Source organism: Wolffia australiana, chromosome 3, assembly GCF_029677425.1.
Source record: "Wolffia australiana isolate 7733 chromosome 3, ASM2967742v1".
Taxonomy (NCBI): domain Eukaryota; kingdom Viridiplantae; phylum Streptophyta; class Magnoliopsida; order Alismatales; family Araceae; genus Wolffia; species Wolffia australiana.
Window position 1 is genome coordinate 16,812,667 of NC_135837.1, and position 71,756 is coordinate 16,884,422.

General features: G+C 39.1%; 5 protein-coding genes and 2 long non-coding RNA genes across 7 annotated transcripts; 3 read left to right on the plus strand and 4 right to left on the minus strand.

Moving 5' to 3' along the window:
• Positions 1–4,917: 4,917 nt before the first annotated feature.
• LOC144701105 (S-adenosyl-L-methionine-dependent methyltransferases superfamily protein) lies at positions 4,918–7,988 on the minus strand. Its single transcript, XM_078572812.1, has 9 exons — positions 7,695–7,988; positions 7,447–7,514; positions 6,758–6,905; positions 6,606–6,686; positions 6,296–6,382; positions 5,623–5,708; positions 5,400–5,520; positions 5,178–5,279; positions 4,918–5,057 (listed from the first exon to the last, which is right to left on the minus strand). Exons 1-8 carry the CDS (start codon positions 7,971–7,973, stop codon positions 5,202–5,204), a joined length of 948 nt encoding a protein of 315 aa, XP_078428938.1. The 5' UTR covers positions 7,974–7,988; the 3' UTR covers positions 4,918–5,057; positions 5,178–5,201.
• Positions 7,989–10,496: 2,508 nt separating this feature from the next.
• LOC144700414 (fanconi anemia group E protein FANCE protein) lies at positions 10,497–12,334 on the plus strand. The gene is made up of 2 exons (XM_078571837.1): positions 10,497–10,767; positions 10,845–12,334. The coding sequence occupies exons 1-2, from the start codon at positions 10,604–10,606 to the stop codon at positions 12,100–12,102; spliced, it is 1,422 nt and encodes a 473-aa protein (XP_078427963.1). The 5' UTR covers positions 10,497–10,603; the 3' UTR covers positions 12,103–12,334.
• A 15,252-nt stretch (positions 12,335–27,586) lies between these two features.
• On the minus strand, positions 27,587–29,724 carry LOC144701106 (putative leucine-rich repeat receptor-like protein kinase At1g68400). The gene is made up of 2 exons (XM_078572813.1): positions 28,420–29,724; positions 27,587–28,352 (listed from the first exon to the last, which is right to left on the minus strand). The coding sequence occupies exons 1-2, from the start codon at positions 29,621–29,623 to the stop codon at positions 27,694–27,696; spliced, it is 1,863 nt and encodes a 620-aa protein (XP_078428939.1). The 5' UTR covers positions 29,624–29,724; the 3' UTR covers positions 27,587–27,693.
• An 8,825-nt stretch (positions 29,725–38,549) lies between these two features.
• Positions 38,550–40,747, plus strand: LOC144701107 (putative inositol oxygenase). The gene is made up of 9 exons (XM_078572814.1): positions 38,550–38,691; positions 38,768–38,925; positions 39,032–39,236; positions 39,314–39,426; positions 39,742–39,864; positions 39,954–40,023; positions 40,096–40,174; positions 40,253–40,334; positions 40,420–40,747. Exons 1-9 carry the CDS (start codon positions 38,661–38,663, stop codon positions 40,444–40,446), a joined length of 888 nt encoding a protein of 295 aa, XP_078428940.1. The 5' UTR covers positions 38,550–38,660; the 3' UTR covers positions 40,447–40,747.
• A 15,564-nt stretch (positions 40,748–56,311) lies between these two features.
• On the minus strand, positions 56,312–57,209 carry LOC144700452 (uncharacterized). Its single transcript, XR_013580776.1, has 3 exons — positions 57,100–57,209; positions 56,547–56,664; positions 56,312–56,414 (listed from the first exon to the last, which is right to left on the minus strand). It is a non-coding gene; the product is annotated as an uncharacterized LOC144700452 (long non-coding RNA).
• Positions 57,210–65,817: 8,608 nt separating this feature from the next.
• LOC144700415 (uncharacterized) lies at positions 65,818–66,440 on the minus strand. The gene is made up of 2 exons (XR_013580753.1): positions 66,092–66,440; positions 65,818–65,977 (listed from the first exon to the last, which is right to left on the minus strand). It is a non-coding gene; the product is annotated as an uncharacterized LOC144700415 (long non-coding RNA).
• A 1,074-nt stretch (positions 66,441–67,514) lies between these two features.
• LOC144701109 (Hyaluronan / mRNA binding family) lies at positions 67,515–69,738 on the plus strand. Its single transcript, XM_078572815.1, has 6 exons — positions 67,515–67,867; positions 67,939–68,326; positions 68,409–68,541; positions 68,970–69,128; positions 69,239–69,295; positions 69,381–69,738. Exons 1-6 carry the CDS (start codon positions 67,696–67,698, stop codon positions 69,585–69,587), a joined length of 1,116 nt encoding a protein of 371 aa, XP_078428941.1. The 5' UTR covers positions 67,515–67,695; the 3' UTR covers positions 69,588–69,738.
• The last annotated feature ends 2,018 nt before the right edge of the window (positions 69,739–71,756 follow it).

Here is a 71,756-nt window from a genome sequence, read left to right on the forward strand (position 1 = left end):
GAATATGATTTTATAAAATATAGAAGAGTATTTAAAGGATGTTAGACAACATGATATGTTTTCATGTTTTGTTTCTTTAAAATTATCCTTTATCTTTTGTATTTTTTAGTATTTATTAAGGGTACCGAGGAAGATGGAGCCTACTCAAGAGACTAATCGTCCACCAATACCATCTCTCAAGATGTTACAGGAGAGAAGGATTATCTCATTATCTCTCCTCCAAGTGTTCCTAAAAAAATAAGTTTAATGTTCAAAATCCATATCAGTGGAGCCCATTTATGATGAAAAAAATAAGTGGAGTATAAGCCAATTTCAGATTCCAAATCTCATTTAGTATTCATTGATAAACTAAATTTATATAATTCATGTGTAATACTTTATAATGAAGTCCACGAATACATTCTATGACTAAGTGAATTATGACAAGATCATAATATAGAGATCAGTAGTCTTTAAACATGCACCCCAACTTTTCCTTTTCAAAGGACACTAAAAAGTGATATTAAAATACTCAAATCAAATGATACTATCTGGTCCAACTCATATAAATATGACTGATATCTTATCGATTTGTGTAGAGACATTTAAAACAGATAATGGGCATTCTTTACGAAAATAGTTCACTGAATTGATCCATATGGACCCCTAAATGGTATTATACCCAACTATCAATCAGGTTGATATATCAAGGGTGTGAAAGTAGTCCTTATACTTGAGACACCAAGGACACTTTGTGGGGGATGGTTGTGTCTTTACTATGACTTATGATTTTTAAACTATGGGATTCAAATCAGTCCTATCTCAGATGTGAAAACAAGTCCATGAAGATGATGAGTGCTCAAAATGGGATCATTCACCCTTAATATAAGGGGAGATAGTGCAAGAAGTCCTGGCCAAGGCAATCAATTATTAGAGAATTAGTTCTCTGATGGTTCCTCAAATATATTAGTACTAACTAGACTGAAGAAATTGGGTTTGATGATCGACCATAACCTAAGTTGTCTAGGGTGTGTCAGGTAGATGGAGGATTATACATTGATGGTAACTGATGACAAGAAGCTTCCATGAGAGAATTGATATAGTCCTTTGTACCTTCTAGTATATGATATGTAACAGGCTACCGGACAGGCTGGAAATTAAAATTTTTGAGTAAACTTAAATAAATTTTTTTGATTAATTAATAATTATGGATAGCGTTAATTGTTCAGCAAAGGTTATTGGGCCATTATATTAATTAAATAAACTGGTACTTGGGTTAGAGGTTCACACATAAATGGTCTATTGGTGGTCAATAAGATTTACTTGTAAAAAAATCTCATTCATTACATATAAGAGGAAACGCTGAATGAAATTCACTTATGCCAGATTTCATCAGGTGCACATCCTTCTTTTCCCTTTCCTCCTTGGGTAGGCTTCCATCTTGATGCAATTGGAACAATAAGACAATTAGGGTGGATCCATTACAAGACTCATTGAGATGAAGAGGAGGATATTCAATATGCCCAAGGATCTTGTGGACATGTCAAGATGATTGGCAACTTCAATGGATCTACATGAATTGATTGATGAAAAAATAAATCCCAAATTTTCTCTGTCCAAAGGAGATTCCATAACCATTTTAAAAATTATTTTCAAGGCCCATAAAAATTTAATTTTACCTTTTTAATTGAAATTAAGAAAAGTGATGATGTTTTCCCTGGATAAATTATCTTTAGATCACATCAGTGAATGCCTAAAAAATCAATAGTTGGAGCACATTTTGACTAGCCTTTTGAAAGAGGAACTGACTGCTTACCCAGCCTAATTACAAGTGATGGGAGGTAAAGGATGAATTTTTTCATGTAAATTTACTCAATACTATGCCATTTAAAATTTATGCAAAATTCTTATACATGGATTCAGTAAATGCTTTGTGGGAGCAGATCAAGAAAAGGCACATGAAGAAGAACAAGTTCTAGGTCATGTATGGCCAAGCCGTCAAAGCATAAAATCTTGTGGCAGGAAATGAATTTGGGATAACATATGCATGTGCATGGAAAACATTAAGGGAGATCAACTAATAATTCCCCATGAAGAATATGGAAAGTAAAGATAGGATGTGCACCATGAAGATGCAGATGCAAAACTTCTTCACCAGTTTTATACCTAAGTATGAAAATGAAATGTCAAATATTGTGCAAGAAAATGTTCCCAGATCATTCACATCATCATGAAAGAGGATAGTCGACTCAACTTGTTGAAACATGAAAGATACATCAGTAGTCTCTACTAAAAATGTCAAAGTTATTTTGGTTAATCTAATGCGTAAAGTTCTTTTGGTTACATCAGCCTTATTAAAGTTTGTTTTGGTTAATCGAATGCATAAAGTTCAAGAACAATTATCTATGTGATGGAATTTGGGGACACTGAACAGGACACCCAACATGATGAACTTTATCACATATTCCAAATGTAATACTCTAAGGAAACTTTTAACCAATGTTGGTAATAAAATAATACATTTCACTTGTATTGGTGACATTGATTCAAACTCATATGGCTATTAAATAATGCACCCTAAGTGACTGGTCTTAAGGCATACCTAACATCACCACAAAATTTGGTGACAAATGTGGGTTGTAAATGTGTTCATGATAATGATGGGTCTTAACTAGGTGCTATCTGTATTATAATATATCTCACATAAATATGAACGTGCCGAGGAGTAAGGGGGGCTAATAACCATTGAAGAGGAGGGAAGAGTAGGAGCCACAAATTGTACATACTCCAAAAGGAAAATCAATACCAGAAGAAAACTTAACGTATTGGCCCATTGCACTTCACACAGAAGTGAGGAGATGTATCAATTAGTGGTCATGAATGATATTATAAGACATATAAATCATTAATCATGAACTTCAAATATTATTACCATTCCCAAAAATGTAGAACAATCCCTGTCTATGAAGGAGTGGAAAGAGACTATGGATGAAGAACTGAAAGCTCCACAAAAGAACACATGGGGGATAGTGAAATTGCTCCAGGAAATAAGGACATGGAATGAAAATGGGTCCATGATAAAAATCATAAGTGTGATAGTACCCAGGAGAGGTATAATGAAATATTGGTGGCAAAGGACTTTACTCAATCATACACAATTTTTTAATTTGAAACTTTTCCTCCATTGGCCGACCTCAACACTGTTAGGATACTAATCACACTTTCCGTACACCTTAAACTGGGAGATACATCAATATGATATTGAAAGAGGAATTTATACCTGGTATGAAAATTATATAAGGCCTTATGTTAATGCAAAAAGTCACCTAGAGTTTGTTTCGCACGTTCACGCATACTATGAAGAAACTTGGATGCTGTGTGATATCATCCACTAAAACCATTCTAAAATGTCTAATACTCTTTTTATCCAGAGAAGTGCATGTGATTTGAGAATTAATGCGGGGAAAATATGGGAATATCTGTGCCTATTTGCGCCATGCCTATTGGAGCATGGAGGAAAGAGAATAACTCAGACTAACCCAACTTCAAGCAATATTTATCAATTTAGACGGTATATTATGCTGAAAATTTAGGGGCAGATATGACATTCTCTCCTCTGTCCATCTATGCCCGTTTTATAAGGGGAGCTCCAAATCCCAAAAATTCAATCCTGAAGCTTCACCCCATATATTGGTTCGCTAGTGGAAAAGATGGTAGCAAGGGATTGATTTTTTTGTTCAAAATTTGATTCTCAAAAATCTCCCTATTTATTTTTTTGATTATTACTTGATTAATGCGACTGACCAGGCTTGGGCAGAATGTACAAACCCTTGTTTAGATCATTTTTTCAAGAGCACTTCTAGGTTAATTTTGATCACACCAAATATATAAAAATTGGTAACAGTTATTGTTGGTTATTTTCTTGGTTTATATACCTGGATCTTCTCTCAGATATACAATCTCTTAATCTTTAAAAGAATATCAGACATTCCAGAGCATCCCATTGCATTATCGCCATTCTCATCACCTTCTTCACTCCTACTTCCTCCTACATTCCTCTCTCTTTATCTCATACATATTCAAAATTCAGATTGATCATTCTCCTCCTTATGGTTTGACCCCTTACTCACTTTATGTAGGTTACTTAATAATTAATTTATTGCACAATTATAATATATTTATCCACAAAGTGGAATTATCAGGCCAATAATAGAAGTATGCGATATGAGGCTCCCTAGGTGCTACCTGGAGAAACGAAGGAAGAAAGCCCATCTCACACATGCCTCTCCAAGCAGCAGATGAGGACTATGCTTGAGCAGGAATCTCATCCCATAAATAAAGGTCAAATGGGATGAGCCAAGGGAGGAATCATTCATGTAAATGGTTCCAATTTTATCAGATGTTCTCGAAGGGACCATTCTTGTGATTGGTTGCCTAGGCGATTTCATGTAAATGCTTCCAATTTTCTCGGATGTTCTCAAAGGGACAATACTTGTAATTGGTTGCTGAGGCGATTATGACTTGGAAAAGCTCCTGTGGTGAGGAAGGCCAGACCAATTTGGTTCACCTCTCCACCTCTCATCCCCACTCTGTCACTACTAATATCTCCACTGATCCATCTCCATCATCGTTCATCACATTCTGAATTCATCTGTTTCTGGAGTCAATTATTTTTTTTGGCAATTCTTGGAATAATGAACACGGATTTTCTCTATTTTGAGTTAGATCTACAGAGCAACGTATCAGCATGCCTATCACCTTTCCTGGTGCAGTTTGGTGGATAGTTTTGTTGGAAATACCCAGCGACACAGATGAAGTTTGCCATTAAATTATTATTTTCTAGAAAAAAAATTGTATAATTATAATTTACTTAGGGGCCATGAGATCCGCCGAAGATAGTTCCACTGAGGCTCGATAGAGCCCAAAAGATGCTGGCCGTTATTGTTTTGCAAAACCAAGAAACTTCAATATTGATGCCACCACATTATAGTTTAATCTCATTACATTACAAAGTTCATATGCTCAGCTAAGAGGACTGCAACTTCACAATTATCCTCTCAAACAATATTCTTGGGTAACCTGCTTAACAAACAAACTATAAAAAATTAAAAACTCAAAAAAAGAAGAAAGAAACAGGAAAACATCAGATTAAACAGAGGAAAAGGATCAAAGCTGGTGAAACAATCACTAGAAACTTTCCTGGGTCACACGATCATCAGTACTCATGCTTCCGATTTTTTTCTTGCGTACACGACATACATTGGATCTGAGCGCCCTGGATTGGGAGATATGTCTACCCCCTGCAAACGCAGAATGCATTTAAATTATTCATTAAATCAAAGAAATTAGTGATAAAAGCAGACAATGAACCAACTAAACGGATATTTGAAATACACTAATGCCAGTAGGTCACTGCTTACAACTGGGGCTTCGTAGCCTCCCACATAGTGGAAGTAGGATCCGACAATCAATGAGTGATCGGCATCCCCGGTTGATGTCCAAATTGAGATGGCTTTTGTCCAAAAGCAGCGGTTCGAGAAACTGCGGGAAGAGAAAATAATCCCCAAAAAAATATCATGAGAAAAAATAATTATGAAACTAAGAATTTGGGGAAGGATTTCGTAAAGAAATAATAATAATTACCTCATGATTGCCAAACCTCCCGGCTTGAGGATTCGGTTCATTTCCTTGAATACATCAAGTGGCTTTGTCAAATAGTCAACGCTGACCTGGGAAACGTAAACACAGTAATCAAAGACCTCTTAGACCATCTTTAGCCTGAGAAGGTTTCTATTATGACACCAATGTTACGATGTCAAAATACGACATCGAAAAATAGAAATAAGCAGGCGTTGGTATAATCAGAAGGGGGAAAGACAATTAAATTAAAACCTAACTAACTTCCTGCTAGGGAGGGAAGTACAAATAAGGCGGGCAAATGTGAATGGTATCAGGCAGGAAATTTGTCTCCCAGAGAGGAGGACGCACAAGAGCAAAGCTGTATCCGGCAACAGGCAATCTTGGTGGAGAATCATCGGCTATTCATAATAAGGTAGCTTAATTCTTGAATTCATTTTATTGGTACCAGAACCGTGGGCTGGGCACACCCCGTGATGGTCAAAGAGTTGGAATTGAGAATGGAGGCTATGGTGGAGGAAGTAGCAGAAGTGAAGTATGGTGTGAAGGGACTGGAATCAAGAATTTAGGTGGCCATACAGGAACTGGGGGATGAGAATCAAGAAAGGTTGGGGAAGAAAATTGAAAAAAAATGATGGCATTGATTAAGGACAGAAAAAATGAGAAAAGGAATACGTACCACATTGGTTATCACATCAAAGACATTGTCTTCAAATGGGAGTTTCGGATTTACATTTAAATCTTGAACTATATACTCTGTTAAAACCTGAAAATCAAATTAAAATTTTCAAAGATTAGACAACAAAAGTTTTAAGCCCACTCTATGAAAACTGTGTGACATTGGATAACCCTTTGTCCTTTTCTGTGAAAGAGAATGTGACCTAATAATCTAAATCAGAGGAAATTCCTGTGACATTCCTAGGCCGTCGCAATCATTTTTAGCAAATGGTGTTAAAACTAATGCACTTAAAATTTAATTATCATCTTACTGGGTTTCGCTTTAGCTCGTCTTCGTTGAGACCCATACCGACGATCCTATCCTGCTTGTATCCAGGAGGATAGTGGCTCACCTAAATAACGATTACTGTTCAATAATAACCATCAAATCTCAATTTACTAAAAAAGACACGTGGAAGCTCACCCAACTACTACACATATCCAGCAACGAAATTCCTGGACTATTCGTCGGAGGAAAAACTTTGGAATAGTATTTTGTTAGCGCATTGATCGCTGGATCATCAATGTGTGTTACAAATCGAGGCTCTGAGTAAAAGTATGTGTCCGGCGACCTGTCAAAAGACCAAACAAATTTTCTTCTTATAACTAAGATCAAGGCAAATAGGGATAACTGATAGAAAAGATGAAAACATTGTAATACTCACTGAGATTAACAAATTAGCGGTATGAGAGCCTACCTAAACTTAGAACCACAGCTGGCGTATGGAAAATAATCCCGTGGATAGGGAAAGTTATTTCAGGCACCCCTGTTTTGATGGCAATAACTTTTCTAATTCGAAGAATAAGATGAAGATGATCCTATTACGAGTCAGTATCTATCAATGGAAGATCAGCATCGAATGTGTGATAACGAATATAAACGTTTTTGACGAATAGAATTTGTATTTAAATTCAAAGGCCAGGGATTTATACCATGGTCTTAAAAGCATTCAGAGCAAGAAAGAATTTCATCTCTAAGCAAAAGCAAAGGAAAAGAGGGGGTAAGCTGTTCACCATCCACGAGGGAACTCCACGGGCAAAACCATGAAATAATTCTATTTTCATAACATAAACCGAGCTTCTCAGTACGAAGAAGGCGCAAGGAATTATTACTCGTCGTATCGAGTGAAGTCCTCGTCCTTGAAGGGGAACTTCTCCGGCCATTCAACATTCATCAGCGCCTGCAGCAGGAAATTAAATCAAAATCCCATTCATAAACTTGAAACCCTTAAACAAAATAAACTTCTCATCCAATGTGTGAGCCAGTCGATGAACTTCACATGGTAGAACAACAACAAAAAAAAAAAACAAATTTTCCGAAAATCGGCGGGAATTTTACTAATCGCCTTCATCCAAAGTACCTGCTCCACAGGGGAAATTCCTTGCTGCGGCCTAGCAGACGCCGTAAACGATCGACCGCCGGAGGCGCCGCCCGAATTGGAGGCCATACGTCTGAAACTCTCAAAAAACGAAGAAGCCAGACCTAGAAAGAGACGGCGAGGAGGGCCCTTCTTCCAGCCTGAACTCCCCTGCGAGCTCGCCGCACGCACAAGAGTGAGATCCCCAAGCTTCTGCGCTCCAATGGCAGCGGTCACCATGGCGAGAGCGTGTATGGCGAAGAAGGCGATCACGTAGACCATCTTAAATAGACCGCGCGTTCTCTCTGGGCCTCTCCGGCCCACTAAGTCACTTCTCCCGGCCCTGTAACGCTATAAAAACTTATGTACATACATAATTTACATATAAGTTGCATTATCGGATCCCCAATATTGGGTTCTATACCCACTATTTCTATCTGAACTTAGAACTTATGTGCATACATAATTTACATATATTATATAAGTTGCATTATCGGAGTCTGCGATGAATTACTTGGATATGACGCCCATGGTATCTGATTGTTGGCATTTGTCTCTGGCATCCCTGTACCTATAGTGCACTTTCATTATCCGGTCGTAAAGCTTAAAAAACATAGTTTACTTATTATATCGAAGTTAACTTATCAGATTCTGATGACAGAGAGTGTTGTTATATCCATTATTATTGTGGATACTGATATTGGTATCGGATGCCGCCCATGATATCTGATCATTGGCATCTTTCATCAGCATCCATATATCTACAGTGCACTATCACCTGGGATGGTTTTCGTCCCATCCCGTGTCCCATTTTAAAACTCGTCTGCAACCCTCCCATCTGGAAATCTCCCGTCTAGAACCGTCTCATTGGAGAACTATCCCATTCGAGAACCTTTTCGTCTGAAACTATCCCATCCAAGAACTGTTCCATTTGGGAACTATGCCATCTAAAAACAGGCATGCCCTTGAGGTCCCAATTTCTCCTGGAGTATGGAATAGAAGATGCTAGATGTAAACTATAAATGTTCTAGAATTTAAAAAAATAAAATTTAAAACAGAAATTTAGTACATTTAAGGGCATATGTCAGTTGTATATGAATGTTAAAATGGAAATATGTGAATCATAGATGTCCTCTCCATATGTTAGTTGTCGATATCAGATATTTCCCAGGGGTTGGTTATGCCATTTGGTGTGAAATTCTTCCTAAACCCTAAACCCTGAATGACCCTAAACCTTCTAGAACTAGGAAATTATCAATTGTGTCTCTTTGTTGTATTTATCATAATGTTGACACCAATTTACTCACCATTGACATCCAATTTTCCATACCATACTACTCTGACTCTGTTAGATTTCTTGACATGATATTTACCTTGTTAATACACTCTAAGCGTAGCCCTTATCTACACATCATCATAATGTACTTATTATTGGAGATATGGAAAGGGTGAAATTCTTCTCATTTTGTAGGTCTGTCATGAGCACACAAGATATCATGTAAAGCATCAAGCAGTGGCTACTGTGAACCCCTTGCCTAGTCCCGCCTATTGCACAATGCTCACTACCTATGTGTGAGGCCCTATGCACCTGAATTATCTCGATCCCCTTGACTCACATCACCACTAGGCTACACATGATTCATTTGCACCCACCGTCAATGGGTTATCTCAAGCTCAATGTGGATGGTGCTGCGAAAGAGAATCCAGGCCCCATCAGTGGAGATGGTATCCTCCAAGATCCCATAATGAGTATTATTTTTGCTTTTTCATATTTTTATGGAATTAAGACTAATACAACAGTCGAGGCTATGGCAATACGTGACGACTTGCTCCTTTATGAGGAGCGAACCCTCCATGTTATTATCGTAGATTCAGACCAACAGTTGTTAGTCTATATGCTCTGTCTATGTTCATATTCCCAATGGCATCTCCATAGTCTATGGTAGGACATCACGTAGTGTCGAGCATGCCTTACCAGCATTCGCTACCAACTAAGCAACGGGAACCAGACGACGGATGCACTCACACACTAAGCATTACAATCTTGGACCCCTCTTGCTATACTACGACAGGATCTTCCCCTGATGCCCATGTTAGTCATTGTGTTGCGAGACTTAGCCTACCTACTCGTCACACATGTTAGACCCTAGCACTTGGCGACCCTTGTGAGTGGCATATCACGTGGAGCACTGGTGATGGGAGTGCATGATGTCCCCCTTATGCGCTGTCTACTTTGTGGAGCTCTACAAAGATACTCGACGAGAGCAAAGACGACAACTGGGACACGAACGAGGTGTTGGCCCCCGAGGACTCCTCAATGACCGTTAAAGGTATCACTATTTTATCTTTTTTACTTTGTGTTATGGGTGTGGACGATTGGGGTCTGTGTGTAATTTGGATAGTTACATTCACTCCACTCCTATAAACTCTTTACATTTATAAAACCTCTAGATGGCATCCAGAGCACAGTTGGATCAGTCTAAGAGCATGACCCTTGGGTTGGTCATACCTGTCACCATGTTTTTGCCAATAATTTTCTAAAAGAATGGCCCCAAGTCCATGGACGATGAGAGCGGGGCAGAATTTGGACTATCCATTGCCCAAAACCACCCTTCCACATTCCATGTTAATTATAGTAATATAGTCCAGTGCCCTGGGTGGCGGCTTCTGCTAATGGCCACAAAAAAGTTTAACTACATTTAATGCCAAAAAATACATTTAGAACAGGTTTTGAACTCACGACCTAAAGACGCTCATGGCCTATTAACCTCATGGGTAATTTATTTAAACTATAATGTTCAGCGGGCTGTGAGAAGGGCGGTTCGAGAATTCGAACCCTTTATATTCCCTCTGTTAGGCGATCTTTCCTTGAAGATCAAAACTTCAATTCAGAGAAACAACTGCAGAAGAGAATGGAGAGATGGGTCCCCTTCTTCCAAATCTTCCTCCATTCCCCTTGCCCAGAAGGAGAGGCTTCCCTCTTTCTCCAACAGCTTCAGCTTCAACCAAACCACAACGCCACTTCCTCCTTCCTCTCACTTCTCGAAGCCCCCGCCACCTTACTCTCTACTCACACGTAAGATTTAAGTCTACAAATCTCTCATGCACTCTCCATCTCGTTGCCCACTTATTCTTCTATTCTTGTTTTTGTAGTTGCATGTGGTTGCAGACTCTCCCGCCGATGGTACAATCGCGGATTCTCTCCTTTCTCGCGATAGAAAGCCAAAGATTCTCTCGCCAGCGCCTTCACCACATCGCGACTCGTATCCTTGAAGATAAAACTTACACTTGCAGTAGAGATCAAGAATTCTTCTGGGTCATCTCCGCTGCCCGTAACCTGCTCGACTCTGTCTCTTCCAAAAGGGATTCATATGATGAATTCATCGGCGTTCCGACTTGGCTAAGGACCGTGGCGGAGGAGGAAAGTCCTCTTCTCCCTTGGCTACCCATCTCGCCGCAAGAAATTTACGATCTGGGTCGAAGCTCTCGCGTCGTCCAAGAGGAGAAAGACGAAGACTTTACCCAGGAGAAGACGCTATCTTCCTTTAGAGAAGACTTTCACTTCAATTCGCTAAGTCCTAGCGCTGCCGATAGAGCTTTAGCGCTATCTCTAAACTCCAGACTTTCTACAGTGGAATCATCTTCCGATGCGGTGAAGATAGCCATGGAAATCCAAGCCCTCTGCTTCAACCAAGAAGAACCCGGGAAGCAGATATCCGTCCAAGTCTTGAGCTTGATAGAACCCTGGCAAACGGATGACGAGACGACGTCGGTTATTCTCGCGCACCTCTCCTCAAGCTGCGGCCACGTCAGCCCTACCGTTCCCGGCCTTCTCCTCGCTTCCGTCGTCCTTCCAAAGGCGATGGCGCTGCGGACGACGGCCTCTCGCGCGCTTCTCTCGGCCACTCTCGATTTCTGCAAGTTGCACCAGGCGGCGGCGACGAACGCTCTTCTACTGCCGCTAATCCTCGTTAAGGAAGGAATCAACAGGCATCAGAGCGATCTCTTGGGCAAGATTATAAGAGAATGCCTCCACCCTTCTCACGTTTCAGCTTGCTGCCAGAAGCTGCTGCGAGGGGCGCCGTTGAAGAGCGAAATAGTCTGCCTGCCTTCTCACCAAAGTTTGATCTTGGATGCACCCGTTTGGACTGAGGCTCTTTTCAGTCTTTTCCAGCAGATTTTGACTCTGGGAGTTTCTTTAACGCCGGATGCCGTGGATAATCTCGTGTCTATCGTCGAGGATTCCGCCGCTGTGCTTGGGAAATCGTTGAAGTTCTGTAGTTTTCTGCTGTGCATGGTCAGTAAGTGCTCTGAAGTGGTTGAACGTTATAAGGTATCGTTGAGGAGAGCAGCAGAGAGGACTGACACGTTCATCACCAAGTCTATATTGTCTAAGCTGGCGAGTCTGTGAATGAATTGGTGCTTATACTTTTTATATTCTTTGAATTGCACCTTCACTCTTTCGGGCCTGGTACTATTTTACCTTAGTTCAATGATTCATTGATCACAGAATCCAGACACTGAGAATTCTAAACGACTGCATGGAATCGTTTGGTACTTGCCACCCTGATTGTATTGTTTACAGATCACTTTTGAACTTATTGTAGTGTTCAATTACCTTAGAGATGATTATTTAGACCTCATATAGTATCCCAGTATTCATTTAAGAATATTTCCCAATGGCCAATCTCAATTACTCAGTATGATGATTTGATCACTAGATATTTCTGTGAGGGCAAATTTTGAAATTGGTTTCAATAAAGAAACATTTCCTAGGATTCTAAATATACCTTTCGATGTTTCTCCATTCAATCTTAATGTTTTTCTTTAATGATCAAAATGATATTTACTCAATAAACTACCGGTCTTTTCTATCACGGTGATCCATTTAATTTATCTCAGTTATCTAGTGATGATAATCAATGTCATATGTTTGCCCGATTTCACAATATTTTAATTTTAAGTTTGGCTCGATCCTTAAGTGAAATAGGATGATCAATTCCAAATTAAGTCTTTCAGCAAGATACTCCCATTTCTCTTCTCAAAATCACAGCCCACGATGTCAATAGTTTCACTTCCTACAATTCATAATGTTTTATATGAGTGAAGCTTTGATTTCAATATGTCTATTCAAAACCAGATTGACAAGATATATGAAAAAACCAGATTGACAAGCTATATGACAAAACCAAATTGAAGATAAATTTAACTTTCTTTCAATCAGACTTATCCTATTAAATATGACTACATGTGATAAAATCCAATACAATACAAGAAATTCAACCCAACATATATGATTCATCAAATATTATATTTCAGTCAACTATAGTTCGTTGTACGTAACAAATCAATTGATTGAACCTTGTTGAAATCTGTGATATCTGAATTTGGAAAAACCATATATTTTTTTTCCTATTCAGAGATTTATCCAACGAGATATGCAGTCATTTGAAACTTTGTGAGGAGAGATATTCATGAAAATAGAATTTCAAATACAAAGAGTTACACAACTCAGATCTTCCTATTTTCATATACTTAGAACAATACATATTCATAGAAAATTATGATTAATGCCAATGGATATGGAAAATAACTATTAGTGAAAAGCTATCTAAGCCATAAAATTAAAATGTTAAATATAAATATTAAGTAAAGGTCATACTGAGTTTCTTGAGAGAAGTTGTAGCTGAATATTTCAAATGGCTTCACACTATCACATTTGATCAAAAATAAATTTCACATAGGATCTTGGACCATGTCAATCAGAGAGAAAATATTTGATAAGGAATTAAATGTTCTTATATAGACTTTAGAGGGATAGATTACTGATGTGATGAAATTCTATGATTAGGCTTACTAGGGGCACAGTAACTGTCTAACTCTAATCTGTCCTCCAAGTTAGTACTCATGTGTTGGAAAATCATTGCATAACTCTTCTGTGATATTCCACTGCATTGACTTTATACCATGGGCTTCTTTGATCTGTGTCCTCTCATACCATGAGCGAACAATTAGAGCCCCTCAATTGATGAAAACAGAAACGTGAGTAAATAAATCCCAAGTACCCCCTCATATCATAGGGTATAAAGAACAGGGTTATCAAAACAAAACAAGTCGTAGAAATAGGATTTTAAACGCAGTTATATCTATAATCGTAAATATGTAAAAATAGGGCTAAGATTTGATTGTAAAAGTTTAAATAATAATAAAAGTTTAAGCTATAATTAAAAATAAAATTATAAAAGTTAAATTATGATTAAAAAAATGATAAAAGTTAAATTATAATTAAAAAATAAATGATAAAAGTTAAATTATAATTAAAAAATAAATGATAAAAGTTAAATTATAATTAAAAAATAAATGATAAAAGTTAAATTATAATTAAAAAATAAATGATAAAATTTAAATTATAATTAAAAAAATAAATTATAAAATTTAAAATTATAATTAAAAATAAAATGAGCATCGCCGATTGAGAAATCCTCAGCTCAGTACTTGGAGGCTTCGCCGATTGAAAACCTTTAGCTCAGTACTTGGAGGCTTCGCCGATTGAAAACTCCTCAGCTCAGTCCAGGGAGGCTTCTCTGATTGAGAAAACCTTGGAGGCTTCGCCGATTGAGAACACCTAGGAGGCTTCGCCGATTGAGAACACCTTTGTCTTTAGAGGCTTCACCGATTGAGAACCCCTTAGTGAGGCTTTGCCGATTGAGAACACCTTAGTGAGGCTTCGCTGATTGAGAACACCTTGGTGCTTTGCCGATTGAGAACACCTCAAGCTCGTTTACTCGGGTTAAGCAAAACCTTATTTTGACAAGGGTTATCTGATCTAAATACCCTTAGAATATCTTGAATTACCATCCCAAACAATCATATTTCTTCATGAACTTATTGTTGCACTTGAGCTGACTGTCTGGAATTCCATGATTATGAACTTCCAGGTCAAGATTGAGGTCCATTTACCGTCAAGTCATTAAGTAATTTTGTTGGATTTTAGAGTGAAAGTCCTTTTATGACTTTAATTAGGAGAAATGCCATAGTTTAGAATGAAGTTATTTTGATCAACTCATGGTCAAACCATGGTTAACATAATTTTAATGTGTTGAAAAAACACTAAGCATGTATTCAAATAGATTAGACTACATAGATATTTGAATTTCATTGAATTATCATTTATGTCTTTTTTAAGTCAATACATACAACGGACCCATCTGACTTTCAAACCATTTCAATACTATAAGGTGTCAACCTTTATACTTTGAGTCCAAAATTGTACGTGAAATACTAGATGGTTTTTTACCAAATACTATTGATTTTTTTCCATTTGAATCCATTTAATTGATAAAAGACATTGACTAATTCGAAAAACCTTCGAATCTTGAACAAAACTCTAGGTGATTTAAGTGATTAAGTTTTTATAGAAGAACATAAATCAAACGAATGTCTTCTCTTCAAAGACAAGTTTTTTAATTTGAATAGAGTTTCTAGTAAATTTTATTTCATTATTTTCTGTCCTGTGTTTTGGATAATAGAGAAGGAAAAACAAACAAAACTGCATTGATTGATTTTTATAGATGCGATTTCAAATATTACGCCTTGAATAGTGTCTATTTTTTATGCTATGATATGGGCACCATGAAATCACCTAGGACACATCAGAGAGTCTTCCTGGGTATGGAAAAAGGTCTTAACGAATTCCTGTCCTGGAAATAGAGAGTGTACACATTAAAGTTAAGAAATAACTATAATTAAAATACTTACTATTTATGGGTGCTTACCTATCTCTCTTTCGAAATTCCACCCGCCTCCTTATGGAAAAGGAAAATAAAGAATTTTGTGGATTTAATGATGATTCTAATTAAAATTCTATTAAGTAAACGTGCGAAAAACATATATAGAAATAATGTTTTAATGCATGTAACATTAGCAATGAAAAAAAACCCGTAATGCTGTTATTTTTACAATCATTAAAAGTCTACTTAAATTTAAAATTTGGGGTACCTTTGGGGGATGTCCTCGGTCACCCCTCCAAGTGGAAGTCTTGAGAAATAAGAACCACCATTGATAACAAACATATTAAGTAGGTTAAGAGGACTATATTTACATGATGAAGTCAAAGGAGGTGCATACTAATGAAAAAAAATATGAGGCATGCAATCCTATATATTTTAATGTTATTTTGGAATTATTTTACCATAGTATCTTTGTTTTGATATTAATCTCATTTCATGCATTAAATGATCCACTTGGTTAAAAATCAATTTTTAATATATTTTTTATGTAATTTAAAAGCCCATTAGTTCTAATTGAATTAAAAAAAATTAAGTTTAATGAGCTTAATTCATCTCCCTAGTATGTTATTTTATATTTGGCAGTACAGGAGAAAAATTTAAAGAAACATAAATAAGAGAGAAGGAAAAAGAAGAAAACATAAAAATTGTGTGTCAACAGCGAAGCCCCTCAAGCTCAGGTGCTCTCAAGCCTCCTTGGGGCAGGTGAGAGCAGAGTGCTCAAGCCAACCCATTGCAGGAAAGCCCCAGCATCCACGTAAGTCAGCCTCAGGAGCCATAAGGTACACGTAAGTAGGCAGCAGTCTGTAGGTGGGCCCGCATGTGCAGGTGAGAGAGGAGTTTTTATTCAACATTCTTTGAGACTAATAATTTATATACAATGAATGTATTTTAAAATATACAATAAGGGATTAAGTATCTTCATACCTTGTTTAACCTCATGCGGCTGGGCCAACAAACAAGGATATAGATTGCACCACAACAAGCCATAATATTAAGAAACTAAGAGATAACAAATGATCGGGCTTTGAGATGACCTGGCCCAAAGCCCACATCATAATGAGATTTTGTAAATGTTTTACGTTATTGGGGAATGTCAACTAAGAAGAGGAGAGGATTTATGGAATTAGAAAATTGCTATGGTACTGGTGGAGCAAAAGGACATTTGGTCAGTTCTGGTCTTACATTGATTCATCTCCATCAGATTGATTAGCTTACATCAATTTCATTCTCTCTTTATATTCAATTTCACTACCATCATCCTTTCTCATTCCATTATCTCCATCTCCATCACCGTCTCATTTCCATTCAAATTTAAAAACTAATTCACCCATTCCTTGACTTCTGCACTTATCTGTCTTTTCTTTTTACTGTTACTTCTTCACGTCTTCCTCCATCTTAATCTCCTATTATAACTCCCCTCATCAGGTCCTACTATCTGATACTGATACTAATATTCATCGTGATCTTACTGAATAGCGATTATTCCCCTCTCACCTCACCTGTTTCATTGCATCTATATCTACTATTTATTTTACAAGTATCTGATCTCATATCACTTAAATCACCATCTAAAAAACATTAGCTTCCTGATCCTCATTTTTTAGGAGACGACCCGTACTCATCGATAGTTAAATTAGTTATGTATCATTTTTATATAATTTTTTTTGTTAAAGTAAAATCATCAATGATATAAATATCACCATATTTTTGTTAAACTCTCTGATCAGCCCCCTCCTGCATTCAAAGAAAAATAGAAGAAAAACAATGAACCATCATCTTCCTCAAGCACTCAAATGCAAGTTAAATGGCATTTGTGAGGATTGAGAGAATAGACTTTGGAGGATTTCAAAGCTCATTCAAGAATCCTCGAGAATCTTTTGTGTGGTAAAAAAACATTTTGTTATTTTGTGTGTTTTCTCCATTAAAGTGCAGGCATTTATCAGAGAGTAACTTGGCATGGAGAGAGAAGTGAGAAAGGAAAGGAAGGAGAAGAGACTTTCATGAAATGATCAACTATTCAAAGGTGCATGTATCATTATCCCTATATAATTGAATTTTTATTATATAGGATCAAAAGAAAGGAAGAGGAAGAATCCATTCATATTAGAGGAATTGTAAATTTATGAAAAGAAGAACATGGGAAGAAATAGAAAAGAAGAACAAGGGGAAGGTGAAATAAAGCTTAAGAAGAGGCCAAAGAAGATTGAAACAGAGGAAACCAGTAATTAGAGAAGATAGATAGAGATGAAGAAATCTTTGGATTAAAATAGAAAGAGAGAGGAGAAATTGTTCGAAAGATCTAAGGGGCCTCCATTGTTTTTTATTGGTAGTGAATTTGGGGAGATAAATAGACAGGACTAGAGGATAATTATTAACTTTAGAAGATAGATATCAAGATATTAGTTGGCATTCAATATACCTTGTTGGGCTAAATTCAAATAGGTCTTACTGGATCACGTTTCAATATTTCTCATCAAGCCAAGCTTGCTTTAATTGATCTTACCTGGCCAAGGTTTAATATATCTTATCTCTCCGTGGTTATATAGATGTTATTGTGTGAAAGTTAAATCAATATATTGGGCTTATTTAAATATCTCTAATGTCGGACGTCGTCTAGGACGTTGTCCGGTCAGTATCGAGCCGATGCTCCGATACCAAGATAGTGATGTCAGATGTCGATGGTGTTGTCATCCGACGGATAAACAAAACCCTAACGGGTAGTGTAACTATGATGTAATGATGCGCCTACATGTCATACTTGTAGGCCCCGACTCGTGTGGAGAGTGCCAAACTCCGATCGCCGAAGGGGTGGCCTCTCGAGCATGGTCAGAGGGGACTATGGTGACTACGGTGCCGAACGGAATCAATCCGTAGGGGCCTGCACGTAATGAACGGGCTCGTCCGTACCGGTAAAGACACTCAATGATTGTAGTTATCTCTCAATTTTCCTCTCTCACCTATCTAGCCGGAGCACGATAGAGAAGATCGACCGTATACTGCAAAGGATAATATAAGGAGCGGGCAGGAGGACGTGTAGCTCGTCGGCGCTTGGCTCATTGGTGCAGAATCTTCATCGATGAGGAGAACCGGTGCGGGTTGTGGTGGAGAGATGCTGGAGAGGGTCGGTGGCGTGGCTTGACTGGCGGTAGGATGCAGGAGCAGTTGGTGGAGTTTGAAGAGGAAGACTCGGAGGCGAGCCGCAACCCCCCCAGCGACCCGAGCAAGAGGACCAATTACAGCTAGTGATCGTTGCCAGATGTGACACGGTGTGCTGCGTCACACACGTAGTCAATTAGCAGCAGCGGCGGTTGTGGCAGACGTGGAGACAACGTCGTCGGCGGATCGGGGACACGGCCAAGGCAGTGACCACCTGTGAGATGGCCTGTTGGGAGTTGCCGATCGGCGGATGTGGTCCGCCTGGTCCGATGGTAAAGGTTCACGGTCAAGCAAGGAGGGAGCGTCCTCAATGAGATAGTCGCGCATGGTGATGACAACCGGATCGTGCGGGATTGCCCCGGGGCTACGCTGGGAACCGTCGGATGCAGCACTGGTTATCGTACGAGACTGGCCACGAAAGGAATTGTGACTGGTCTAGAACGTTGACTGGTCGCAGTCGAGCACGTGCCGCACTAGATCAACTGCAGCGGGGAAACTCGCAATAGGGGCCCGATGCGTTGACGAGTTTCAGTATAGGCAGGAGGCATGCGAGATCGACCATAGCAGTTATGAACCGCGATTGGAGCTGGCGCACGGGGGAAGATCGCGATGACCCTCTTGTGATTTCCCGACGAAAGGTGCGTGTGCGTACCTATAGGGAAAGACTGCGACACCATCAATCAGTAGGTGACCGGTGGAGTTTTGGGGACAGCTGTAACCCGACGACAATTGGTCAGGGGCGCAAACAGGGAGGATGGGAGAGGGGAAACAAGAATGGTAGCACCCAATTCCCTCGCCAGCCCTGCTTGTCCTTCTTCCCTGTCCATTATCCTCCTCCTTGCTTTTTCTCCCTCCTTTCTCTCAAGGTGAGACCTGGTTCTAAGAACGTAAATGTCACAAATTCAACCAGATCTGAGAATGCATGATGCCCATCATGGCCTTGTATAGGACCATGATGGGCCCTTACAAGGTGGTCCATTGGCCCACTAAGAAATAAAGAACGATTAAAAAAAGAACGACACATAGGAGAAAGAACGATTCAAACGGCACATATGAGGCGATGACGAAGATGAAAATGATGAGAGTGACGGTGTAGACGAAACGATAAGGCGATGATGAAGACAAAAACATCGAAAGAAAGATGAAATCAAAACAGGGGAAACATATGGAAGAGCTTTTTTTTTCACCCGGGGTTGTTGGAACCCAGGTGCCTTCGTTTGCGCTCTGGCGTGCAGGTCAGAGGGACGCGACCCGGCTAGAGTCGATGAAGACAATGACGAAGGCTTCGAAGACACAGCGGCGATCTCAGAAGGGCGATCTCCATCAATCTCTTTGGGTTAATTTAAGATTTTTGTTGGGCCGATTAATAGAGAGATCTTGGTGGGCCATCATTAGATCTTATCAGGCTTAATATAAAAGATATTTATTGAGCTTTTAATTGGGCTTAGAGTTAAATCTAAGTGAATGGTCCTTTAGAGGGCTAAATGATGGGTATTTACTAGTTGAATGAAATTTAAGTGGACCTTATAATGGGTTGACCCATTAAAATACTTTACCAACAGTGAAGGTCTAATAGTTGACTTTTTGGACAAAAAGAAGCCTCATTGTGTGGAATTATATTTGTGCATATCCGTTTCCTATCCCTGAAATTGCATTACTCTTCATTTTTAAGATAGTTTAAATGGTTGTGGATACCAGCTGGACTTTGCTAAGTTAGCCGAAGAAAGAGGACCTGTGTGGTCAAAGGAGGAGGAGGTGGATGAGATTCGTATTCGGCAAGGCTGAGGGGGCTGAGAATGTAGACATCTTCACCAACCTTTTTTTGATTCTTTTTGATATCCAATATTCCCTATTTAAGAGTTGTTTTTTCTAGGGAGGAACTAAACTTGGGTTAGTGACCATTCGCTGTTTGATTCGTCGTATGATTACAAATAGGTTATTTCTACTAATAATGGGGATTAACGAACCATTGAGTTCTTTAATGATTGGCATCAAGTAGTCAGTAAAATGATACTGTTAGGACATTGTGGTTAGTGATGTCTGATAAGCCAAAAATGGGGATATATTTTGCAATTTTATTGTTCCTTGTCATTGTTGATTTTAGCTTATACAATAAAATTTATAAAACCCTAACTTAAGATGTATAGTGATAAGTAGAGGTACCTTCCAAGGGAAGCTAGTAATTTAATTCAATTGTGATCTACATGAAAAATATTACCCTAATTAGAGTTAATTTGATCTTCAATGAAGATCAAACCACCCTGAGTAGATGATGAATTTAGAAAGGGGGATAGAAGAGATGGGAAGAATAGAAGAAATGGGGAGCTCTCAATTGAATTCTTTGATCCAATTATGAGGATCAAAGGAGTCAAGTAGAGGGATTAAGAAGGAAATTTGATTTGGTTTTAGTTGGTTTTGGGGATTTGTTAATTCAAAATTTGCTAACTATTAGAAATTAAACTTTTTTAATAATTTTTTTCTTAATGTGAAAATAGAATAGCTATTTCATAATTTCTCTTCACAATCCTAGTATGGGAATGTAAATTCCACTCAAGCCAAACGATTTAAAAAATGCAGACCAAGATCAAGAAGAACAATTACAAAATTAAATGACACATACTCCAAATTACACTATAAATCAAATACAATGAAGCAAAAAATACCAAATAGGGTTGATCTAGGCTGAAGTTCCTCTCTGTCTTGCAGCTGTGATAGAGCCACCTCCAGAATGACCTCCTCCTCTCAAAATTTGGCTTTTATGCTTAGGTTACATGGTAAAAAAATGACTTTACCGTCATTTAGTAATTAACTTTTATCCATAAATATAGGCTTGATCTGAATAATCCAACCGTATAGATAGAAAGAGGTTGAGACAAACAAATCCATAAAAAAATCACCTCAATCAAACTTCAGGATCAAAAGTTACTAATAAATGAAAATTGACCAATCGAAGCCGTTGGATCAATTTTCATTTATAAATTTAATTTATTTCTTACACGCTATGTCGTGTCACCCCGTGATTCGCCGATGCATTTAAACTTTAAAATAGCGCGTTCATTATCATAATGCCACGCATCCCCTGTCCTAAAATCAAAATGTAGAAAAAACAATAAAAACATACATAATATGAAGCGATTTGCACTTACCTATGTGCCTTCAAAGTTTTACCCATTCACAAAGTGCCACGTCACCTCCCGTGTGCGCGCTTTGTATGCATAGCACGAGAGGTGAACTTACCTCCCGGAGAGAATGTCTTAGAGTTTTGAAAAAAAGTCCAGGATTAAATATGCACGCACAAACCGACGCCGCCCTAAAAATATTTATGTATATATCCTTTTTGCTTTCTCTCTCCTCCATTTTCTCATAAGAACCATTAAAAAATCCTGCTTAATTACAATAAAACATTGTAACTATTTTTATTGCTTCCAACCACAACTGAGAGCTGCTTTAAGGGCATAATTGCAACTAAATTTAAGCAAAACCCTTTTGATTTTAGAAATTGCTTAAAACCTCGTATTTTCTGTATAAATATATCCTTTTCCTATTTAAAAATTCATTTCTTCCTCGAATAAATTCCCAAAAATTCCAATAAAATACTAGAAAATTCAGTAATGTGTCACCACATTAGTTAACATCAAAATTAAGTTTTAAAACTGCCATTTTCATTTAAACAGAATTATTCCAAGCTTAAATAAATTCCAGATAATTTATAAAATTAACAGAAAATTAGGGAAAAATCAGAATTCACTTGGAAAATTTAATTAACATGTAATATATGATAACAGACCTATTTAGACTCTTTCAATGCATAAAACTGTGATAATTTCTTGAAATAAATACTAAATTTTGGGTGTTATCAATGTCATAATTTCATTAATCAGTGACATTTTTTTTCTTCTCATTTGAACTACTGTATTGATGTGGCCCAATAAAAAGGAGCTACTTTATTCACAATAAATGTGATGTAGAGACTAAGGAGATGCCAATTAAAATATTAATATTTTATTTTATAATATTATCCTTTGACAGACAAAAAGCACATCACCGATAATGTCTCACCAGAAACATGGTGCTACATGTACTTGTGGTGCTGATTTACCCATCTTTAATATGTGTCTTTTGAAAAATACATTGATGTGGCACATGCTGACAGCATGCCACTACACACACATACTCTCCTTATTATATTAATATTATTATATAATAATATACTATCATTTTACTTTTTTGTCTTTTTCCTACAAGGACATGTGGCATGATGAGATCCATTGATTGAGGGTGATGCAGGCTAATCATGGCCAATCATTGCATTAAATGCCAAGTAAATACAAAACATCACAATCAATGTGACTGATGGCTTAGGAAAAGGCATGTTCAGTTCCATTCCATTCTTCCCATACCATTATCTGCCATCCAACGTAAAAGCTTAGGTTGAACCATCTCCTTCAATAAGTCTAAATAATGATATTTATTCACTCTTTTACTACTACCTAATTCTGAATATTTTTACTTATTTTTGTCTTAAAGATAACTTGGCATCCATATCTATCATTTTACATGATGGTGGCGACGACGCCAATGCACCAACCTCGGACGCACCGCCAACGTCATCCGACACGCCTCGCATCCAGACTCGTCATCAACATCAACTATAGAACTGCCAGGATGATGACCAAATCAGCGCACCGACAACTAACGCACCACCGTCGGACGTGCCACCATCGCCTCTTGAGCCGTCACGCATCATGACACATCGTCAACGATAGATCCAGAACTGCCCTTTGACGTGACACGATTACATGTCGTCCACTTTTATTTTATGTCATTTCTCGTATTTTCTCTTTCCTCCAAGGCCTATATGTAGGCCAATGTTGCAAGAAACATTTGGCAAGTTTATTTTCAAGAATTGAGTTTTCTTCTTGGAAGATTTGCCCTAGCCCTCACCCCTTGGACCGCCGCTGCCACCGCCGTCGCCGTCGCCTCGCGTCGACGGCCGCCGCCCCCTCTCTGTGCCCGATCGCCCACGCCATTTGGCCGGCACCCGGCGCCCAGGGTTGTCTGCCCTTGGCCGCCGCCCCCGCGCCCCGGCTGTCCAGTTCCTAGACTGCGCGGCGCCTAGACCGCCGAGCGCCCAGAGCCCCAAGCCGCTGCTCGCGCCAGGCCGTCGAAGCGCCCAAGCCGCCCAGCGCCCGGCGCCCTTGGCTGCCGCTCACACCTCAGCTGCCCAGCGCCAGACCGCCGACGCGCCCAGGCTGCCCAAGCACCCGAGTGCCCAGCGCCAGGTTGCCCTCAGGCCGCTGCTCGGCGCCCCGATTGCTTAGCGCCAAGCTTCGGCATCCCGACTGCCCGCACCCTTTGGCCATCGCCCAGCGCGCGGCCGCCCTTGCTCCCTGACTGCCGCCCGCATCCAGGCCACGTCCAACGATCATCAGCGACACGTTAAGAATTCCCCGCAACCTCGTCACGCACCCTTGGTGCAGAGGTACATCTAAACTCTTTGGTGTCCCATGTTCTTTGTCCAGTATTCTGCGAGAAGTTCATCCACCGCCGTCGGATTTGCTTTGGATTTTCTGGAATTTTCAAACGACTAGTGTAATAAGGTTTTCTTGAGTTTTCCAGCGGACGTGAATTCAAGTTTATTGATTTTGGTGCTTAGCATCACTGCGGTGGTTGAAGACAGTACTCCCGCCCTCGACGAGGAAAGGGGCTGCACCACTACTACTTCATCGGATTTAAGTCTTCAAAATCCATCGTATGAATTTGTGGTCTGATTTATCCATTACATTCCTAAACCATCCCAGTACCTAGCACTTGTCGTCATCCTTTCCCCGTCTCATCAGTCGCCCTACATCCGTTACATCTAGCTGTCCTGCATCACATGAATTTTACTTAAATTGAATAAGGTTTGGAGCACAAAATTTTCACTAACACTAACATAGATTTGGTGAAGATTAATTTAGTTTTCCCACATTTTTCAATAAGAAATTCTTAAAACTAAGTCACTTTTGAAGTGCAAAGCAACTCTAATATCACTCTGGATGGACTCTGTACACAATAAAATCAAAATTTGTGGTGTTAATTCATGCTGTTGTCGATACTTGATTTTATTAAAAAGTATTTAAAAATATTTACTCACTCTTATATGAACAGTTAATAAAGATTAAGGATTATCTTTGTAGAGAAAATTGCTAAAAAATTTAATACGCTTTAAATGATAGTTAGGGAGGTGAGAATGGATACTTATAAGATAAAAAGTAGATAGAGTAAGAAATAATGGAGTGAAGGAATAATCAAGGGATAATGAGGATAAACATTTATCTAATTGGATTTAAAACATATATCCGGATTTCGGGATGGTGGGATGATAGAGAATGGTGATATGGAAGGGCATAGAGCATGGGAAATATTCTGGATATTGGTTTGATCGAATACATGGATGGATTTCAACTAAGTATGAGTTAATGAAGAAGGAAAAAATGTAAGAAAGGAAGCTGACTTAAGATCCTAATGTTAACTCCTTCCCTTCTCTATCGCTTCAATTAATCATCGAAAAACTTCAAGAACGTCTTGATGGACCTTCAACTCACCATATTTATTAATGAGAAAGTCCCCTTACAAATGAGAAGGCACAGATGGGTATGAGGATAAAAATGAAGCTGCCCTACAAATTTCAGCTCGATTGTCCTTTTGGAAGTTGGCATAATCTCCACACGCTTTTATTTATTTTCTAATTCCTAATCAGGTCTGCCGCTACATCATCCCAGGGTTGCACCCTTAAATTTTCCAATATCTTCCTCTTAATTGGATTATATTTTAAAGTCATCCTTGATCCACTTTTTGTGATCTAGCATGTGTTCTGCATGGAAATGAAAACAAAACTCCACCTTTGACCATCTTTTACTTGCATGACGTAGTGATGTTCCTTTAGAATGTGACGCCAACATGTTTTACCCTTTTGGCCAACAAAATAATGCCAAACATCCACGTGCTTTTTCTGCTGTAATAGAAAAATTTGTTGTGGAATTATTAAATGTCACCAACGATCTTTGTTTTCAAATAATATTTTTTGTGATTTTAGTCACATGTTTTCTCATTATACCACACATCCCTGCACATTAAGAAAATAAATCATCAGCTCATGATAGATGCATTACGACATCTCCATTTGCGATGTCATGATGTAAAATTTTCATGATGATAGCTAGATAATCACTGGCATAAATAATCATTTCCTGACATCAAAATAAATTACTAGAAGATTTTTTTTCAAATCATATTTAAAATTTAATTAATTATTAAAATATTCTGACTTAAAAAATTAATATCTTTATGAATTTATCACTATGATGTCATAAAATTAATTAATTGCGAGAAAACTATTCCAACTTAGAAAAATGTATTTATCACTATGATGTCATAAAATTCCATTAAATATTAAATTCTAGAAAAACCATAATATGTTTTGACTGACAGAGGTAATCATTTAAGCTTGATAATACACTCATATATAATCGTTTTAATGCATTTAAACATGAAAAATGCATGATGTTTATGTAATAACTTGCATATTATTAGAATATGCCTGAAAGGTAGATTTTTACGAGATAAAAGGCTCTTAGTTTTCTAATTAGTAGTCTCGTTTTTAATTTTGAGATTATTAAATATTAAAATTCAATCAAACAAGGATAATTATGCTCATGCTATCAAATTGGTGCAATTTTCCAAGTTTCTTCTTTCTTTTTCAATAGTTCAAATTAATATGCTCACTAAGAGAATATTTTTTATGAAAAATTACTATTCAAAATTATTAGCAATGAAGTAGTTTTTACATTATTTGAAATAAATTTTGCTAAACTTGTAAAAGCCATTATTTCACATCCACACTAAACTGGATGTTAAACCCAAAACTGCACGTGAAGAACACATAGTTGACTTTACTCAAACATAACAAGAAGTATAAGATTTTAACTTTCCAAAAGATGATAATTTTCCATACCAAAAGCATTAAACACAATATTGATGCTCATATTTGGATGAAAATATAAATATCTATGTTATGAACTTTACATCTTGACAAAACATTGGCAATGCATTTGTCCAAATTTTTCATCTTTAATTGACAAACCTATTATGTATGGTACACATAATATATTTTTCACATCTTTAAATTAAATCTCAAAAGATTATATTTTTCACATCTTTAACTTTCCATGTGAGGATAGAATATGAAAACAATTAAATCTCAATCTTCTTTGGAGAAATGAAAACCTTTCTTTGGGCTATTATGTATGTGCATGTATGAAATCCCTTGTTTGTAAATTCCAAACATTAGTTTAAATTTCGTAAATATATCTTGATATGAAATGAAATTTAAAATAAATAAATTATGATAAAAAGACATGAACAATAAATAAACGTTAGTAATATTATTTTTAAGAAATTTAAAATAAATTCCAGAATACATTAACGAGCTTGAGGAGGATCACGCGGATTTTATCATGACTACTTCAACATGGTATGTGGGAAAAATGCTCAATAGCTCCGGAAAACTAATTTGGATCCTTACCAAACAAATCTATGTATCCATCTTTCTCTAGACTCTCAAAGTTCCAGTACTAAGAAATTCCTTTTCATCTCATAATAAAATTTTGCATGAAGTACAAAGATTCACATGACTCCATTATTTCTTCAAGGGCTGTGACCTTGGAGGAATGAAAATTGTGGAATGCCTTCTTTCAGATGGGAGCAAACAGGTTCCAAAACAGATGATTTACCAAGGGATTATGACCAATAGTTACACGAGCAGATCGCTATATCAAATTCCCTATTTACTGTTGGAAGAGTGAAAATGACGAAAATGATGTCTACCCATGTGATCACCAATTTACGACATGTCACAATCCAATCCAAACACGAGCAACAATTGGGACGCTTAGTCAGTACAATGACATGTTAATAAAGACTAAAAAACGAGTGGATTAAACGCATCATTAGAGAGAATTACACTAACATGTTAAGTTGAATCACTGGGAGTGATCAACAAATGAAGGGAGACCTCAGCTGCTGGCGAAAGTAGGGGTATCGTCAGAGGCCGGGGTAGAGGAGCCAAGATAACACGAGTCCTCATTCATAGAGGAGCGAGAGAAAGGGGTGCAAGAACCCCTTATCCTCCCTCTCTTGCTCCCCCTCTCCGCTATCTCCTCTATCATCTTGGAGACAACTCTAGTTGAGGGCCGGTCCCCGGGCGATGGAGCGAGGCACAGGAGAGCTACCTGCAACAGACCAACCATCTCATCTTCCTTCTCCTTGCAGCCCAATAACTCAACGTCGAAGCAATCAGAGCTCCAGTTCGTCACCACCATTTGCACCCATTGGCCCAACTCCTGCTCCTCCTCAGCAGCAGCCCTCCCAGTCAGTATTTCCAACAAGATCACCCCAAAACGATAAACGTCAGACTTGTATCCAGTCATAGTCCTAGCTGCCGGTGACCCTCTCTCAGGTGCTGGCCTTGTAGAATCCAAGAGATGGCGCAACGCGAAGTCGCTGATGTGAGCGTTGCCCTGTTCGTCGACGAGAATGTTTGAGGAAGACAGTTTCAAGTGGGCGAGCTTTGAAGGGGAGGCGCTGTGTAGAAAGGCCAGGCCTTGCGCCGCGCCCAACGCTAGCTTCAGCCTCGCCTCCCACGTCAACGGCGTTCTCGCTGGCCCTCGGTTCCCTGCAGCGAAACACGTCAACCCCGATAAATTCAAATAAAAACGGTCATTTAACTTTGAAGGTCTTACCGTGGAGAAGGGAGCGGAGACTGCCGTTGGGGAAGTAATCGTAAACGAGGAGAAGCTCGTCGTCCGAGTGATAATAAGCTCGCAGAGCGACTACGTTTGGGTGGCGGAGGCCGCCGATCTCCTTCAGTACGCGCTCCAACGCCTCCATACGCGCTCCCACGGCCTTCTTCACCTTCCTTAGACGTTTAACAGCGACTCCTCTTCCAGTTTCTCCCTCCATCACGACCCTGTACGTTGATCCAACGGTGCCGCGGCCCAACATCTCGGCCGAGCCCCTCATGAGATCATGCGCTGTGAACGGCTTGCACCCGTCAAAGAGCACGACTCTTTTATCTTCCGACGTGACTCCTCCTTTAAACTTCGTACTCTCTCGTTGCGGTGCCGCAGTAGGATCTTTCTTTCTTCTTTTCCTCCGACAGATTATAACAATACCAAGAATAATAAAAGAAATAACGACCGCAGCCACCGCCGAGGCGGCGATCGTCGCTACCATGTTCCATCTCCAGCCGTTAATTCCTCGGTGATCTCCGGGAACAACTGACGGCTCGTTTCCTAGGGAGCTGGAAGAACAAAGACGCTGGACTGGCTTCCCGCAGAGATTCTCGTTGCCGGAGAATGAAGAAAAAGGGAAAGACGAGACGGCAGGGGGAATCTCTCCACTTAGTTTGTTTCCCGAGACGTTGAAGTCGGCTAACACGCTGAAAGAGCCGATCGAAGAGGGAATCGGTCCTGCGAAGAGATTTCGTTCTAGGCGAAGAGTGAGGAGACGAGGAAGGTAAGAGATCTCCGGGGGAATGTGACCAGAGATGGAGTTCGAGGAGAGGTCAACGCGACGAAGACGACGAAGGCGTAGGAAGCTCTCCGGGAGCTCGCCGGAGAGATGGTTGTGGGATAGGTTAAGAAGCCGGAGATAGGGAAGGAAGGTGAGAGACCCGTTAACGGAGCCGCTGAGATTACGGCTAGGGAGAAGGATACGTGTGACACGGCCGCCACGGCAGGCGACTCCGACCCAGTTTCCTGAACAAGGATCGGTTGATCGAGCCCATGAGTTGAGGGCCTCGCCTGTAGGGTCAGCCGCTGATTTGAACGCTTGAAGAGCTTTGTAGTCTCTCTGGAGTTCGGCCATGGCGACGAACGAGGACAAGAGAAGAAGACAGATAGTGAGGAGATTGCATGATAGCAGGGAATTGTTACCTGGCTGCATAGCGCCTATCTTCTAACCTACATCTGCCGGAATGAACTATAGCGAGGCGGAGGATGCATGGAAGCGACAGACATGGATTTAGCGAGATAAAGGATTAGAGAGGAAGGAGATGGGGAAGGGAGGGAGACAGGTAAGTGTCCGTTAAAGAGCATAAAAGGAAAGGAGCGGCTGTCATTGAATGTAGGAGCGAAGCTGGCGATAAAACGCGCGCACGCGCGGGGTGAAACGGATTCTCTCTTGTGATACAATTTAATTTTCGGCCGTTCGTCAAAGTTCAAAAAACAAATGAGGCGCATCTTCTTAAGACTCCGATTAATATCATTTAACATAGTCTCAGTAATTCTTTTAAGAATTTGAATGCACAAATGTGAAGAGGAATTTTCTGGTTCGCTAACGTATGCCCCATGATAGCTGTGTTTATGAGGTGGCGCACTGTCGAAAATTTAATGTGCGTCGATTGACCGAATTACCCCAAAGTAATCATCCGTTAGTACGAAACATCTAAGAGCTAGACCGAATACACGGAGAGATATTCGGACATGGGGTAGTAGAATGACAATGGACTTCAGCTTTTACAATTCAAATTCTATTGCAATAAGCTGTTAATCATGCTGGAAGGTCATTACTCTACCCCCAAATCTGAGGTTTAGGGACCCGTCGTTTTCCCTATCGTACCTTTTGTAAATACTTCTGGAATTTCCGGAGGAAAAATTTAATTTTAGGGAAATACTACCACATGTCACGAACTTTGACTTTTGTAAAGGAAGTACCGAAGTAGCATAAACTCTTAGTTTTGTAAAAAAAATAGCATGCACCAATGAGAGGAAGCCAGTTGGCAGCGGGCTTTTCCACCGCCAGTCAAACGGTGACCTGGATGCCTCCGTGGCGTCCAGGTGGACTCCACGGTGGCATCCACGTCACCGGGTGACCGCCGACGACGCCCCGTCTCCGTCCCCCGCCGCCGCCCGCCTCCGGCGGCCGCTCCGCCACCTCCTCCCCCATTCCTCGCCGCTCCGCCACCCCCTCCGCCCTTCCCCGCCGCTCCGCCTTCCCCTCCGCCCTTCCCCGCCGCTCCGCCGCCCCCTCCCCCTTCCCCCGTCTCCTCCCCCGTCCTCCCACGTCCCCTGGTAAACAACGTCGGCGCCGCCGCCCTGCCCTCCTCCTCCGCCCTCTCGCCGCTTCTCCCCCTTCCCCGCTTCTCCCCCGCCCTCTCCCCTGCGGGGGAAGGGGGAGGGGGCGGCGGAGCGGCGGGGAAGGGCGGAGCGGCGAGGAATGGGGGAGGAGGTGGTGGAGCGGCCACCGGAGGCGGGCGGCGGCGGGGGACGGAGACGGGGCATCGTCGGCGGTCACCCGGTGACGTGGATGCCACCGTGGAGTCCACCTGGACGCCACGGAGGCATCCAGGTCACCGTTTGACTGGCGGTGAAAAAAAACAGCCCGCTGCCAACTGGCTTCCTCTCATTGGTGCATGCTATTTTTCTTACAAAACTAAGAGTTTATGCTACTTCGGTACTTCCTTTACAAAAGTCAAAGTTCGTGACATGTGGTAGTATTTCCCCTTTAATTTTTACCACGATAATGTAAAAATAACAAATCGCTAAGTGAACACAGATTAAAGTTGTACTGTTTCTTTAATCTTCCAAAGTGCAGTGAAAACAAACTTGTCTGCTAGTAGGTTTAGGTGAGATAGATCTTGTTTTTGCGAGTAGGTCTAACGAGGACGTTCATTAGGACCATAAAACCTATGTCAGGTGATGGTGACCTCATCGTTTTTTTGTCACCTAAAACGATTTAAGCTGAACCTTCCAAATATGCATGAACATTCAGACCTAATCCCAATCTGATAAATATTTTTAACATATATTGTTTCCAAATATGCATGAACACGGTATCGTGTTTCTCACAATAGTTTTTTAAATTTTAAGGGTGGCCTGTGTCCTAAGAGTGTGATGGACTAGCATTCTTTTTCATTTTGCCTTTGCATTTGGTTTTTGCAGATGTTTATCCACTTGTATACGTATCTACGTAAAGACAGAGAATGGTATATACCCTAGACTTTAATTCTGGATTTGGCCTTGTGCCTAGTCAAAAGTCATAGCGATATTGTATTATTCTCCTTGGACTTATATTACAGAAGTACCAATTCAATCACACGCCTCGTCAACCCGGTTGGCCTCATGTATTATTCAAGTTCGTGTTATCCAAAAGAACATGCAAACATTTAGTATATGCCCAAGACTTGGAGGAATGTTGAAAGGTTATATTTACGAGGTCCAGAGTTAATATCTCATCTCTCTGATTAATTAAATTGTATGTTTCCTTCAGTTATCCAAAAACGCTGGTTTTTAAAACGCTTGGCCTGGGAATAGCTAGTGTAAATCTTGTTTTTTCTAAGCATACATGATACTGTGATGATGAAGCTTTGGCTAATCTCTTCCTCAGATTGCCTTATATATCTGATTTATAAAATTAGTAGTCGATTATCTATGCATCTCTCTCTGCATTAGTTTGTTGAATTTTTCACGCATCATCAGTCATACAACTTTACGATTGATTTTTTCCTAAAATTTTTTTTATCATTTTCAACAAAATTAGAATTACTGAAATGCAATAAAGTCTAGAATGTTGAACCCAGTATTATAAATTTATAAAAAAAGATAGAACAAGACATTATGGGGACTTTATAAGGGTTTTGATACCTATTTCCTTTGATTTTAAAACACATTAAAAGCTAAAATACTCATAAAAGGAATTACATTCAATATGATAACATGCTAATACCGTTTGATTTGTTCTTGGAAAAATGGCCTTCCTGGAAAATTATTTCAATTCAATTTAAATTGGGGAGTATTCTGGATCCTGATGAAAGCGCCTGGATTCAAGTCTTGTAGAGGGGCTGATCATTGATCCAAGTGAGAGTTAGTTAACAGAGGATCTAGGTGGATCTAGTTAACAGATGAGAGTTAGTCATCATGGGTTCTTGTTTCAAATTGTTTTGGAAGTTCTACATCTTTTTGTATGGGAATATTGCTAATTTAGTTCTTTAGAGCGTATCTGTAATTAATTTTAAGATGCAATTCTTCCAGTTATAGTGAAACTCTCAATGAAAATTTCTTCCTCCTCATACGCATTTTCCAGAACTTTCTACTTCTCCTGCTTAATTCTCAACATCTCTTTCATGGTATACATTTTTTATGACTTGTGTCAAGACACATTGCTTCCTAATGCAAATAAATTTCAGAATCCTTATCTAAGTCTAAATGAATATAAGCTTAAATTTTTATAAGTATACCCTTTTTTTATTGTAGTCCAAATTTGTGCATGTCAATGCCAATTTTTTAAGATCAACATCAACTGAAGCCTATGTCAGCTCATGTAGAAATTTAGATTATATCATGTTATTATTCTTCAAAATCATATCAATAGGTACAAAACAATTAGGACAGCCCAAATGGTCCTAATCGATGAGAAGTGATAAACCAAATATACTATTGATATCTAAGTATTATTCATACAGAATAATGTAGATTTAACATGAATAGAGTTATAAAAAATTTCATATATCTTTTGTAATTGTGTATTTCTGTTGCAATTTTATCCATGTTTTGGAGCTATGAGAGTAATATAGATCAAAGTAAAATCATATGAACTCATGTTATCCAACTCCCTCTGAAGAGCCAATTCAAAGGATTTCATACGGATAAAACCACATCATTGAGGATGATATGGATCCACCCATTACCATGGTGGCGTCGACGTCAAGGCACCATCTTCGGATGTGCCGCCACCGTCATCTGAAACGCCCCGCACCTTGACTTGTCGCCAACATCAACTGAAGAACCGCCTTGATAACGACCAAGTCAACGCACCGGCATCAGATGTGTCAGCATCATACGCATCTCCACTTACACACGGCACGTCTGACATCATGACACGTCGTCAACGCCAGGTCTAGAACCACCCTTTGACGTGACACGATCACACGTCGTCTACTTTATTTTATTTCTCGTATTTTCTCTTTCCTTCGAGGCCTATATGTAGGCCAATATTGCAAGAAATATTTGGTGAATCATTTTTCAAGAATTGGAGTTTTCTTTCTTCTTGGGGGATTTGCCCTAACTCTCTTCTCCTTTTGTCGCTTGCTACTACCACCACTTGCCACTGCCGCCGCTTGCTGCTGCCACCGCCCTCAACTGCCTGTATCATCAACCGCCGTGCTCGTGCCCTTGGCTGCCTGCAGTCTTGGTCGCCCGCGCCACGCCACCCACGCCGCACGTCGTCCGCGCCCTGCGCCGCCAGCGCCCCGCGCCGCCAATGCCCACACCATTCGAGTGCCCGCGCCGCCAGCACCCGCGTTGCCCGCGCGCCCTCGCGGCATGCCATCTAGGCCTTGTGCCGCCCGCGCCCAGTGCATGTGCCCGCGCCCAATACCACGTACGCCCGCGACCTTAGCGCATGCGCCGTCCGATCTCGCACCCTAGGCTGCCCGCATCAGTACCCGCACCATTTGCCGCTTGCGCCTTCAAATGTCTCACATCCACACGACCCCTAAAACTAGTATCTAGGGCTTCAGATCATTCATTCTGCAAGCGCACGCCCTGTTTACTGTTTAGGTTATGGGTCGCTGCCCCGAACCCTGCAAGAGGGCAACTCTCCCCTTGATCCCCCCCCAACTGACCGCGCAGTTGGATCCGTGACACCCTGTCGAAGTGCACGTCAATCGTCCCGCCAATGACGCGTCGAGAATTTCCCGCAGCCTCTTCACGCACTATCTAGTGCCGAGGTACTTCTACACTCTTTCGTGTTCGTGTTCTTCTTCTAGTGTTCTTCGAGTGTTCATCCATTGCCGTCGGATATGATTGGATTTTGAATTTTCAAGCGACTAGTTGAATAGGTCTTTGAATCTTCTAGCGATCGCCATTCGGACTTATTGAACGTGTTGCTTTGTTTTCACCGCGGTGGTTGTAAGACAGTACTCCCGCCCTCGACGAGGAAAGGGACTGCACCATCATTACTCTCACCGGATTTAAATCTTCGAATTCGATTGTGTGATTTTTGGTCTGTTCAATCCCATCCCTCCCCTAGTCATCCAAGTATCTGGTTCCCATTGTCACCCTATCCCCGTCTCCTCTTGCCACCTTGCATCACCCTGTCATCCCCTAGTCATCCTGCATCATACCGTCTTGATAAGAAATGAAATAGAACACTGATATTGAAGGAATATTCAGAACCATCTGAGAGCCAGATCTGGTCTAGGGGAACAACAACTATAGAAAAAAAATTACACTTTATACTTGATCCCTCTTATGCATCAAATGTTTCCTAATTTTCATGGGATATTGAGTTAGAAATCATAAATATTCATTGACAATTTTATTGAGGTTTCATGTGCTTATTAATTCCCAGGGATGTCAATTGTACCCTTAAAGTGAGGTTACTCCCTTTTCAATACGAAATTAGCCAATGATTCATGAAAAAGTCTGGCAAATTTTACAATCCTGAAAACTTCTTTAGCATGTTCTATAATTTTACAATCCTGTCTCTTTTTTCTATAATTCCTCCCTTTTTTCTAACGTTGTATTCATCTCCATTTCACTTTGAATTCAATCAAACACTTTCTTTTGAAACATCATTCATTCCCCTTCTTTCTTCATCCTTAATGCACAACATATTGCAATCACTTCACAAGTCTCCCTCACAACATGCATGACAGCAGCCACTGTTCTCGCACACCAATGAGAAATCAGGCCTGCCCATTTTAACTTAAACAGATTTTGAGTTCTTAACTTTTAATTAAGCATAACATTCTTCGCAATGTGATTTTTACTTGTGAAAACTCAAAATATTGAGCCTTGCGGATAAGTTTTATATGAGTTTAGTTGATTTATTTGTGTTCCCAGTTTGGTGAATTTTTCTTAATAAAGATCTAGAAAACACTGTGAATTATCCACTTAAAGATTAAAAGAATTGAAGGAGAAGAAAATGAATAAATGACATGTTTTGAATGACATTTAGAGAAAAATTTCCAAGAAAATTGGGTTAATAGTTTGCTTCACTTGTAACCCTTTCTTTATACATTATTTGTATCATATTTAGATAGTAATCAGCTTACTTTCAACCAAAAAATATCACTTTGTCCCTTTTTCTGTAATTTATTGCATCGATTTCATCAGAAGGTTTCTACTTCTATTATCAACCAAATATTCTGATTTTGTTTTTATTAATTTTGTCTTTAAGTTGTCATTATGTAGATATAAAAATTGTGATTTGTTAACGAGTTAAACTCCCCCTCAAATATTGTTTGAAAAAAATTTATGATATTTTAGGGAACTCATTTTTGGAGTCATATCTAAGTCTATAGACCTATAAATTGTATGATTTTTACTGCACTGTATTCCTTAATTCCAGAAATTTCCATCGACTCCTCATTCTCCCATTTTAGACATTAGTTGCTTTGTCAATTGCCAAGTTTGACTTGACTTCACTTATTCTGTCTTTTACTTAGCGCACGTTTTGAAAATTCATTTTAAATCTTTTTCTTTTTCAAAGACTATGTTATTTATCTGATAAATTTTCATATTTTTAGTTTATGATAACATTCATTTTTATTAAATTATACGATCATTTGTTCTCAATTCACCAAAACTCTCATACAAGATGGAAACAAGATAGAAGAATTACCACACCTTACAAGAGGACGAGTCAGCTCACTTGATGGGACTGCCCTACATAAAGACGACGAGGAGAATGAAGCCATATGCAATCAAAGATTAGCAACAATGCTTAGATGAAGAAAAACTTCAACAGTAAAAGTCATGCCAGATCTCTTTGGAACTATGACAATGCAAAGAAGAGACGAGTATAGATGGAAATCCAACATTGAAGACAACCATCCAGGGCACAAAAGGCACATTGAATGACAAATATTGACTGCAAGAATGCCTTCAGAAACATAGAACAGCTGGAGATCGATGACAGACAACTCCCTCATATAAGCCAGAAACAAGTGTGAAGGAGTATCGAACAAGCAATAGTCCAGGTTTCACAACAGTGATTGCGAAAATTTCACAATTAAAGCCACAAGTACACCAGCGCTAGATGACTCATATTACTGGTCTTTGCCCAAAGGGTATTTTATACAATGGAATATAACGCTCACGTCAATAAAGAATTTACAGTTATAAAAAAGATATAGATAGATAGATAGATAGATAGATAGATAGATAGATAGATAGATAGATAGATAGACAGAAAGATAGATACATAGAACGATCGATAGATAGATAGATAGGAAAATAGGAAGATAAATAGATAGATAGACGGAAAGATAGATACATAGAACGATCGATAGATGGAGAGATAGATAGATAGGTATTGTCAAGCCCTTTACCAATAAAAATAAAATTACTAAATATAAAACTAAATTTGTATACTATGAATGATGGGACGAGGAAGGAAAATTTTGGTTGTTTTGGAACAAATATATCTTCTTCAAGGCAGTTGATGAATGGTCTCAGAGCATATTAGTACATGTTCAAGATAAAAAATATACAATAATGCTCGCGTTCATTTATGTTTTATTTATTAGTGCGCTCAGAAAATCATTCTGGCACAATCTCGCCCAGAAATTTTGCAGAATATCTATACCCTAGATCATGGGAGGAGATTTCAGCATCATCAGAAATGTGATGGAAAACAAAGTAGGTAATGTCCCTGATTAAAGAGATATGGAGGATTCTAATAGTACTATCATGAGATTAGTACTATTTAAACTGTATCATGAGGGCATTCATTCTCCTAGTGTTATGGACGCCAATGAAAATGCGGAATTCAAGAGAGATCAGATTGAATTCCGTTGAAACTACAGAGTGGCAATCTCCCAGCAATGGAGATATGCCGATTTATTTGAATCAACATTACAGTTTAATGAACCCTCTAAGATATTTTTTATTAATAAAATTATTATCCCTCGTTCAAAAGTAAGAAAAATGACTCTATATTCAGTAAGGTTAAGGCCTTGGGGACTTCACCAAGGTCTTGGGTTAGGATTTAGCCTCCCGCCAACTTGACATGCAAACATATGCTTTTGATAGAGACAATATTTTAAACCTACTTTAAGTCGATGGGTTAACTTCACTTTCAATTGGAGATCACCTATTTTAAAACCTGTGATATGTAGTTTGTGATGTGTGCAACGGCACCAGAATTAACCCATCGACTTTATTATGGAACATAAGCTAGATATATTTGTGTAATTTGGCAAATAATCCTTTCCTCTACATTATTCGAGGACGTTTTTACATCCATTTAGGGAGTGAAGCATAACCTTTCAATGGATGCTTTAGCTTTTTCCTTTTTTCCTAATACATACGTAGAAGATAAGACAATTTAGAGCCGCTAGACCCATGAGAGGTAGTAACGTGTAGGATCAGGACAAAAAAAAATGTATTTTACCCATTTTGCATTGACTCAGCATCACTCTCCTCGATAGGATAGCTATACTTTGGTTCTTGCAAGTCCATATACCCAACCTGTAAAACTAGCGCTACCTTCCAAAGGAGATAATGAACTCCAGTAAAACAGTTGTGTTTAGCTGGTCGGCAGGAAAAGATAACTGCTGCAGAGTCCGATCAAATCTTTCGGCCCGGCGGATAAAACCACAACTCCAAAATAAAACACTTTAGCCCATATACTCTCTTCTCCACCGTCACCTTGACTATGAAACAGAGATGGACAAAAGATCAAAGATAACGTCTATTTTAAGGAAATATCCGGCGCCGCCGCACCATCCTGATAAGGAACGGCGCAGCTGGAGTGCAATTTCGGAGCCGTTCATCGATCACGGCCGAGTCGGCTTTGACGGGGTGACACGCAACGAAGGCATGGGCGGTAGGATGATCCACGACGGTACTGAGTCAGCCATGTTTGATGGGTTAACTTGATTGGGCCGTCTCCACTGCTATAAATAACCTTCGTTTCTTTGTGAAAGCCCTCGAGCGATTTCCGGGTCTGTTCTCCTCGTTCCTGTCGCGGGACGATGACGATCCTCCTTGACCAGCCACAGATTGGTAAGCTCTGATCGCGATAATCTTCTCTTCTTGCGATGTTATGATGCAGAATTATGAGGGATATCTGTGCATGCAGCCTCTCAGGGGGGAGAGCTGGAGCTCAATGATGGGTTCGCAGTGCCGGAGACCAACGCCTTCGGGCAGACATTCAGAGACTACGAGGCGGAGTCGCAGAGGAGGGAGACGGTGGAGGAATTCTACCGACTGAACCACACTCATCAGACCGTAGACTTTGTGGGTGATCTAGGCCTCTTCTTCTTGTTCTTCTTGTTCTTGTTTTTGTTCTTCTTGTTCTTCTTCTTCTTCTTTCGGTGAGCTTCTTTTCATGGTGGCGGCGCAGGTAAAGCGGATGAGGAACGAGTATGGGAAACTTGATCGTGTGGAGATGAGCGTGTGGGAGTGTTGCGAGCTGCTTGACGAGTTTGTGGACGAGAGCGATCCAGACTTGGATGAGCCGCAGATCGAGCACTTGCTGCAGACGGCGGAGGCCATCAGGAAGGACTACCCCGACGAGGATTGGCTCCACCTGACAGGGCTTATTCATGGTGACTTTCCTTGCCCATGCGCCTCAACTCTTCCTTTATCACTCCTGATCTGGGCATCTTCCTCATTCAACGACCAGATCTGGGCAAAGTCCTCCTCCACCCTTCCTTCGGGCAGCTTCCTCAATGGGCTGTCGTGGGTGACACCTTCCCTGTTGGCTGCGCCTTCAATAAATCCAATGTCCATCACAAGGTCCCTTTTCCTCTTCCTCAATCATCATCATTGCCATCATTATCTTCTTCTTCATATTCATGCCCATCTACTTCTTCTTCTTTATATTCATCTTCATCATCATTTTCTTTTACTTGATATTCATCTTCATCCGCTTCTTCTTAATATTCATCATCGTAACCATCATCATCGTCGTAGTCGTCCTCGTGCTGCCGCTGCTGCTGCTGCTTCATCTTCTTCTTCTTCCTTGTCATTATCATCATGATCATCTTCGTCTCAGTCATCATCATCATCATCAAAATCAGGGGCTGAGCTTCTTGGACGACTCTAATGCAGTACTTCAAGGAAAATCCAGACAGCGTCGAGCCGAAGTATAACACAAAGCTAGGAATATATGAGGAGGGCTGCGGACTCGACAAAGTTCTTCTATCGTGGGGTCATGACGATTACATGTACTTGGTCAGTCTTCTCACCCAGATTGCGGTCGCCCAGAGTTCCTCCAATTATATGTACAAACTTCCAATTAGCCATTTCATTCTGAGTCTCAGGTGGCGAAAGAGAACAAGACGACTCTTCCTTCCGCCGCACTGTTCATCATCCGTTACCACTCTTTCTACCGTGAGCTTCTTCTTTCCTTCTTTGCCAACACCCTAAGTTTAGCACCCAGCTAAAAAAATGGAAAAATTGCAGCTTTACACCGATGTGGAGCATACTCCTTCCTGATGAACGAAGAGGATAAGAAGAACCTCGAATGGTTGAGGATATTCAAGTGAGCGGTTCTTTGAGAACGCTCTAATAGAAAATCCCGGTCTGAACGCTAACACTAGCACTATCATCATGATTTCAGTACGTACGATCTCTACAGCAAGAGCAAGGTCAAGATAGACGTTGAGAGAGTGAAGCCATATTATCTTTCGCTAATTGAGAAGGTGGGTTATCGTTGAATTGATCAAAGATAACCGCCAGGGATAGTTCATCTGACTCTTGTCTCTCGTTCTTGTTTTTTCCATACAGTACTTCCCTGCGAAGCTGAAATGGTGAAAGGGATCAGCCTTCTGTTATCTTCTATCTTTAAGACTGCAATCGGTTCTTGTCGTTGGCTGATTCAACCTCAACGGTTTCCTTGCTGTATTATGTTTCATACTGGCCGATCACAAAGAACAAGATAGAAGCAAAAAAATCTTTAAAAAGTTGCGGCGTGAGTTACTATTTCGATGTGCATCAAATGCCAGAAGAAGAATGATTATTTGTCTGTGAGCAAGTCCTTAAAGAAAGAGCATATTAAGGGGGTTTTCCCACTATTTGGTGATTAATGCGACCGGTAATTCTAATTGTTTTGGCTCATAGGCGAACGTGGTCCGCTGTGATCCCTTAGACATTTTCCAGAGAACCGCTATTTCTTATTATCTGGGCCGCAGCTGTTATCTTATGTGCATCTCAAGCGGAAAGACAAAATCTAAAGAAATAACATGAATCTCACACCACTACGATCCGTGCCTAATTTTTACCAGCAGTTTGCTGCCGAAATACGAATAGAATAATATGTTGGGCAAGACCCTCTTATGGTGGAAGAATGAGAGAGGGAGAGAGTTTTTGAGAGGAGGCAAGGGAAAAGAACTCACGACTTGTGTTTTTTTTAAAAGATGAAATGAGCGTAGATTTATAGGGAACATAAAGGAAATAACTGACTAAAAAACGTGGATCCATTTTCCCACGTTTTCCCGCATCTATCTCTAAGCCACAAATATGAAGAAAAAGAACGATTCTTCCGTGCTGCACGTTCTCCATGTCGCTAGTCCCACTTCAAACCACGTCCTGCTGCATCGGGATTATTCCAACATAATATACTTCAAGACGACAAAGCTACGTCATTACTAGGAAAAAAATGCGCAGATGAATTGATCAATTCATGCCATCTTCTACCTTTTTATATTCCGCTGAATTAAAAACTTTTGAAGTTAAGCTTTCAAATGACATTCTTAAATCTCTTTCCGTGATTTGTGAATCCGCCATTTTGACATCAATAACATCATTTACTCACGTTTTGTAATGTTTTTATAACATGGAATGTTACTGAAGTTAAACTTTTCGAGAATTTTTTAGAACTAATCAGTTAATTTGTGTGGATAATAATGTTAGCTTTTCTGTATAACAATTATAGAATTAAATATTTATTGTTTTCATGAAGAAAGACTTTCCAGATTGGAAGGTCAAAAGATGATCTATATCAAGCCAAACCAAGTGATGCACGGCATGATCTGAGAAATATTCACACCAGCACCATGCCTCAAAGATTCATTAAGAATAAAGATGATAAAAGATCTAAATTCAATTATGTAATTATTTAATAATTTTTCCAGAAACTTATTTGCACAAATCAAAGCACAGGCATTATAAATGCATTGCCTATTAATTATCTTGACCACTTAACAAAGAAAGCAGTATTCTAACCCCATCTCGCTTCATGAAATATTAATCCTATTTGATCTATTTTTGACCTCATAATGTGTTAAAACTTGATAAAAACATATTTTTTTCTTATTTTTCTTAAGGCTTCTGATTTATAAAAAATATTTAGATTTTTTCTTTCGAGCGCAAAACAAACAGGGTTAAATCCACAGGGAGCAAATATAAATTAAGTGAATTTTAAATACAACTTTTAGGGTATATGTTTCTCATAAAATCTAAGATACTAAAGTCAAACTATTAAAGATTAATTTGAAATAAATATTTATCTTCTTTTACCTAATTTATCCAATTTATTAAAATATTCTTTTGGAACTTTAAGGAAAATTTCCTTGTAAAAAATAACAGTTAATTAAAGTAAAATTACTTTAAATATCAGTTTGATTACCATAGATGATGGTAAATCGTGGAAAATGGAGCAAGTGGAATGGAGGGATTTTATCATCCCATGGTTTGATAGAGATGACAGTAGATACGCCAACGAGCGCCAGAGCAGGCAAGTGCTACTAGATTATTGGTCCTTCAGAAATAAAGATAGAGGTGGGTACATGCCAGTAAGCAGCATAGTTTATGGTGGTGCCCAATGGGGAAAACTGGTACATCCTTGACGATGATAACCAAGGAAAAAGGACAAAGATGTGAATCTGAAAAGGATGGGGATTACAGTAACCTTGTCATCATATGATACTAGGCTAAGCAGTGATTTATCTTTGCAAGTCTTGATCAAAAGTTCACTCCGATCCTTCTCTCTCAACACTCAAAAACAAATAGGAACGATATTTTGAATGAGAAAATCTCTTTGCTAATCTTATTAAGTAGTAAAATCTAATGGTGCAGTCATTAATAGATGATGCGTTTAATAAATCTAGGGTCATGGATGGATAAATAAGGTCAAGACGAAACTACCCTTAAATTTTCAGCCCAAAAATCCTTATGGAATGTTAGATATAGCAATCTGAAGCTGTAGCAATCTAAGTCATATATTTTGCTCATCATCATGGATTGCCAGCTTGGCAAAAAATCCTCAAATTTCCTTAAAAAGTCCGCATAATAATCTGCATTTGAAAAGATGTTTCAATAATGTACTGACATGTGCTCTCAATTTTGCCAAAAAGTGCCAACCATTTGAATTTATTTATGTGCTTAAAATTCGCCACCATATTAGACGTCACCACATTTACCTTGGAAAAAATTAAACACATCTCACTGCATTAAATAAACCTTTTTTTTATTTTATCCAATCATTTTATACGGCCTGTAAATCCGTACTTGTGTATTTCGGAAAATTAGGTGCATCCATTGTGAAAAAATATATATTTTTGTTTATTGGTTTTACAATTTATTAGGCAAAAAGCAATAATATAAACTAGCATCATTATAATTAGACTCATTCCAAAGGATTCAGATTGCATTTCTGGCATAGCAGATTAATTTAAATTGAAAAAGGTGAATAAATATGTGAAATATTTTAAAACTTCAATAAATATATGTATTGACTCTAAATAAATTTAGCAGTCAAAAATTCCAGAAAATATTCTAAAATGGGGAAATTTATAATATCATTCTAAAATTAAAAATTCCTATTATATTTAAATAAATATAATTATATATTATTCATTATAAATTTATTTTAATGTCATAGAATTCTGTAAAAATACTAGAAATAGGGAAACCATAACTTCATTCTAAATTTTAGTTAATTGTTTTATGATTAAATAAAATGCATTTATGAGTACTTCAATTAAGGTAACATTATAAAATAGATAAAATAATTATTAAAAATAGCATGGCATTTGTGATTATCAAATCATTTTAGGATGTGTTAATGTTTATCTAAATTAATCACTTCAAAGTGGAATTATGATGTTCTAATTGGTGAGACCAAAAAGATAAACTTTGCCACTGTTTCTTACTTTCGCATATCTTGCATTGTGTAAGTTCACTAATATATTTACTTATAAAATATTATTTTTTGGAGACATTTTGTATAACACAGATAAATTTTTTGGGTGTACAATAACGATGTACTTATTACACTTAAATTATTTAATTTTTCCTTTTGAAATTTTGGTTAACTTGTTTTACTAATTTTTAATTAATGTCCTGTGGCTACCAAGAGCAATATTGATTCCCCTCAGTCCTACATGCTTCAAATTTTAGTTTCCCATGGAAACTCTATCAACTAATGTTGATTCTTAAATCCTTTAAATTTTCCATTTTTTCTAAAGTCGTTTTCTGTTTTAGAACTAAACCCCTGTCCCTAGAGCCTTACTTGAAACCCTTGGGATCTTAAATGTAACTTTTTAGCATCTCGCACATTTTTTTTTTGATTTTGGTAAATAATTTTGCTGATATGGTAGGATCAAGGAGCATAAGTATCTATTCAAAATAAATTTAAAAGGAATGATATTTAAAACTTACATATGGTGAAGAAAAAACATTATTATGTCTCTATTCCACATGGGAAATCACTCTTTGTAATCTATGTGCATGTAAGATTATTTTAGTTGTTTCACTTATTTATTTAAATACATTGAAGCAACACTTCACATGATGTGAAAATATTTTCTTCATATAATAGTCATGTTATAACCTTTTATTGTCATGTTATAACCTTTTATTGGCTCTCTTTTTTCATGTTTTCAAATAAGTTTTCTGATATAAATGAATCATTTTGTGACTTGAAACATTTTGTGACATATCTTGTTGGATAATACATTAAATGTCACTTTTTTTATTGGTTTCCCAGTTGTCTTATATGGCAAGTTGATCGTTCCTAATCAATTTTAAATTATGTCTTTGAAAACATTTACAAAACTATATCACACAAGTGTTTTATGTGTATTAGATAATTTAAAATTTATGTAAAAATAATTCTTAAATGTGGAAAATAGAGGTATTCATCATATTTCATAGCATCCATTTTTAGTAAAATTTTGAAACTAATAATATGATGTATCACCTATAAAATTATGTGAAATAATTATTTTATAATTATAATTTCGTAGATTTGGAAGTGCATTTCAGATATATTGCCATATGGAAAAAATTATGTGTCCTTAAGGAACCATCAAAATACATCACTGTATTTGGATAAATGTGTCATTCAAGGTATTTACAAAAAATCTTCATCAGATGAAAGGATTATGGGGATTCTCAATGTATCACAAAAAAAATATAAAATTATCATTAACTAATGATGATATCAACACAATTAGTATCAATGAAGTTATCTTTATATCATTAGAATCTAAAATATTTGAGTTACATATTAGATCTCATATCTATATTACTGAGAAGCCAAAAATAGGGGTCAATTATATCAATTTTATTTCGTTGTCGTTGTCAATTTCAGCTTATACAATAAAATTTATAAAACCTTAACTTAAGATGTATAGTGATAAGTAAAGGTATCGTCCAAGGGAAGCTAGAAGGAATTCAATTTGATGATTTTCTTGATAATTCAACCCTAATTAGAGTTAACTTGATCTTCAATGAAGATCAAATCAGCCTAATTAGACAAAGAGGTTAGAGAGGGGGTAGAAGAGATGAGAGGGGTAGAAGAACTAAGGGGCTCTAAGTTGAATTAATTGATCCAATTGAAAGGATCAAAGAATTCAATTAGAGAGATTAAGAAGAAAATTTAGATGTGTTTTGGTTGGTTCTTTAGGTTCGACAATTCAGTAATAGCTACTCTATTGGATAATGAAATGGAAAATTTAATCTCCTAGAATGTTGACCCCTTTTAGAAGTTTTTTTATAGTTTTTTTTCATATGCACTTGGAATAGCTAGGAAATCTCTCAATTTCTCATCTTAATCCTAGTCCGGGCTTGTACATTCCGCTCAAGCCAAGCGATTTACAAGTTCACACATGGATCAAGAAGAACAATTAAGAAATTCAACTAACACCCAAGATAAATCAAAAGTTCAAATACAAAGAAGGAAACAGTATCAAACAACTTGATCCAAGCTGGAGCTCCTCTCTGTCTTGCAGCAGTGATAGAGCACCATCCAGAATGACCCCCTTCTCTCAAAATTTGGCTTGTATACTTAGGTTAAACGGTAACAATTACCATTTTACACCTAATTAGTAATTAATTTTTATCTATCAATGTAGGCTTGATCTGAATGATCTAACCATATAGATAGAAAGAGGGATCAAGACGAGAAAATCCATAAAAAATCATCTCAATCGGACTTCAGGATCAAAAGTTATGGGTAAATGAATTTCGACCAGTCCTAGCCATTGGATTGAAATTCATTTATTTATTTACTTTCGTTTCTTACACGCTACGATGTGTCGACCGCTGATAGGCCAATGCAATTTGAAATGTAAATTTTGGGTTGAATCTGCGAGCTCACGTACCTTCCTGTCGAAATTAAAATCAAATAGAAAATATTAAGAAAAAACAACGTTGTACAAATAAAATGCACTTACTAATACGTTTCTCGCAGCGTGGACGACTCAACAAAAGCCACGTCACCGCCCGTGCATACGCGATGTATGCGCCGTGCGGGCAGTGAACCTACCTCCCAGTGCCCTCCTCATCAAGCGCCATCGGATTCTCATCCGATGACCGCGATGAGGCCACGTCGATCGTTCGAAAAGCCTCTCTAGTGCTTTTGTATTGAAGTCCTTAAAAACAGGAATTGACGCCTGACGCCGCCCAAAAGTAATTGTGTATATGTCCCTTGCGCATTCTCTCTCCTCTGATTTTTCCTGAAATCACAAAAATACCATGCATATTTTCCCGTAATTCCCTGTCAAATTTACATAATTATGTCTATGCCACTACTGAGAGCTGTTTTAGGGGTATAATTGCAATGCGACTTAACAAAAAGCCCCAAAAGTTTGAAAAGAACTTTAATACTCATTTTCGCCTTATAAATATATCCTTTTCTTAATAAAAAATGCATTTCTTCCTCAAATAAATCTCAGAAAAATCCAATAAAATCCTTAAAAAATCCTAGAAAATTCTAGAAAATCCAGTAATTCATCCCCATACTAATAACCTTGAAATTAAATATTAAACCTGACATTTTCATTTAAAAATAATTATTTCAAGCTCAAAGAGATCCCTAAAAATTCATAAAATTAACAGAAAATTAGGGAAAAATCAGAAATCACTTGAAAACATGAATTTCATGTAAATATATGACAACAACCCCATTTTAAACTCTGTAAATGCATGAAATTATGCTAATAGAATGAAATAAAGACCGAATTTAGGGTGTTATCAATTACTCTCTTTTATCCATCAAAGACTTATTTAGCTAAAGTGTGGAGATTCCAAATATTTTTCAAACTATCCTGTAATATAATGAATAATAGTGACTACTAGAAATGATCACCAGCCGTATGGCTGATAATTAATAACTAGCAATTCTAGATTCATTTAGACAAGTTGCAGCCTGCAATCAAAACGGACCATGGTATATTGGGCTTATCTCACCCTGATTTGTGAAGTGGGTTCGCATAATAAGACAATATTAAGAGGATTTCATTTATCATTTTAAATATCTCGTAAATTTCCAAAAAAATTGAAATTTTCGGTATACTTATACTGTAAATATTCCACCTTTCACTTGTAAAACTCCTGAAAATTTTTTGTTATTCATGTTTCCAAGATGGATAACATCTAGTAAACATCTTAACCTTTTCACTGAATGAAATTTAACAAGTATATGAACTAAAACAAATAGTTATATTTTATATAAAATAATAATTGGATCATTAATAAAAATAAATAATCCCATTTATGGTTTTTTATAAAATAAATCTAAAAAAAGCATTCAAGTCTGCTTCCTATAAATAATGCATAAATCAAATAAGTATAGCATGTTAAGTCACAGATGTACCGAAGGACAAATCTGCAGTTAAAATACATGTTTTTTTCATTTATTTAAATGAATTTGATGTCAAATATAAGTTTATCCTTATTAAGTATGAAAACTATTTTCATAGAGCCAATTTTTTCTATGATCTTTCTCATATTTTTACCTCTTAACAAGCACCAAATTTTTATCAAGATACAGAGGGAAATAGGGTTTTGAGTGATGTATATTTATGAACGCAATGGGCTTGGTAAACCTGAGGAAGTCTCAAGGGTATCAGGGACATACCACTATAACAAAACTCCCTATTTTCAACCCAGCATGTTGATCACGAGATCAAGATAGTTTGTCACATCTTCTTTATGATTTTCCAAATTGGAATCAAAATACAACACCATTTTTTACAAAATAATTAAGGTAGATTTTTGCTTGTTGAAACGCCAGAAATACTTATAGATGCTTTTATTAGCTTGTAGAACTTTATATCTCTCTAAAAACATAATTAATTTTTTCTGAAATTACGATCAAATTTATATAGAAATTTTAAATTAAATAAGGCTAATTCTCACCCTTTACATCCAACATCCACAGGGACATGCTTATTCCAATACCCAGATATTTTACATGGTGTTTGACTTATCACATTTTATAGGGAAGACACTTGGACGTGCTCACCAATGCCCGAATTAAGTGGGTCTCTTAAAACTCCATGAGTTTACAATGTGATATAACCCTTAAGAGGTCCTTTAATTATGTCTGATAAACCATAAATTAATATTTAAACTATCTTTAAAAGCTATGATGTGTGCAAATAAACTATAATAGTTCATTACTAACCATAGAAAAAGGGTTGAATCCTTAAAGAATATGTATAAATGGTTAATTTTTTGGTTAAAAATATTTTTTATTATTTCTATTTTTGTAGATTTATATCTAACTCAATATAAACAGTGCAAAAACTATTTTAAACTAAATTAAAAATATTAGTGGAATATTTATTTTATTTTTGATTTGTAGAATTTTAGGAATTTTTAGTATCTTTTGGAGCGTAAAATCGATTAATATTAGTTAAGTTAAAATTCTCTAGGTGCTCTTGGCGACACTGGATGGGAATTGCATGGAGGTTTCAAAAATTAATCATGGGAACTGAAGGAATCAGTCCTGACAGCGTGCTATCAACAATGGTGGCATGTTGTGGCATCTTTGGGACATAACTTTTGCTATTAGTGGAATTTTTTTTCGCGACGGGCCATGCTTGAAAGGCTAGGATCTAGGTTACCCATTGAATTCATAACTGAAAAAAACTATGAGAAAATATGGAAGAAATAGAAGGTCACAAAACTTTAAGTGAACTTCCCAATGGAGCTCTATGATTTCCTTCTCGATCCCTTTACAGCCTTTTTAAAATGTTTGATTTATCAACCTCAGCATGCCTTAAGTGACATAAACTAATCCTACTTTGAGTTCTCATTACCCGTCCTTGCACTTTGTAATTTGAAGTGATTATTCCATGATTGGTGTATTTTGAAATTTTGATCTCTATGCAAATAAATCAGATGGTGACACTTGATGGAGTGTGCTTAATATTAAAAATACATTATAAAAGCTTTAATGAAAATTTGGGGAATGCATTCTGACTTGAATTTTAGTATGTTTATGAATATGATATATTAAAATTTCATTAAAACACCCAAAATCCAAAAAATCATAATGTGATCCTGAAAATATATTTAATATTTTTAATATTGATAACACACATATGTGCTAATTTTTAATCTAAATAAATATGTGAATTTATTCAGATTAAAGTAACAATTCACATGTTATCAGACCTGCCACAAGGCAGTCCCATATTCTACAAATGTAACAAAAAACATAAAATAAATGATACCACAATTGATTTATATATCAAGGATTAATGTGAGATTAACATCAAATGATGTTTTTGTTTTTATTTTTATTTTCCAGATCTCAGTATATTAATTCCATCCTTCCTTTTTAGGGATTAATTAGACTAATTAAGTATTTTGAACATAGGGTCAAGAAATAATATTTTACATTTTGAGACTGAATTAGGGAATCTATATAGAGGATGAGAGATTTGATCAAGTATTTTATAAAATCATAATCCATAATGTATTGTAAAGACTTTATTAGAAGTTGGTAACTTAACCAATAATGGAGGAGGAAGAAAAAACTTAATCCAAGGTGACAAAAGTATATTACTTTCCATCTGGATAGGATTATATGTATTGACCGATGGGCATGTGTCCTTGAAATATCTGAGATTTCACCATCGTAGATATTTCCTTAACTCAATGAGCATTCCGATTTGTGTTTATAATCACTAAGCTTCTTTTATCAATGAGTAGTGCATTGAAGTAGTACCAGTCATTATTGGGTTTGTCCATGATCACCAATTTGATATGAGGTTTAGGTTATTAAACCAAATAAAAATTAAACGATACTTTCAAAACTAAATATTACATATGATTGAATCATCCTGCACAAAGCCAAACTCACTACCATTTGGTCCCTCGAATGAGTCATCCAAAGCCTCTTGTATTTGACCTTTAGATATATCTATGCAATCCACCAACACGTCAGATTTCTTCATATCTTCTACATGAGATTTCCATATATCTGGGAAGATATCTCACTATGTCAGTCAAACAAAGTGGAGGTTTCTTGATTAGATAAGGAGAATAAGGAGGAACGTGGATGGGTATTGATAAGCCTAAAATTTTTGTGTAAATACATCGTTGATTTTGCGTTTAGACTTATGCAATAAAATTTAGACTTATACAATACAATACCCTTGATCACTAAATACAGTGTATATGCAAGGGGTCGAGCCACAGGGAGGCAGCAAGTAGAAATTTTATCCAATTTTTAATGAATTAATTCAAGGATGAATTAATTTTGCAATTAATAAACCTTAATTATACTTAATAAAGTTTTTAATTAAGTTTACTTAATTTTGATTTTAAATATTTCGGTCAAAAAGCTCAAGATAGGATAATTTTTAGGGGTTATATCACGGTGTGGCCCGAACTTTTTCGAAAATTCGAGTTACAGCCCTTACTTTTTTTTTGCCGCGACACAGCCCGAAGTCCCATTTGGTCCGCAGCCTGTGACGTGGAGTCTACGTGGCTGCCAGGTGGAGTTCCGGCGGAGTCCACCTAGGCGGAATCCACGTGGCAGCTACGTGGATTCCACGCCACAACGCGATTTTAAGAAAGAAATATGTTAGCCCGCCCAATGTGAGTCACCCGGGAGAGAGCTGAGAAAGGCGACGAAGGAGAAGGAGACGGTGGAGAAGGAGGAAGAAAGGGCGCGAGGGAGAAGGGGCTTCTTCTTGGCTACGGGAATCGTTGCGAGCTTCTTCCTGGCTACGGGAGTTCCAGGAGGTAGGGTTTCTCTGTTCCATTCATGTAACTTTCTCTATCTCTCTCTAGATTTCATGGTTTACTGCTTTTTTAGCTACGTGTGGGTTGCTTTCTCTCTTTCTCTAGATGGACATACATTACTGCTTCTCAAAATACCAATGATCTTCTATCTTTATCTTGAAGCCCATATTTTATTGCTCTCTCTTCGATTCATGTAACTTTCCGTGTCTCCCTCTAGATTTCATGGTTTACCGCATTCTTTAGCTACATGTGGGTTTCTTTCTCTCTCTCCAGATGGACATGCATTACTGCTTCTCAAAATACCGATGATCTTCTCTCTTTCTCTTGAAGCCCATATGTAACTTTCTCTGTCAATTTTAAGATCTTGTTCGATGACTTTTGAAAGTTCTTCTCTCTGTCCCTCTCTTAAATAAAGATTACCCAGGGCTGCTATTAATTTTTAGCATTATGTTCAGTAACATTTGGAAAGCTGTGCAGTCTCTCTCCCTTTAATGAAGACTACCTTGGGCTGTTTAGTTGTCTCTATGTAAAACTTTCAAACTCCATTCTTGCAGCTTTCTCTCATTTTTCACATCTTGTTTAATGACAGTTGAAAATTTTACGATCTCTTTCTCTCTTAAAGGAAGATTTCCTTGAGCTGCTCTTTTGATTAACAAGACATTGGGAAATTGCAGTCTCTCTCTTAAATGAAGATTCGCTTGGGCTGTTGTTTTTTGTCTCCGTGTAAAACTTGCAGACTACATTCGTTTAAATTTCTCTATCAGTTTTGACATCTTGTTCAATGACATTTGGATAATTTTAGTCTCTCTCTCTCTCATTGAAGATTATTTATGACTGTTACTTTTGCCTTCATGTAGAACTTTCACACTCCACTCATGTAACTTTCTCTATCAATTTAAACATCTCATACAATGGCATTTCAAAATTTCAGTTCCTCTCTGCCATAAATGATGTTTACGGTGAGCTGCATTTTTTGACTCGGTGTAAAAGTTAACTTTCTCTCTCTTCTTTTCATCTTACCATGTTTATTTTTTAAATTTGTGTCGTTCTCTCTCTTGCATTCGTATAAGTTATCTCTCCCACATTTCCTTTCTCTCGCTTGGGATAAATGTTTTGAGTTCACTCGTGCAATTCTCTCTTATTATGTGTATCATTATTCTCTCTCTCTCTTTATATCTCTTGGATGAATAAGATTATTTTCATGACAAAGATGTTGGTGTTTCTCTATTGATCATGGAGGATATGGTGTTTCTTTCTCATACTTATTGGTGAGAACAAGAAGTGTGATCCCTATTTAATTTATTTTGAATTTTTGTTTTGCTTTCTGTTATGAAAAATATGAAGAGTTGTCCTCTTCTCATCATAGTCATCTATTTTTTGCGCTTTTAGGCGTTCTTCTCTTCTTCGACAGTGGACGCTTGGATTCAAGTAATGTAAGATTTTATTATCTCTATTTTTCCTGCACGTCTTATAATTTTAATTTTTAATTATTTCCAATGTTATTTGAGATATATTTGTACATCACGATACTAACCCTCTTCGCGTTGATGATTCAAATTATTTATAAAATTGGTAATGTACTTTTTTTGGCGTTGAACTCTCTGCAGAGTTATAAATATGTCTGTGGGTTGTATAATCTTTTTATAAAACCTGCATGACGAAAATTTATGGTGTTAACGCATGTTCTATTACTATTTACCATCCGTCACTTAACAGGGCCGATGACGAGTACAAGGTGTTCGGTTTTGAGTATAATAGCGATGATGACTCAGAATATGATATCTGTAAGGAAGTTGAGGAAAGTGACGTGTATTTAAGTGCACTGCATTTAATATTCCAGTGAGGAATGGAATGACGAATTGGTAGATCATAGCGAGTATGACGATTCAGAGGATGATATGTTAACCCCCGATTGTACCGATGACAATGATGAAAATCGAAGGTACAGATACAGGGGCAATACGTATGATCCGAGATGCCCCACTGAGAGTTTTATATTTCAAGTGGGCATGAAGTTTGAATCGGCGTTGCAATTTAGGGCAGTTGTGAAGGACCACGCTATTTGGAACGGATTCAACATCACTTTTCTGAGGTCCGGTGACCGGAAAGTGGAGGTCGTCTGCAAGGGAAACTGTCCGTGGAGGATATATGCTAGTTTGGATGCTAGGAGAGAGGCGTTTGTTGTGAAAACGCTTAATGATACTCATATGTGCAGCAGGATGCCGAGGAATAGCCAAGCTGATTATCACTGGGTTGCGAAACACTTCTTGGAGAAAATTCGAATGAATTTGGATATGAAGGTGACAGATATGATACGGGAAATAAATGATATGTTCGGAATCACTGTTTCAAAACAAACATGTTATAGAGCCAGAGCCGAGGCACGCACGAAGCTTCTAGGAACATTGGACGACCATTACCACATGCTTCCCGCATATGTTGCCGAGTTAAAGAGGGTAAATAGGCATGGTACTTTTGAGCTGGTTCTCGATAGAGCGACCCCAGATTCCTTGGTTAGGTTTAAGAGGCTCTACATATGTTTCGATTCGATAGCAAGAGGGTTCCTTGAAGGCTGTAGACGAGTCATTGGAATGGACGGATGTTTTTTGAAGACCGAACTGAAAGGCCAACTATTGAGTGTTGTCGGCAAGGACGGGAATAATCAAATGTTCCCCATCGCCTGGGCGGTAGTTGAAGGTGAAAATCAATCTTCGTGGACGTGGTTTATTCAGCTACTGATGAATGATCTAGGAATGGTGGACGAAAATGGCTGGACGATTATTAGCGATCAGCAGAAGGTACTTAATTTATTTCTTTGGACTCTTATTGCTTACTGTCAGACACGTGTAGTACATTAATAGATGTGTACCGTCTAACATTGTGCAGGGACTGGAGAACGTAGTATCCTCCTTATTGCCCAATGCGGAGCATAGGAATTGAGCTCGGCATATCTACGTGAATTGGAAGAAGAAAGGACATTCCACGGCATTTTTGAAGAACTTATTCTGGAAAGCTGCGAAGGCCACCACGCACGAAGATTTCCAACGGCTGATGAGGGAGATGAGCAGTGTGAACCCACAAGCCACGCAAGACTTCCAAGATATAGGTATAAAGAAGTTTTGCAGGGCGTACATTAATGAGGACAGAAGGTGTGAGGTGATCGACAACAACATTTGCGAGTGCTTCAACAACTACATCATGCAGGCCAGGTCTAAGCCAATCATCGACATGCTGGAGGAAGTCAGAGGTGCAATAATGCAGAGGGTAGCAAAAAAAAAGGGAGTTATTTTCAAATAGAACTGATACGTTATGCCCTCAGATAAGGGAGGTGGTCGAAGAGAACAAAAAGAAGTCCAGGAGATGCACTCTTAGGCATGCAGGGAAGTATCAATTCGAGGTCACAGACTTGGGAAGCAGGTTTGTGGTCGATGTACTTCACAGAACATGTAGTTGCGGATATTGGGAGTTAAGGGGCATTCCATGCGCCCATGCTATATGTTGCATTCATTGGGTCAAGGAGGACCCCGTCATTTTTGTCAGTGAATGGTTCAAGAAAGACGTATACCAACTAGCTTACACTTATGGTATCCCGCCAATGAATGGCAAAAACCTATGGAGTGAAGTTGATGGGAGCTATGTATTCCCTCCTCTTGTGAGGAGACAACCTGGAAGGCCCAAGCTGAAGAGGAGGATTGACGTCGCTGAGAAAGAACCCACAGTACATAGATTGTCGAGGAGAGGCCTGCACATGACGTGCTCCCTCTGCCACCAAGTTGGGCATAATCGGAAGACATGTACCCAACCAAAAATGGAAGCTGGAGGCCAGGTACAGTTTCAATTTTATGTCTAACTTTGTTTACATGTGTCATCATTTTTTTCCGAACGTTAACCAATTAACTTGTTTCACTAATCATGCAGGGATCGCCAGTGAAGTTGCAATTCGGCTACGAAACACAACGCGCTCAAGCTTATTAATCGCTCGCCCTAAACAAACATTTGTAGAACAGGATTCAGTTCTCGGTTGATGATACAAACTTTGTTATCCAATTCCACAGAATTCTCGTTCATGTTCGCCGTTCTGAATCGTCGTTGATTAATCCATGCATTTCGGTACTTATTCGTCCTTCCTGTTGGCCCTTCTTCTTCGTCGTGGCCCATGTTTTCATAGTAAAATAATAGGTTCTTACAAACTAAATTGGCCAGTGCCATGCCTACTTATAGTACGTATTCTCCAATAAACCAAGAAATTGTCTTCCAATAAAACATATTTCATTATGTTCCTCGCGACCTCAAAATTGAGTCACAAAATAGAATATAATTCACAAGTCTGCGAAAATGATACATCCTCATTCACAATTCGATACAAGTGATCCATCATGCTTGCGAGATGTCGGCAAAATTGATATGGCCTCATTGAACGCCCGGGGCACATCAAAGGGGGCGGGCAGGGTCGAGCCAAGCAGTCCACCTTCGGGCCACCTCCGGTCCATGCTGGGTCAACCTCCAGGCATGGTCGAGCTGCATGCTCCCCGACATTAGCTCTCTGATAAGCTGATAAGCTGCATGCTCCCCGTCATTTCAATGCCTCCTTCACCATCCCCTGCTCTCACCCAGCAAGAACATATTTTAAATTCAAATTGCCAATCAAGAATAATGTTTAACTTTATTGAAATGTTGTTTATTAATAATAAACGCATGGTGCAATATAGTTGTTCGTCTCACCTGGCACAGAATGCAGCCCGGCTGTGGGGAACTCAGTCTCCTACGTTAGAGTTTTTTATCTGTGGGGAACACAGAATCCAGCCAACTCACTTGCTTTTCTTGCCTGAAAATTTCGGTATCAACCGAGATAGGAAATTTGAAATATGTTTTTCAATAAATTCTCAAACGACATAGGTGCATATCTAAAAGCGTTAAATGAAAGAGAATAAAATAAAGGCAGGTTCACATCTATAGGAGGAAAAATAATGTTCAACTGTAATGCGCCTTGGCCAGATCCTGGGGCTGTAAAATTTCAATAGCAGAACTAAGTTATCGTTCATCGACCAGCTCAAAAATCTGCGACTGGAAAGATCCTTAGTGACACTGCTCAAATAAAGAGGAGATTTTAGAATCTCAATCAGATGTACATCATCAGTCGTCTGGGAAAGGCAGGAGAAGTTATTCTGAGGTGTTTCTCTTTTTTTTATTGATTCTGCTTTCTTCTGGAGGGCTTGGCGTTCCTCAAGGTAATTTCTAGCAACAACATCTTCAAAGGTGCTCGACAAACCATGGGAGATTTATGATCTTTCTTTTGCCTATATTGCTGCAACTGAATAGAAATGAGGATAAAAAATGAGAAAAATTGCATGAAATATCCGTAAAGAGCAAGAAACTGATGCTTGGAACAATGAAAAAGCAACATGAAAGGGAATTGGGGCAAGAAAAACCTTCTTCCGTCCGGCGGCTAATAGATCCGTCGTGTTCTTCTTTCTTTCCATTAGATCTTGCAGCATAGGCCAAGAGGGAACCGGGGGGTCAACGATTCAATCCTCACAAGAATCTGCTCTACAAAGAGACCCACCAATTAAAGAAGCAAGAAATTGAATCCTGAAGCATCCTAAATCCATGACGACCGCAAGAGAAAAGGCACAGATCTACCAAGAGAAAAGGCGACGCGGAAAGAAGGCGTCAAACCTAGGATGAATCAAACTAAGAAGCAAAACAGTCAAAGATGAATCTGTTCATCAACAGATCCATCCGCCGGATAACTGTACTGCTTAAAATAAATCTTGATTCAAATCACGAGAAACCAAATTTCCAACAGAATTTGACAAAAAAAGCATATGAAAATAAATTCGTTGCGTCTAGAGAATTGATTTCTTGGCAAATTGAAGACAATGCTCCGATCCGCGGGAATTCTTCTTCCCCCCCTTCTCCTTCATGTGAGAGTTCTACAGAGAGAGAGATTGAAATTTGAGATCCAGTCAGTCCGTAGTCTACCATCACTCGTGGATCAAAGCAAAAAAGAATCGGCGAGGAAGAAGAATTGAAGATCAAATTTCAATGAACCCTAGAACAGCAAGCGCAAATGAACGAATGGGTATGGAAGAGCATGAATTTAGCTCGCACATCTCCTCTTTATCCCAGGGCACCTCCGTGGCCCGAGAGTAGGCGTTGATGACGGTGTTGTAGGTGAGGACCGTCGGCACGACAGAGTAGGGCGGCCGCTTCAGCCGATCGAGGAGGGCGAGCGCGTGCTCGCAACGATTCCGGCGCCGACGGCGTTGATCAGCGCAGAAGCCCCTTCTCCCTCGGGCCCTTTCTTCCTCCTTCTCCACCGTCTCCTTCTCCTTCATCGCCTTTCTCAGCTCTCTCCCGGGTGACTCACATTGGACGAGCTAAAATCTTTCTTTCTTCAAATCGCGCAGTGACGTGGAATCCACGTGGCTGCCACGTGGATTCCGCCTAGGTGGACTCCGCCGGAACTCCACCTAGCAGCCACGTAGACTCCACGTCACAGGCTGCGGACCAAATGGGACTTCAGGCTGTGTCGCGGCAAAAAAAAAGTAAGGGCTGTAACTCGAATTTTCGAAAAAGTTTGGGCCACACCGTGATATAACCCCTAATTTTTATTATAAGATCAGATTAATTCGGATTATTAATCTCCCAATTATTACAAAATGCTAAGACAATTTTTATGAATTAAAATTGGGAAGTTAAAAATCAAGAAAGGGATTTTGAAATTAGACTTCAAGATGGACAAATTTTTGGATGAAATTTTACATTTAGGGTTTTAATATATTGAATTAAATTTACAAACAATCAATTTTTAAATCTTGAGAGAGAAAATAGACGCATCAACCTAGAGAGAGAAAGTGAAGAATTTGGGGAAAATGTGAAATCCGACCCTAAATTAAAAATCTAAAAATTCAGAATTTCTCCAAATCTATTAAAAATTAAAGATTAAAATTCAGATCTCAAATCAGACTTAAAATGCAATGCTAATTTCATTCAAAACAACTTCTAGGGCATGTACATTTCGCCCATGCCAATGCATTTTAGAATCTCTCAAGAAGAAGTTTAAAATACAAATGAGAAACTTACAAATTTGAATGCAAAATCAAGAACTGTCGACTTCCAAAGTAACTCCTGTGTCCTTCATGGCCAAATCCTTGGGGAGAGTTTCAAAAAGTGAATTTCGCCCCTTTCTAGACCTCTATTTAGATATCAAACCGTCTGGATTGGATCGTTTATCTCTCATCAAAATATTTCAAAAATACCCTTTTCTTATTTGTTGCCGCTTTTTTCTTGTTTTCCCCCTTCTCGGATCGTGTTCTGACACATAGTTGTCTGCATCCGCAGCGCGCAATCATTGGAAAATGATTGCTGCGTTTAAATGGCTAGAAACGCTCCACGTCACCTTCATCAACTCCAACCTTTAGCCAAGTATTTAAGGCCTTGTAAAAAATATTTCTTCAATGAAATGAGGTTAAATACCATGTAAAAAATGATAAAAATTAGAAATAATAATAAAATCAAAGTATACGTCATTTATCTTCATTTTTATGTGATAACATGCAAATATGGTCATTAAAACACATAAATATAATGTAAAATTCATCAATTAATCATGTTAATTTGTAAGTTATCAGGTATTTCTTGTTTTTGACTTTGGGTCAATTTTTACATAATATTTTTGTATATCTTCTGACATATAATGAATATTATGTGTGTGAACCTCTAGGAAGATGAACTCAATTTTGCATTTTCATTGTCATTATTATTTGAGTGAAATAAATAAAAATTTATTTACGTTGACTTGTAAAGGAATTCGACTCGTTAAGAATGATAAAGGTATGTCTCCAAAGGGAATATACATTAGGCGTTAAACTTACTTTTAGATGGTAATTATGGGACGATTATTTGAATTTATAAAATAATAATACTAAGAGATGTGAAGAATGATAAGTAAGAATAAATATATTGATAATCAATGTATATAATTGGGCACTGTTGGATGATGATGATTATGAGTAGATGGGTGGATGATGTGTATAGATGGAAGTGAATGGGTGGACATTGATGAGAGGATGTGAATTGATGGATGTTCAGAAAAAGATGGCAAACTCAGCACAAGAAGACTCACTATAGGTGATTTGATCAGAAATTAGGGTTATAATGTCGTTTAAGGCTTCTCTTTTATGCAAAAATATTTATAAATTTTTATGAGCACAGGGCGAACAAGGGTCAAATCCACAGGGAATATGTGAACTTCATCTTTAATTTCTACCTTTTGGATTTTTATATTTATTTAAGAAATTAAATATAATTTAATAAAAGCAAACAAGTGAAAATTAATTTGCAATAATTCTAGATAAGGTCAAAAAATATTTTTCCTATTTAAGCTAATTTAGTAAAGTTTTGTAGAATAATTTTAAGAATTTTATTATAATTGTATAGAAGAAAATACTGATTAATTATAATTTAAACACCTTAGCCGGCGCTTTGGGAGCAACAAGTAAAGGTTGAAACTGACGGACTTGATTCGAGTGTAACAGATGAAATAGTTAATGATGTTATCATGACAGAGATGATGGCAGAAATGTGTCAATGAACAATGAAGCGGGGGTTAGAGATGATGATTTTACCCCCGCTAGAGCAATGGAGATGGAGGTGGATATGTGCCCATGAGTGGTGGAGTTTGAGGTGGAATTAGTGATGGTGAAATCCTTGTCTATCAGTGATGATAATCTAGGGAAAAGGATGAAGATGTGAGTAAAAAAAGGCGACGGTCACACTAACCTCATCGCCACATGCCCAATGAGCCAAGTGGTGCTTTTTCTTCATGTGGCTTAATTTGAATTTCATTCATATCTTTTTCTCTTGGAGTAAAATAGCAGGCCCAAATGAGATTTTGAATAAGCAAATCACTCCCCTGATTATAATTAGGAATAGAAGTCAAGGTTGCCTTTAACAAGTATGTGAGCTCTATTATAGATCCAATATAGTGGATTGACACAGAAAGAAAGATGGAACTCCCCTCAAAATTTCAGAGTAAAACTACTTCTAGATTGTTAAATATAACTGTTTAAATTTGGAGAAATCTAAGACATCCAATTTTCTCTCTCTCACGATGTGTGTGGTAGATTGCCTACGTGGCACATAATTCTATGAGTGAAGAAGTAAATAGTTTCATTCAAAATATTTAAAAAAATTATAATCATATTTTATTAATTTTAATACTAGTTTATTGATGAATTTTAATGCTAAAAAATTCCATAAAAATACCATAAAATTTAGGAAAATCAAAATATCATTCTAAAAATATAAAAAACCCTGAAATATATTTAAATAAATCTAAAAATTAGTTTCAGACCTTTAAATTTAGATTAAAATACCAAAAAATAAAGAAAAAATATAAATTCATTAAACAAGTAAAATACATCATTTTACATTTTAAAAGCATTCATGTTTTATCATTTTAATGAAAATAAGAGCTTAAAATACATAAAAATTAGTTCTAAAAATAGCATGATACTTATCATTATCAGTAGGTCCTTATATTCTTCCAAGATCAAGACAATTTATGACACCAAAGGAGCCTCTCCACTTATTTTTTACTTAACTTCAGTTGACAACTAACACCAAGAAAACGTAATGGATATGTTATCACTTTCCTTCCCTCAACCAATGAAAGTAAGAGAAATTCCTGATTGATTTTTACATAGATACATGATTTTTAAAAATATTACACTGCATGGATGGATAAAGGAGATAGATAATAAGCTATGCTCAACTTTTCAGCCCAAAATTCTGAATGGATCATTAAAGATTGCAAATTGAAGTTGAATCATTCTCAACCAACTAATTTTCTCTATCTTCCTTGATCCATGTGACAGAAATCCATCGTGGCACAATATTTTTGGAAAACTGGAAAATATGAAATAACTGCTTAAATAATTCAAGAAAGTATATTTGAATTCATAACAAATATACTCTAACTTTGAAAAAAATTTACAGTTTTAATATCATAAAACTCAAATATATAATGACGAATAAATTATTTTGATTTATAAATATGCCATCAAATAATTCCATTAAAAATACTTTTAAAATTAGAAAAATCAGTTTATTTAATTTAAGCTTGATAAAAGGCATATAGAGTCACTTTAGTATGAATAAGTATATAAAAGCATGGAAATTTATATAATAATTAGCATATTATCAGAGGCCCATGTATAAGTACAGTTAATAACTCATTAATCCCAACAAATCTTTATGGCTAACTCATGAAGTAAAAATTGACTAATCATGTACTAATTTTACCCAAGAGATAGGTTGAGTCACCAATAACCTATGTGCAAGGCTATCGATGGATATACATTGCCACCCAACCACTCACACAACCAAGATATGTTTAAGGTCATTGGGATAAACATTTCTTCATTATCACTCTCGAGTGATATTTATGATAAATTCCTTGAATATATGTCATAACTTAATGCATTATGATTAGACCATAATACAATGATCATTAGTATTAAAGCATGTATTATAAGTATTCATATTTGAACGATAGCGGAGAAGGACATCAAACTATGTTGATAAAATAACATAATATGATCATACTTATATAATTGCAGATGATTATGAGGCCATTAGTGTGGAGACACCAAGGAAAAATAGTGGGAGATCTTTAGGAAAATAGTTCACTTAATTGATTCGTGCAAATTTGTGACTAGTATTATACCCATCAGGTAGATTTGTGTCACAGTTGTATAGGTGGTTCTTTGATCTAAGACAAAAAATCATATTCTGGAGTATGGCTATATTATAACTGTTACTTATGAGTCTTGAATCATGTGATTTAAATAAGTTGTAGCTTGGCTACAAAAATAAGTATAGAAGGAGACTGATTTAAGGAAAAAAATGCATTGGATCCCTGGCCAGAGTAGCAGGGATATTGGAGAATGCCCTATCTAATGATCCACAGTATGCATCAATACTAAATGACAGATGTATTAGGGTTTGACTTATAGCGATACCCTAAGTCATTCTAGAGTCTCATGTGAAAAAAGGATTATACATAAACGATAAGCGATGATGGTAAAGGTTCCTTGAGAGAGTTCAATTAATACTCTAAATTATATATCATGAGTTGTATCTTGGCACCCTAGGCTAAAAATTTAACCTATTGATTGAGAGAAATCAATCTTTAATTAATTAATATGTATGTTGATATAGCTAATTAATTAAGTTACTCAATAAGTTCAATTGGACAGTTAAATATGTTAATTAGAATTAAATGTGTGTGTATAGAGGGCCACACACATAAGATTAATGGGAACTGGTTGACATGCTTACAATTATAGGGGCTTCATTAAATGTACCTTAAATAAGTATAAATATAGGAGATCCCAATTTAGGTGCCCATGCCAGACAGATCCCCCAACCCCCTCCTTTCTTATCTCCTACACTCCACCCCACTTGAGAGAAATCATGAGAAGATCCACTAGGTCTCCAAGAAGATTTAGAAAAGAAAAAGATGAGATCCAGTATCACGTTGATCGCGTGGGTACATCTAGATGTCGGGCACATGAATGGGTTGAAGAGACTTGGAAAGGATCAAGTCAAGGGTGGAACTTGTCTCCCATAAGGTTATATGATGGAAAATTATAATTTGACTACGATATTTGGGTCCTAAGGATGGGATTACAAATAGTCTTATCCAAGAAGGTGATTGTGTACTCATTATGGGTTCATTCCCCCTTGATATAAAAAGAGACATACACAAGAAATAATATGTGAAGTCCTTATAAAAGGAACTAGGAGTATCAAATATAATTTTTTTGAAATGTATTAGTCCTAACTAGGAAAACTAACTAGGGTTTGATAGTTTAACATACCCTAAGTCATTTCACTAGTAGTGTGGATGAAGGATAATATATACACAATGAAAGAGTTTATAAACTAACATTGCTAGTGGATCCAGATAATTGATCGGGTAGACCGATAAAGAGTTATGTGTCTTTTTGGATGTAAGTGATTCTTAGGGTTGGCCAGTAAAGAGTTATTTGACTTCTAAAGCCATTAACTAGACTAGTACATGGTCTTATACGGTCACATGCATATGCTTTATTCAACATCAAATACTATACTAAAGTGAAAAAATATGAAGTATAAAGTGTTGAACGTCTGAAACAGACTATGAAGAACTATGATGAGTCTTTTTGTGCTCAATCAGTTCTCTTCTTCTCAACATCATCCACCTATTCACATCCATTCGTACAAATCCACTTCATTCGTCTCATCCATCACATCCATACAAATCATTCATCTTGTTTTCACACCAAGCTAGCTTACTAAGCTAATGCAAAGGAACTAGGACTCGAACCCGTGATAAAATATTCTTGTGGGTCAATTTTTAGCAAACCAATGAGGTAAGGCACTTAACCATACCTCATAGTTGATCGGCATTGGTTGGGACCCAATCTGATCCAATTCATCGCTCCAGCCTCCACATGCGTTGAAATACCTTTGTAGCGCGGAAAACTGGAGTTTTTGGAGTTGCTTTGTAACCTGTATTGAAGCTAGAGTGCATACTCTTCTTCCATGAGAGAGAGTTTGGTGGCGTGGATGCCAACGCATCGACACCATCAACCGTAGTCAACGTCTCCGCTACGGACACACCGCCACAGTCAACCGACGTCAATGCCTCCGCCACGGACACGCCGCAACTGTCTCCACGCACGCACGCTCCTTCACGCATCATGACACGTCGCCAACGGCAGATCAACAACTGCCCCTTGGCGTGACGCGAAGCACGTCTCGCGTCTTTAATTTCTCATCTTTAATTTCTCGTCTTTAAGTTGTATTTTCTCTTTCCTCCAACGCCTATATATATAGGCCATTGTTTCAAGAAACAGTTAGGCAGTCATTATTCAAGAATTGAGTTTATTGTTAACTCTTCTTGGAGGACTGCCCAGCCTCCCTATCCCTCTCCAACCCTAGCGCTGCCGCCGCCGCTGCCGCCGTCGCGTCGCCGGTCTTCCACCCCTCGTCCTTCCTCCTTCTCTCTCTCTTCTCTCTCTCTCTCTCTCTCCAACCTTCTAGGTCGCCAAGGGGTTGCACCAACCGCCCACTTAAGGCCACCCCTTTGGCCGCCCTCCCCTGCCGCCGAGAGCCACCCCAGGCCGCCCTTAGGCCGCCCTCTCAAGCCGCCCTAGGGGCCGCCCCAGCCGCCCACGAGGGCCGCCCAAGGCCTCTCCTTTGGCCGCCCTTCCAGGCCGCCCTAGGGCCGCCCTCCCAGGCCGCTCACGGGCCGCCCTCCCAGGCCGCCCAAGGGCCGCCCCCCCGGCCCCCCCCGGGGCCGCCCTCCCAGGCCGCCCAAGGGCCGCCCTCCCAGGCCGCCCAAGGGCCGCCCTCCCAGGCCGCCCAAGGGCCGCCCTCCCAGGCCTCTCAAGGGCGCCCAAGGCCACCCCTTGGCCGCCCTTCCAGGCCGCCCAAGGGCTACCAAGGCCGCCCCTTGGCTGCTCTCCTAGGCTACCCTTGGGCCGCCCACTCAAGGCCGCCCCAAGGCTGCCTCTTGGCCGCTTGTCCAGGTCGCCCAAGGGCTGCTCAGGCCGCCCTGGGTCGCCCCTTGGCCGCCCAATCAGGGCCGCCCAAGGACCACCCCGGGCACCCATTCAGGGCCGCCCAAGGCTGCCCCTTGGCCACCCGCCCCAGGCCACCTACCCCGGGCCGTTTCGAGGCTGCCCTTGGCGGCTCTCCCAAGCCGCCCTAGGACCGCTCCGGGACTGACCTCGGACCATTCACTCTCTGCCAGGGCCATACAACGCCCAGAACTCCCAGACTCTTCTTCGTCCAGAGGGCCACTCAACGGTCAGATTCGCCAAGTCTTGCCTTGCTCAGAATTTCATGCAGCCTCTCCACGCACTACGGTGTCGAGGTACACTTGAACTCTTTGGTGTCGAAGTGTTCTCCGTCCAGTATTTCTCGAGAAGTCTCCACCGCCGTCAGATTTGATTTGGTTTAGATTTCCCCAAATTCTCTCTCATCTGTGAGTTTCCCTTGTGACGTGAATTCGGATATTGATTTTGGTGCTTCGGCATCGTCGCGGTGGGTGAAGACAGTACTCCCGGCCTCGACGAGGATCCGAGCTGCACCACCAGTATTTCATCGGTTTTAAACTCCGAATTTGATTGTGTGGATTTCTGTGGTCTGTTTTATCCCTCCTTTACCCAATCCATCGATTACCTTCCACCCCTCCTTATCATTTCTCCGTCCCTCCTATCGTCCATTTCCTAGTCGTCCTACATCAGAGTCTATCCAAAACTATGGAACTCCTTGACATCTAAGTAAACCCATCAATGCCACTCGTTGGGCGACACGTTCCTTTCTATGAACACTCCACCACTAAATGATTCAATTTGATAGTATTATTCTTCGATCTAGCCCGGAGAGAGAGATCAAATGTTCAGAAAGAAAGCTATGACTTTGTTCCTCGAGTTCCGCCTTCAAAACCTGAATGTAATGAATATCTCCTTTGTTTGGTTGGTCGAGACCCAAACTAAACAATTATATTAAGGAGAAGTCCATTCTCATCATGATTGGTTGTGGCAAGAGATAGAGACCCGATGAATCCTAACCAAACACATGCCTTCTCTTCTTGCGGTCTAGCTATATTAAGCTGAAGGGTCTGCTCCATAGGCCAATTGGTCCTTCCAAATATATCAAACATATGAATTAAGTTATCCACTAAATTGAAGCATACAATAATATCTAGGGACCATACTACATGGATTTTTTCTCTTGGCGATGTCCAAAGAAACCAAAGTGTCTTCAATATTTTTCCTAGGCAAGATACTTGATTAGTGCCCTGAACGAAAGACAAAAAATTCTCTATTCAATGAACTACTTGAAAAACCGGAGGTAATTTAATATTTCCTCCTTGAACCAATGATCTATACTACTATAATAGGAATTGGTGTACCCTTTTGGCCTCTGATTTGCTGACAAAATAGTGAGAGAGAAGGGAGAGAGTGAGAGAGCCCCCTCCCCGCCACCGTGCCTCCCCCTCCCCCGCCCTGCCGCGCCTCCTCCCCGCCCTCCTCCCGCGGCCTCCCGCGCCCCCCTCCTAGCCGCCGATGCGCCCCCCCTCCCCTGTGCCCGCCGCCCTGCCGCCCTCTCTCTCTGACGACCGCCCCCCCTCCCTGCTTCCCTGGGGCGGCTCCGTCGGCTCGAGCGGGTCGACCTCCACCCGGCTCGGGCGGCGTGGGGGGAGAGGGCGAGGGGGGCGGGGGGCAGGCTCGAGCGGCAGGGAAGGGGATGGCGGCGGGGAGGAAGCGGGCAGCCGGGGGAGTGGCGGGGCGGCGGCAGGGAGGGGGGCCGGGAGGTCGGGGGAGGAGGGCGGGCCGGCCGCGGGAAAGGGGCGCGGGAAGGAGGGGCGGCAGCAGGGAGGGGGCACAGGAGGGCGGGTGGCGGCGGGGATGGGGCCCGGGAGGGCGGGCCGGGCGGTGGGGAGGGGTGCGGGCAGCCAGGGGAGAGGGAGGCGCAGCCGCGGGAGGCGCGACCGACCGGGAGGGGAGGTGCAGCCGGCCGGGGAGGGGTGCGGGCGGCGGGAAGGGGGCGGCGGCGGGGGGGCGCGGGCGATGGGGAGGGGGCGCGGGCAGCGGGGAGGGGCCGCGGGCGGCCGGGGGAGGAGGGCGGGGCGGCAGTGGGGAGGGGGAGGCGCGGGCGGTCGAGGGAGGGCGTCCGGGGCTGCGGCGTGCGCACATAACCGCACCACACAGACCCATGTGCGGTGTGCAGTGCAGTGTGTGAATATTCTGTGCGGTGCGACGTGTAAAATTGGTGTACCCTTCTGGACGCTGATTGGCTGACAAGAGAGTGAGAGAGAAGAGAGAGTGAGAGAGAAGAAAGAGAGTGAGAGATCCCCCTCCTTGCCGCCGCCCCGTCCTCCTCCCCTGGCCTCCTGCGCCCCGCACAAAAACATGAAATTCGCACCGCACTGCGCACAAAGGCACGAAAAATTATCTAATGCGAGCATTGTGAGCAGGCCCTACTAGTAGACCAATGAAGAAAAATCGTGCAAGTGGCCAGCATACTTGATATCTAGAAGTAAACAAGCAATGAATACTAAGAAAAATAACCTGGGATAAAAATATTAGAAAATTGGGGAAGCCAATCCGACCGTAGGATAGACAAGATCGGAGGGCCACAAACGGACCAGATGGCCTGAAATCTTATCCGTTAGGGGACTGAATCACTGATCAGGCAATTTTATAAATAAATAAAAACTAACGACAGGGGGGCAATTACCGAAACTAACGAGGGAGAAAATAAAGTAAAAAAAGATTACTCGGGGGCGGCGCTCTCATCGCAATATATGGCAAAGTGTATACGGCTAGGGTTCTTTCTTTCCTCGTCTTCTCTCGGAGCTCGCTCTTCGCCGCCGCCGCAAAACCCTAATCCGTTCTCTCGTCCAGCAAGGTGCGAAACCCTAATTCATGGCGAGGTCCGTCGCGGAGTAGAGCAAAGGGTTGATCTTCTCGTCGGGGCATCCTCTCGTTGTGTTTTTTTCCTGAAAATCTCGAGATGGCCACCGGGAACCCCTTCCATATCCTTGGAGACGACGACAACGACGACCCTTCTCACCTGATCGCTGTTCAACAGCAGAAGCTTGCGGCCAAGAAGCCGAGCCCCGCGGCCGCGCCCACCCCGGCCGCCGGGAAGCTTCCTTCCAAGCCTGCCCCTCCAACTCAGTCCGGTGAGTCGATCTCCTGATTCGATTGTTGCCGCGATTTTGATTGATTGTTGATTGAATCGTTGTTTTTGTAGTGAGAGATGCGCGAGAACCAGCTCGAGGAGGTGGATTTGGGGGCGGCAGAGGCGGCCTTGGCCGCGGAAGAGGACGCGGGGGTTTCTTAGGCCAGCAAAACAGGGATTTTGGTAATGGGAACGTGAACGGCTACCCGCACGGCGGAGCTGCTGAAGGTGAAGGAGAGAAATCTGTGGATAGGGAGCGATCTTCGTTTGGAGGGCCTCGCCAGCCCTTCCGCGGCGGTGGCCGCCGTGGTGGGTACCGAGGAGGAGAAGGTGATGGAGATTCTGAACGCCCCAGAAGGACTTTTGAGCGTAGAAGTGGCACTGGACGTGGAAATGAAATCAAGCGAGAAGGGTCTGGTCGTGGGAATTGGGGCACTCATGCTGATGATGTTCTTCCGCAGTTGGGTTTTTTCCTGATTTCGATTTTATTTTGGAATTTTTTCGTGGGGTTCCTCTAATTCGTTGAATTTTTGTGCCTGCAGGGAAGGTGAAGAGAGCGCGAACGTGGAAGAGAAGAACGGTGAGAAGCAGCCTGAGGTTGTCGACGTTCCGGCGACCGAAGCGGACGTTGAAGTTAAGGAGGGGGCCAAGGAGAACGAGGAGCCTGAAGACAAGGTGAGTAAAAATTCTTTCTTTTCGGCTTAGGTTTTTATTTTCTGTCTTTTTTTTTCCAAAAAATGTCCATATTGTATCTTAGCTAATCGCCCCTTGCTTTTAATTGTTGTGCGCTGGTTGAATTCTTTTCACTTTTTGAGAGTGTTTTTAAAAGGGATACAGTTTCTTGTCTTTTTTCGTGTTTCAATTGTTTAATGATGAATTACAGTTAGCCTCTTTCATTCTTCATGCATCGAGAATCTGCGTCAGGGATTCTTTTATATTATTATTGGTATCTGCGCTCGTGTGCAAATTCTTGAACAAAATCATCGAATTTCTGCCAGAGTTGGTCTTTAAGTTGCTTTGTTCCCCAGTGATCGTTGTGTTATCAAATATTTCTGCGATCATTATTCTGTTAAATGCGATATTTGATGGGCTTGGTTGCACAGGAAATGACCTTGGAGGAATACGAGAAGATCCGGGAGGAGAAGCGAAAGGCATTGCTGGCTCTCAAGGCAGAGGAAAGGAAGGTCGAGGTGGACAAAGAGTTGAAGTCGATGCAGCTTCTCTCCGTCAAGAAAGACAACGACGAGATCTTTATCAAGCTGGTAATTTTATTTCAATAATCGATCAATTCAGTCAGCTGTTAACAATAATCGAATTTTACTTTCTTTTCCTTTAAAAAAATTAATAATTTTACTGGTCATCTTCTCTAAAGGGCACCGACAAGGACGCCAAGCGCAAGGATGCAGAGCGAGAGGAGAAAGCTAAGAAGGTGATCCCCATTGAATGAAATTTCTACAAAATTCCGTTGGTTTGGAATTTTCATTATTAATATGCAGTTTTTTTTTTGGGTTTAGTCTGTGAGCATCAACCAATTTCTGAAGCCGGCAGAGGGAGAGAGATTCTATGGTGGAAGAGGCCGAGGAGCCCGTGGTGGACGGGCCGGCCGCGGGCCGTTCAGAGGCGGCTCCGTCGAGTACGGTAGCGGCGGCGGAGGCAGCTTCGGCGTGCCGGCGCCGGCTATTGACGACCCTGGTCACTTCCCCACCCTCGGCGTGAAGTAGTAATGGAGAAGAGGAAGAGTCGAACATCTTTTATCAACGGACTCTGTTGCTCTGCCGTTCATTTCCTTTTTTGTTTTTTTTTTCCTTATTCTGGCCCTCAGCTTGTACTTTCTGGTCGAAGAAGCTCTTTTGAAATCCAGTCGTTTATCCAGTGCAACAGAGTCATGGAAAAAACACTTATCCGGTAGTCTTCCATTTTCAGAGATTAAGTTTGGTTCCAATTTTCAGTTTCCGGTAAATATTTATCCTCTCACAGTTTCGGATAATTTTAGGATATCATTATCCTCCCACTTTTGGAGATTTTACTTTCTCAAAAAATCTTATCTGATTGTTTTTTGTATTAATTAAAGTTTGGTAATTTCTTAAGTTGGTGGAAGATCTGTAGTCTAGAACTTCAGCCATCATAAATATTGAAATACCTTTCAAAATATTGTAACCTTTGATAAGTTGCTGTACATGTGTTTCGTAAACATTTTCATGTTCACATTTTTATAAGGTATCGACCTTTCAAATGCTGATAATTTTGTAAAACATTACCCAATAAGGCTTTTTAAAGGATCTTATCATAAAATGGTTTCACGTAGATTATTTCTCCTTAAGCTTTACAAATGGTCCCGACCTAATTCTTCTCTCATTCCGTTAATTGAAAATATGGCATATGATTCAGTCAAACAATTTCCCATAAATGTAACATAAACATTTAAATATTTAATTAATCACCATGTCGACATGTATGCGGTGAGACAAATTCATTGTGCATTTCCAGACTTCGATTTCATCATTTTTTTAGACATCACCCTTTTGTAAGTTTTATATCCTCGTGAATTAATTTTTTGGTAATTTTATCATAAAAAGGTATTTTATCCAAAAAATTCATTGTGAATTGAAATTGCCACCCATTATTCTTCCCAAAAAGTTAAATGAAATTCGAAATATCCAGATTTTACTTTCTGTTAAATTTGTCAACAGTTTACAAAGACATTAATAGATTGATTGAATATTTTTCTTAGTTTAAGGTTCATATGATACTGTAATAATTATTAAGACTTTATATAATATGTTTTTAATTGATTTGGTCATCATAATTCGCTTATCATTTAGCTTGATATTTTGATTGATTGAATATTTTTATTATTTTGAGATCAAATATTGAAAATTCATTTGACGTAGCATTACTTATATTACATTGATAGATTTTAAATTGGCCGTTCTGTCTTGATATCTCTCACTGATATTGAGAGTCCCCACTGTTGTTTGGCTCGTTCAAATTTGTATGCAGATCATAAATTATGTAATTATGTACCTACAATGGTCAGACATTATATTGCGGACTAAGTCAGGACAGTGAAATCAAGAAATGGTGATAGGAAGTTTCTAAAAAATTGAACACTTTACTTGGGAATGGATAGTGATTTGATTATCATATAGACCTACTTATATTATTTCTAATCAAGAACGTCATATTGATATACTTTATTTGGATTTAATTCATTGAATTAAGCGCACCAATTTAGTCATCTGCAAAATTGATACTGATAACATTCATGTGTATTATGTAAATTCTATTAAAGGGTATTTTATCATTTGAGGAACTATTGGTTTATCAGATCATCACAGCAGGCCACGGATTTCGGAAGGGGCCCAGTGAACTGTGGAAGTGGATCTAATGGCTGACAGAGATGAGTCTTTGGGATATGAGGGTACAAGATACACAGAGGCAAAGGCCATGAGGCACCTCTCTCTCAAGAGCATGGGAGATTCATATTTACAATATTATTGATGGATTAAATCAAAGCTGTAACAACTTTACTGAGATCTTAATCCATCAGGTATCAAACTGAGAATAGTGAGTGGTATAATGCATATGATATGTGCATTGAATTTATAACGAAGCATATTTTGGGCATAAATCAGATCATTTGGATGTATATCATGAATTAACTATGCTTTCAGCTACGTAAGGTCATTTAGCCTAAGTTTAATTTTACATCATTTCATAAAATTTTAAATTACTGGAATCACACCCTTTTTAAGTAAGAACCCGCTGAAACTAATCATCCTCATGAATGCAATGGTTTCGTGACTTGGGTGCCTCCTAGGATAGAAAGAATAATACAAGAAGGATATTTTGAATAATTTATCCTGCTTTGACTATGTAAAAATAAATCA

Bases quoted from the DNA above. Each gene is read 5' to 3' on its own strand.
- LOC144701105 (XM_078572812.1), bottom strand. From the start codon at position 7,973: ATGGTCTACGTGATCGCCTTCTTCGCCATACACGCTCTCGCCATGGTG. The intron at 6,906-7,446 runs GTAATAATTCCT...GTCTTTTGACAG, and splicing joins GACTTCACTCGATACGACGA to GTCGCCGGACACATACTTTT. The intron at 5,709-6,295 runs GTACGTATTCCT...TACGTTTCCCAG, and splicing joins TTGATGTGATAACCAATGTG to GTCAGCGTTGACTATTTGAC.
- LOC144700414 (XM_078571837.1), top strand. From the start codon at position 10,604: ATGGAGAGATGGGTCCCCTTCTTCCAAATCTTCCTCCATTCCCCTTGC. The intron at 10,768-10,844 runs GTAAGATTTAAG...TTGTTTTTGTAG, and splicing joins ACCTTACTCTCTACTCACAC to TTGCATGTGGTTGCAGACTC.
- LOC144701106 (XM_078572813.1), bottom strand. From the start codon at position 29,623: ATGCAGCCAGGTAACAATTCCCTGCTATCATGCAATCTCCTCACTATC. The intron at 28,353-28,419 runs GTAAGACCTTCA...GTTTCGCTGCAG, and splicing joins TCTCCGCTCCCTTCTCCACG to GGAACCGAGGGCCAGCGAGA.
- LOC144701107 (XM_078572814.1), top strand. From the start codon at position 38,661: ATGACGATCCTCCTTGACCAGCCACAGATTG. The intron at 38,692-38,767 runs GTAAGCTCTGAT...CTGTGCATGCAG, and splicing joins CCTTGACCAGCCACAGATTG to CCTCTCAGGGGGGAGAGCTG. The intron at 39,237-39,313 runs GTGACTTTCCTT...TTCAACGACCAG, and splicing joins CCTGACAGGGCTTATTCATG to ATCTGGGCAAAGTCCTCCTC.
- LOC144701109 (XM_078572815.1), top strand. From the start codon at position 67,696: ATGGCCACCGGGAACCCCTTCCATATCCTTGGAGACGACGACAACGAC. The intron at 67,868-67,938 runs GTGAGTCGATCT...TTGTTTTTGTAG, and splicing joins TGCCCCTCCAACTCAGTCCG to TGAGAGATGCGCGAGAACCA. The intron at 69,296-69,380 runs GTGATCCCCATT...TTTTGGGTTTAG, and splicing joins GAGAGGAGAAAGCTAAGAAG to TCTGTGAGCATCAACCAATT.